The sequence below is a fragment of the Coffea arabica genome, chromosome 3c, assembly GCF_036785885.1.
Source record: "Coffea arabica cultivar ET-39 chromosome 3c, Coffea Arabica ET-39 HiFi, whole genome shotgun sequence".
In the NCBI taxonomy this organism is placed as follows: domain Eukaryota; kingdom Viridiplantae; phylum Streptophyta; class Magnoliopsida; order Gentianales; family Rubiaceae; genus Coffea; species Coffea arabica.
In genome coordinates, this window is record NC_092314.1 from 13,604,900 (window position 1) to 13,664,346 (window position 59,447).

Genomic DNA, 59,447 nt, shown 5'->3' on the forward strand with positions numbered 1-59,447 from the left:
TCCACCGGTCATGTTAAAAATTTGTAAACACAAATTTCATTGCCTAAGATAAGACACAAGAAAATTTGCAGAAAAGATCAAATATATTAAATCAAATAATAAGAGAGTTGCAATTTCTGAAAATTCTAAAATCAAAGAAATCAATCCCCTGATTCTTCCCTTCAAATGACTTCAATTGAAGGGTCGAAAGACTTGTTCTCCAACCAAGTAGGTGTTTCCTATGATTTAGGCGTAGAAAACGGATGATATGATTATGATGTTAAATACTTGAATTTTTAAGTTTTTAACACGAATAGAAGGAGGATTTATTTAACTTGATTATGATTTACATTTGAGGGAAAAAGCTCTTGAGAATTTGACAGAGTTTTTTCAAAATTTAGGGATTTCAATGTGTCCTGATTTGAGAGATGACCTCGATTTATAACCAAAATATATAGGTTATGTCTTCAAGAAAACCCTTCAAATCTTTCTGCATTTTGGATAACTTGCAATTCAAGAAATCCATTTAATTGGGCTTAAATAGTGGGCCGACCCAAATAGTCCATGGTAAATTAATAAATCAATTAATCTATTTTAGTTTAAGAGGGTCACAAATTTAATTTAGTTTAATTTAATAGCCCATATAATATTGGCCTAATTTGTCAGTCCAAAACATAATGAACTTCTATGGTTTAATTTAATTTAATCAAGATCAATTTAATTTATTTAATCTTGATTAAATAAAATTTCTTTGTCTACAATGTTGTTTGCTAAATTAGGAAAACATATACAAGTTGCTCTCAGGGGTTAGCAGTGAACCACGAATACCACTCTTTCAACATCGATTCTGGTAACTAATCACCACTTGCTAAAAGGAGAAGAGGCTGCTAGATTTGGGCCTCCGCAATTGTGTTTATTTCCCATTTTAAGTGGTTACAAATCTTACACTTTTATAATACACTGAAATGAAATTACACTTTTAATTAACTAAACATTCAATGGTATGAAACCGTTAAGAAATTAACCACTAAAGTACAAAACCTTTTTCTCGAATGCAATTTTTCCCCTTTTTATGTGAGAAAATGTTTTTACTCAATTTTAAAAGTAAAAAAGCAATAGCTACCCCGGTTGTGATTTAATTAGTTCATTCCTCATGAAACACGACAACAATAATATTGAGGCCATGGTGGTTCAATTGAATTCACGAGAAGCAAAGTTGCATTGGCTGAATGTTTGAGCCACAAATTCAGACTAGGTTTCCTAGAGCAAGGGCATAGGCGGTTTAGTGGCAATAGAATTTTGCTAGCATAGCAAAAATTCGAAATGTAAGGTTCAAATAATGTTACATAATTCTAACATAACTAGTATATATGATCCATATGAACAATAAATTATTATAACATCTCTATTATGAAAGCGTACAAACAGTTAATAATGAGTTATAACTTGTTGAACCATTTTTATATCGTTCAAAAATGGTTTTACTAATAGTTGTTCTTGCCCCATTCCCGGTCTACTAACATCAACAAACATATTAAGCAGGCCTTAGGTTTGAGGAAAGCTCTAGGCGAGTAGGGTTTGAGATCTCCGTAGAGGCTGCTAGGGGACTCTGTCGGCCATGGCGGCTTCACCGCCAGGCTGCCCGCAGATGGCCGTTGCTCTGGACGGCGCCACCTCCCACGCTCCCAAGAGCTTTGCGGCGGCAGTCGCGGCGTCTGGTTCTGCCACACCAGATGCCGATTCAGAGGTTGGTACTGTCTCCTCCTTTGGAGGGGAACCAGCCTTGCGGATGTCGCAGGAAGGCATGCTACGCTTAGCGGAACCATTCCATAACGCACTAGTGGGCAGATTTGGTTTCATCCGCCCATCAATGGATCTCATCCGCAAGTTCTTCATCTCCCTAGGCTTGAAAGGTGACTGCTCAATAGGTCTTCTTGATCAGAATCATGTGCTTATCCGACCGTCGCTTCAGGAAGACTATACGCGCCTGTTCGTTAGGCGCTTCTGGTACGTCCATGGGTCGGCCATGACAATCTCCAAGTGGTCATTGGACTTCAAGGCAAACAAGGAGATTGCGGTTGCTCCTGTGTGGGTCACGTTCCCTGAATTACCCATCCCTTTCTTCCATAAGGTGCAACTGTCCAAACTGGTCGAGACGTTGGGACATTTGTTGTGCATCGATGTGGCGACGGCTGACCTCCGAAGGCCTTCGGTGGCTCGAATTCTCGTCGAGATGGATGTCTCCAAGCCTCCCATCAAGCGTGTCTGGATTGGGGATGAGGAGTTCGGTTTTTGGCAACTAGTAGTGTTTGAGGGCTGGCCTGCGTTCTGCACCTTTTGCAACAGGTTCGGCCATGCGGACGAGGAGTGCTTCAGAAAGCATCCTTCGCTTCGTCCACCCAAGTTTGCGCCCGTCGCGGCTCCATCCGCGAGCCGCAAGGAGTATGTCCCAAAAATCTTGACTGGGGCTGATGCGCTCCATCAGCAACTCAGGCAATCCGAAGGGCATATGGCTTTTGAGGAGCGCAATGTCCAGGAGCCCATAACGGTTGTGCCTTCCCCCGAGGTGTCGCTGCCTCTGGACATTGTGGCACAAGCCCAAATGGAGGAGCGGGCTCCTCATGCAAACAAGGGTGGCCATAATTCCACAACGCATTTGGGAGTGCATCTTGGCTCACGGACGGATGATCTGGAAGTAGCGGTGGGTGAGGGGCGTTTGCTGGTTGTGCCTCCTACTCACAGTTCAACGACCCATCAGGCTCCTCCCGAGGAGGTGGAGGCAAGGGAGCTCTCCGTAGGTAATCGTTTTGAGGCTCTCCAAGATCTGGCGGAGAGCTTTGAGGAGGTGCTGCCAGGGGCCTGCTTTGTTCGGACCTCCACGTCCTTCTCCTCTCCGCGTCGGGCAAAGAAAGCTTCTTGGGGACGCAGGCTGTCTTAGGGGAACCTAGAGGAATTGAGTGCGACTCTTGAGGAGTTGCGTCAGTTCCATGCGGAGTTGGCTCGAGAGTGTTAGGAGGGGCAATGTGTTCCAGTGGAGGGTGAAGATTTGCCGACCTCTGACCAGCTAGGGATGGGTAAGCATAATGCTGAAATCAAAAGGATGATGGGGAGACCCAAGGGCAGATGCAACCATGTGGCTCCGTCGTCGCAGGCTAAGTACCTTCTGAGATCTCATGCTAAATCCAATTAGTTTCATCGTGTGGAATATTCGGGGTGCCTCTCACCCTGACTCTATAAAGTATCTGCACAAGCTTTACTTGGATCATAGAATTTCTCTGATTATTCTGTTAGAACCCATGTCTGACTTAAGGCAACTAGAGGTGGTACGAAGATGCCTTAAGCTCGATCACGGGGCCTCTTTCTTAAACGGCAAGGCATGATTTCTTTGGAGTAGGGACTTTAAGCTCTCTTTCTTGGAAGGGGAGGGTCAAGTAGTCCATGCGAGGCTTTCCTTTCAGTCGGGCGCCGTTGTTAATGTCTCCGCGGTCTATGCCAAATGCACTAGAGTAGGCCGACGCCCCTTATGGCAGGCCCTCGAGGCATTCGATGCGGGCAGGGGTGAGCCGTGGATCGTAGCCGGGGATTTCAATGTGGTTTCGTCTGCGGACAAGCGCAAAGGGGGATTGCCAGTTAATGCCACTAACATGGATGAATTTAATACTGTTATGTACACTTGCGGTCTCTCCTCTGTTGACTTTGACGATAGCCCGTTTACTTGGACGAATGGTACTCTCTGGCAGCGCCTGGACAGGGCCCTGGTGAACTGCCTATGGGCAGTGGCTTATACATTTACCAATGTGTCCCATCTCCTTCGTGGACGGTCAGACCACTCGCCTTTCTTAATCAATGCCAGGGTGGGGTCTGTGGTTCCTTCTTCCTTCCGGTTTCTCAACATGTGGCGTTGTCACCCTTCCTTCTTGGAGACTGTCTCGGCGGACTGGCGAGCGTCAGGATCAGGGGTAGGGATGGCACTATTTCATTCCAAGCTACATTCACTGCGGGCTAAGCTACGAAGATGGAGTACGGAGGTGTTTGGGAATATTTTTGATCGGGTACAGAGAGCAGCGGACATTTACAAACTAAAGGAGGAGGAGTTCGACTCCCACGGCGATGAACCCGCTCGAATCCGTCTACGTGAGGCACAAGCCGTGTATCTGTGAGAGCTCTCTATGGAATATGAGTTCTGGCGTCAAAAGGCGGCTGTCCGTTGGATCAGGGAGGGGGATGCTAACACCTCCTTTTTCCATTCGGTGGTCAAACAACGTAGAAACTCCAACTTCATCTCTCGCATGAAAGACGATGCTTTGAGCTGGCTCCACGATGCTGCCGATATACAGGACTCCGCGGTGAGGTTTTTTTCGGAGTTGTTTCAGTCGACTGGATTTGTTTCACCTCCCACGCTGCCTTTTGAACTACCGAGGATCACCACGGAGGAGGATGCAAAACTTCGGGAACTGCTCGGGATGGACAAGCTTCGCTCGGTGGTCTTCTCTATGGATGCTAATAGTGCCCCGGGGCCGGATGGGTTCGAGGCAGGTTTCTATCAACACTGTTGGGAGACAATCAAGGATGATCTCTTGGCAGCTGTTCATGACTTCTTTATGGGGGTCGAACAACCTCGGGGGATTTCCAGTGCATTGATAGTATTGATTCCAAAAGTGGAGGGGGCTTTCCAGTGGAAGAATTTTAGACCTATCAGCCCTTACAATATGAGCTCAAAGATCATTTCAAAAATACTGGCCAATCGTTTGGGGCACTTGCTGCCAAGACTAATTTCCCCTTGGCAAACAGGCTTCGTACCTGGGAGGGGGATCATGGATAATATTCTACTGGCGCAAGAACTGCTGCTGGATTTGGATAGACGACTCACATATCCGAATCTGATTATCAAGCTCGACATGGAAAAAGCGTATGACAGAGTTAAGTGGTCTTTCCTTCTTTTCATGCTTCGTAGCTATGGCTTGTCGGAATTCGCAGTAGATCTCCTCTTTAGGACGTTATCTACCTCGTGGTTTTCTGTATTGGTCAACGGCCAATCATCGGGTTTCTTGAAGTCTAGCAGGGGAGTGCGTCAGGGAGATCCGCTGTCGCCTGCCCTTTTCTTGGTTGTCGCTGAATTTCTTGGTCGGGGTCTTCAAATGCTTTGCCATAACCAAGCGGACATGGGCTATGTTTCGGCCAGGGGCAGAGTACCTTACCTTGCTTTTGCTAACGATATGATTATATTCACTCGGTGCTCGGAAACTTGCTTGCTGGCACTACGTGACTTTCTCCTACTTTACCAGCAGCACTCCGGATAAAAGGTAAACATCGGGAAGAGCGCCTTCCTCTCATCCTCTAGCCTCCCTGCAGATCTAGACAGTCTTGTGGGTTCGACATTGGGGTTTCACAAGCAATGCTTCCCATTGAAATATCTAGGGGTGCCCCTTGCCCGTGGGAGAATGGGGGTGGTAATCTTCGACCCCCTCCTAGCAAACCTACGTACACGTCTCTTCCATTGGAGCTCGAAACTTCTGAGTATGGGGGATAAGGTTATCCTCCTCAGGCACATGCTTAGCTCGCTTCCCCTATTTTTATTACAAGCGCTTTGTCCCCCAAAATCCGTCTTGGTGGCTATGGGCAGGATTTGCAACTCCTTTCTATGGGATTCAAATGTAGAGTCGCGGAGGGTGCATTGGGCGGCGTGAGAAAAGTTGTGTTTCCCGGTGCAGGAAGGTGGTTTAGGAGTTCGCTCCTTTCAGGACTCTGCTAGGGCCTTTGCTTGCAAGTTCTGGTGGCAACTACGTAAGAACGACTCACTATGGGCAGATTTTATTCATAAAAAGTATATCAAGGGCATGCACCCTTCGATCACGGCGGTGGATCGGCCCCCGGCTTCGTGGAGGCGCCTGCTAGCTGTTCGGGAGTTTGCGGAGTCACAGATACGATGGTGCTTAGGGAAGGGATTCGTCGATTTCTGGTATGATGCCTGGTGTGGCGACCTCCCTCTGGCACAGGAACTGGGTGTGTCGGATCCTCCCCATTTCCTAGTGGGTGAGTTTTTTACATTTCAAGGGTGGAACGTTCCGAGGTTGAGGGAGTGGGTACCAGAAGCCGTGGTTCAACGGATCACTACCATCCATTTTTCCCTGGAGCAGGATGACGTGATGGTTTGGGTTCTGTCGCCTAACGGGAATTTCTCCGTGTCCTCGGCATTGGAGGCAATTCAGCCTAAGCGTAGTATCTCTCTGGTTGACCACTATGTGTGGGGTCCAGTGGTGCCGCTGAAAGTTTCCTTCTTCGCATGGCGATTGCTGCGGCGGTGGCTCCCTCTTGATTGTATTCTGCAGGGCAAGGGAGTAACGTTAGTCTCTCGGTGTAATTGCTGCCTGCAGTCGCAGGAGACAGTTTCTCACATTTTCCTGCATGGCACGGTGGCAAAAGCAGTACGGGAGCATTTTCTCAAGACCTTCGGATTATTTCCGGCTAACTCGAGTAGTGTAGCTTCGATGTTGTCGCACTGGTTTCTCTCTCACTCCAAGGTTTCGGCAGTACATGTGCGGGTTCTGGTTCCCCTATTGGTTCTCTGGTTCATCTGGAAGAGTAGGAACTTGGCAAGGTTTCAAGCAAGCATTTTTACCCCAACTCAGGTGATCTCTCAGATAGAAAAGTTTTTGGGACAGATGGGTTGGGCTTGTGCTTTCGCGAGGCCCTCTTTTGCAGGTGATCAGGACTGCCCGTGGGCGAGTCTCTGCAACCCCACAAGGCGAGATATGGGGGCGATGCTGGTCTCTTGGGAAAAGCCACCGATGGGCTGGCTCAAGCTCAACTTTGATGCTAGTGTAATCAATGGTGAGGCGACTGGTGGAGGGGTCTTGCGCGACCACTGGGGGAGGGTGGTCTGGGCGTACTATAAGGAGTTTGGGGACTTGGATGTGCTAGCAGCGGAAGCCCGATCCCTTCTGTTCGGTCTCCAATTGTGCATGGAGCGAGGTGTTAGCTCAGTGATTGTGGAATCGAACTCAAGTGTACTAGTGCAGCTCGTGGGTTCGGAAGCCTTGTCGAAGTGGCCACTGTGCACTGTTTTGCGAGAGATTAGACACCACATTGGACACCTGGAGGCTTCCCTCCTTCATGTATTTCGAGAAGCCAATGCGGTGGCGGATGCATTAGCTTCCCTACAATTGGGAGAGCATCGGTTGTTTGAGTCACTCACGGCCCTTCCATTCAAAGCCAGAGGGGAGGCACGATTGGATTGCCATGGAGTTCCCCGTATCCGTGCGGGAAGATGTTGAACAGGAGCAACTGCTTTATCTTTCTTGCCACTGTTTGGTCTTTCTGTCATGTAATCTCTTTTGGTTCTAATAAAAGTTAGTATTTATTTGAAAAAAAAAACATCAACAAAATCCATATAGTACCTAAACAAGTCCACGCTTCAAAACGAACAACAATGAAAAGAAGCTCCATAGTACACTCCAGGATACAACACTAATAATAACGGTCTGGGCGTTTTACTTGAGCTCATGGTCTAGTCTGCTGCAGACAAGAAACGTTTTTGGCAAAAGGAACCAAGGAAAGGAGGCTACTTGCTAATCGAATTCTCTCATGTTCCTTGAGGGACTTTTGTACACTATATATAGAACAAATTATTTCCAAATTTTGGTTTCAAGCATTCGCAGTTTCCACCATCAAAATTTGTTTTGGCCTCAATACACCTCGACAGTATCAATTACTCTATATTGTACCTCAAACTTTTCTTTTAGACACTTTGACCTGAACTCTACAATTACTAATTAACTCCAATTAGTATATATTGTCCACTTGTTATGTGTGGTTTTGTCCCACATTAGTTGTTTTACTAAGGAGTTTTCCTCTTTGTTGGTTATAAATGGAGCGCGTCTTTGGTGAGAAGTTCACCAAATCAAGGGAGTTTTTAGTGGGTTATTTAGGCTTTTGGATCATTAAACATTTTGTAGTAAAATATTTTGGGCTCTATTGAGTTTTAAAGTTTTTGTACCCAGCTCTTTTATATAGTGAAATTCTGCTTCTCCTCCACTCGTAGACGTAGTTCAATTTGATGACCGAGTCACAAACCTTTCATCAATTTCTTGGGACTGGACCTAACGCCTCTCCTACTCGTATGTTGGTAGTGTATTGCGCAAGTTGGGTATGTGTTGGAGCATAAATTTGCTCGTATGTTAGTAGTGTATTGTGCAAGCCGAGTGTGTTTTAGAGATTAAGCGTGTGTTGAAGTTAGAACTGTCAATGAGGTTAGACCAACTCAAGTTTGGCTTGTTTAGTCCGAGAAAAAGTCCATGAGTTGAATTAGGGATGGCAATAGGGCGGGGGTTCCTTTCCCCATTCCCCGCCCCTTGCCCCTCACCCCCCGCCCCGCCCCCGTCCCATTTTCCCCACGGTCCCCCGCGATAAAAGAAATCAACTTATCATAAAATGTTCATTTACAATAATTCACTGAATTTTTTATTAGGTTGCACTTGATTGCCCCTCTATGTATATCTGAATTTTCAGTTACCAGCCCATCTCCTGACCAAAATATATCATTTTGAGTTATTTTAGCATTATACATATATCCATGGCCATATTTTTTTTATATAATACTAAAATATTAAACCATTTAATTGTCGTAAAACGAGTATTAGTACATAAGATGCCAGAGATTCATATCCAAAGCCACAACATAGTTTACAACAACATAGAGCTTTTCCCATTAAGTAATAGCATTCACAGGTCTCCTGAACTAATTAGCTAAAGATAACTCCCACCATAATAAGTTATATCCAGGGCTATCTAAAAGGATTGAACAACTCAAAAATTTATGCACACAAAAGCCTAGTACATGAAGCAAAAAAAATCAGAAGCAAGCCTATACGAAAAGCAAAACTCTCCTCGTATGTCCAAGCAATTTTGAGAACTAACAGGAGAGAGGAAGAATTCTCAAACACTAACAAAAAATACCTTGAACAGTTAGGGTTTTGTTACTTTTGTGTGTGTATATATATATATATATATATATTTTTTTTATGCGAGGGACGGGGTGGGGGACGGGGCGGGGGATGGGGCGGGTGTATGTTGCTCCATCCCCCGCCCCGTTTTGAAGGCGGGGGTAAATATTTTGCCCCCGCCCCCACCCCGTCCCATTCCCCGCCCCATTTGTACCCCTGCGGGTGTCCGCCCCCATGCCATCCCTAAGTCTAATCTTTTATTGACTTGAGCTAATATTGGGCTTAAATATTAGGTTTGAATTAAATATGAGTTGAATTGGGGCCTTATTAAGCTCCAACCCAATATAAGCCCGACCCTTTAATTTGCACATATATATATAATTATATAGAATATATTCATGTTTTGATATATATATATATATAATTATATATCTAAATATATAATGCTAATGCTTTATACTTATGAGTTATGTGTCAAAATATATTAATATATATAAGAAATATTAAATATACAAAATTATGTCAAAATATTCAACAAAACAAAGTTTAGTATGAGCAAATTGAGGACCTTTGAAGATGTATTAATTATTGATTATGTTTTATTACTATTTTCTATGTACTTTGAACCAATTGGATATATTATTGTTGAAAAATTCTTGGTTTATATATTTTTTAATGAATTGTTATTGGTTCACATATAATTTTAATGTTGTGATCCTATGGATGTTAAATTAGCTTTAGAACATAATAGTTATAGTAATTATATTAAGAAACTTAAAGAGTAATAAGTGAATTTAAACTAAATCCGAATTAGGTTCACATCTCGAATATTTTGTGAGCCAAGTATAAACTTCATATTTATCAACCCAAAACTGAAAGTAGTACTAATTATATGACTCAAGGATGAGGTTGTTAAAGTGTGATTCAGATGGCCCGAATGACAAGCCTAGTTGCAGCATAAATTCCGGGATTAGGCGATATCTAACAACAGAATGAAACATGCCTAAGGCCTCTGGCCAACCTATGGCCAGGATGTATAGTGGATGGGTAACTGGTGACACATAACTATTCACAACTAGGCTCCTCTCAATTGTATCGGAGAGAATCTCTCTCCATCATACTCTCATAAAATTAATTGTAAATTTATTTTTGAAAATCAACATCATTCATAATATATTTCATCCCTTGTGTTAGATATATATATAAAATTTTGTGTTAGCAATTTTACAAAATTTCACTAACAAATTGACTAAGTTTTACCCTGTAATTAATCATTTCAATTTTGTTACAATTTTGACTCATGTTTTACAATTTAAAAGTTTTGTATAAATTGAACATCAAAATATTCTTAAAAGAGTATCATTTTTTAGTATGTTGATTTAGACATTAAAAGAAAAATAATGACACAATCAGATGATGTTATGGAGTTATAAAATTTTAGATATAGATAATGGAAGGATCAATAGAGAAAAATTCAATGGAAAGCCTTCAATTAGGAAGTGTCGATCAAAGGTTTTGTAAGGGAGTACTACTTCTCATTTTGGGTTTAATTTTGCTATGTATTTTGGGTTCAACAAGTTTTGCAGAATTTGTGAATTTTTAACTTTTTAAACCGAAACAAGTCAGAGCCTGAGCAGACATTGAGCATATATGTTCTAACCTGGTTTGCTACGATAAGAGTTATTTGGAATAGAAACTTGTAGAGTTTTCAAAACACTTTTTCTTCTAATATTTTTATTTATTTGTTACATTGAATTTTAAAATTTTTCAAATAATCTTCAATCCATTACTTTCTTATTTTATCATTTCATGTGCCTTAAGACACATTCACGTGTACAATTCAAGAAATATAAATATTGACACTAATTGTAACACTTCAATTTTTAACTCGTGTAAGGTTATTGATTGAAGGATTAAATACTCACTTAAAATATTTACGCGAGAGAGGAGAAAATAAATAATGCATACTATTATTGAAATTTCAACTAATGGAAGAAAACCACAACTGACACATTTTTAAAAAAAAATTATCTCAACCAATGCCCTATTTATAACTTACAAAGACTTTTAAAATGAGAAATTACTCATACAAAAAATTGTTAAATAAAAAACAAACTCCTAAATAACACAACTACGTAAAACATAAATAAATAGAAACTTCTAGAGCAGGTTTGTTTTGCCAACAAAGATGACGTTCTTCAGCAACCAATTCTTATTCCTTTTATTGGTTATTTAATTTATTGTACGTTCAATCTTTGTTTTGCTCCTAAAGCAAAATATGACTTATAGATCCAATCCGGATCCATGGAATTTCTGTGCAGTGATCTGATCTAGCCGTTCTGCCGTCTCACTTGTAAGATAATTTTTCCAATCTCCAACCTTACCATTACGAAAAAATACCTGCTTCCTAAGAATCCACCAGGTCCCGCTCTTGTTCACCTCCAAATTTCTCAAGTGATCAAAACTACAGAGCCCTTAAATCTCATCAACCGCTCCTGCTGTCTCTTCCTCCTGAGAAATTGGACAACCCAAGAACTGGGCAAGAAGTTTCAGGTAAAATGCAGGTTCCTGTGTCATTTGTTCATACTTCAGAAAAAGTTCTTTTCGGGACTTGTCCAAGCTTGCTTTCCAGTAATCTAAAACATGATCCCAAACAGTCGACCAGACATGCTCACTCCCTTACAAAACAAGTCAAAAAATTCTTCAAAAGAAGTCTCAGCACTCCCCAGCTTATTAGTGAAGTGCCGATACGGGACAATAACATCCTTAATGTTTCTGTATATATAGACAATCTTGCAACCCGAATTCATCACTGACTCAGGCAGTAGCGCAAGCGGGCAGTGGGTTCCAAGCAGTCTTCTTGAATCTTGGAAATATTGTCAGAAAGAATATTCAGGGTCCTGTTTATTATGAGAGAGAGCATAAAATTCCAGTTGTGGCACAAGAACATAAGGACTTTGGTTGAGCAAAGGGTGGCTTGGGTTGATGGGGAGAATATTTCGGTTCATCAAGGCGAATGCGAGGGCCTTCAGCCATGTGGTGCCCTACTAGGGAGTGGTGATTAGCAGGACATCACTGTCTCGAGCCTGGAAGTGCTTTTGGACTTCAACGAGCCCTGGCAACTGGTTAGTAGTAAACCAAAAGCCATTGTACTTGTACAGATAAGAAGAACCTTGCCATCTCTCTCTGGGGAGAGTAGAATACAGGTTCTTGCACTGGTCTTGCATTAGTTCCTCTACTTCTGAATCTTCTGAGAAAGGAACTTTGAAGGAGGATGGAGTTGTAGACATATTGTTGCCTTTAGGATTGTTATTGAATATACTTGATTGTTGCTCAGCTCTCAAGTCCCTCGCTCGGTTCTTCTATAGACATAGTGTAGGGGCAGTAGGAGCTATTGACCCCACTGAACTTTATAATGCATATGCATAATTTTATAAGTTTATCCCCGTATTTAAAGTTTATTATCTCATTACCAACAGTTAATAGTCTTTGAATGGTTAGACCTTGATCTCTAAAGATGTATTCATAAACTGGATTATAAACTTGTGGGCATGTCTCACACAATATATGTATATATATATATATATATATATATATATAGATGAGTGTGTGCATTATGGTCTTTTAATTTCTTATCCAGCTATTATACAAATTAATCCTTCTTAATTAACTTAACTTACAAGTAAAAAATTCACCAATGACATACCAATGCACTTGAACCAATATTTTTTTAATGTTATTTTTTTGCCAATTTTTCCTTACTAAATCAACACACTTGTCAATAAAAAGATAATTAGTTTTACCTTTTACACTTGGATTAAAACCAATCAAGACACAACTTTATTATTTATTATTTTACCATTAAAGATAGAGAAAACTTATTAGGGACTCGCGAGATTAGAAGTGACAAAATACTTTATAGCTATTTGAGGAAATAAACCTTTGTTGAGATTTTAGAGAAGAAATGGAGAAACCCAAAAAAGGATTGATTAGTAAGAATATTATTATTGTTTCCCAATTAGCACTCCAAATCTCCAAGCAAGAATTCTTTCTACTATTTAGAAATTTACTTGGTTATATCTTCAATAAAATTTTGTAAATTGCTGATTTTTATTCACAAACATATGGTTAGGTTATAGTTTTATAGGGTAGTTTTTGGGAAGAAATTTTTAAATCATTTATAATTTGTAGTTCGCGCTTGCATTTGATGGTTTATGTGATGAAATTATATATATTTTTTCATAGTTCGTTTGTGAATTAATATCTAGTTCGATGTTTAATTTTAACCAATTACGAAGAGATATTACAAAAGGAAGATTATGATTGAAGAACGATTTAATGTTGAAGTTGATGATAATGATCATGGAAAAGATCATTCAAAAAAAATTAGGTGAAGGTTAATTTTGATGATTTACTATTAATTTAGGATTGAGGAAAAGTTGTGTTAATTATCACCCTAAATTTGCCCCACTGAATTAAGTTTCTAACTCTACCCCTACCTAACTCCAAAATCTACATCACAAACTCGCCAACTTTGTTAGTGCACGACAACGTATACTGAGCTAATTCTAAAATCTACATCGCAGACTCGCCAACTTTCCTAGTGCACAACAACGTATTTTGAGCTCGTGGTGCTTCAAATCAATGGAATGATTGAACCACAAAATAGAGCAGATCGTCTACAGACATCAAGGAAATCCGTGTTTTTTAACCTTTTACCCTCCTACTCTTCCTCGGAAGAGGTGAATTCTTGGTGAACGAGTCAAGGTCACACCAAAAAACGATATCACCTGTAAAATTTTAAGTGACCGGGGCTCTGTCCCCTAGTCTCATTCCGATGCTGAAGTCAGAGGTAGTTCGGAAGTTGAATGTACGGATTAGATTCCATATCTCATTTGGAAGTGGTAGATGGGTATTTATAATAGATGAATCTATGGATAGAATGATGAGATCTACCCACTGTTAGCCATCATGAGGTCACTTAAGGCGGCGGTGCCAGTTATAGATCTGAGCAGTATGGTGACTAGCAGTCACATCACTCCATCAATCACAAGTCACCCAGACAACTGAGATGTCGGTTGTCTTGGGCAGAGGAGGTGACGAGGTGAAACTTCTCTTCAAAGTGATTTCGCTAATCAATTCGACTGAGAATGTCCAAGACGAGGTATCTCTTGTAGAAAGGGCATGGATGGGATTGACCAAGCCCAGACAGGCTAAGATGTCCACACCTCCCATTCTTCCCACCCTCAATTGGTGGTACAGGTTTCGAACCGTAAACCTGATGGTGAGCAAAAACACTAATAGCTAGTTTGGGAGTTCAGATTTCAAAGGAATAGAAAAAAAAGGAAGGGAAAGGTGAACTTTTCACGTTTGGGAGATTTTAGTGAGACGGAAAAAAAAAGAAACGAACGGATCTTGAAGAGAAGCCAAGTGCTGCTACAGTGCAAAAATTTGCTGACCAAAACGGGCGGAAAGCGAAGGAAAACTGATGGAAGCTTACAAATTTTTTTTTTATCCTTTCTTTTCTCACATAACTTATCATTTCTCTTCTTTTCTTTTCTATCCTCAACTCACAAACTAGCTATAAGAGTTCATTTTGACTATTGATCAGTCCCAATGATTATTTATTAATTAATTATTAAACAACACCGCACTTAAAAGACTCAAAGAGTCCTTTCTCGATTACTGACGGGCCCAATGATTATGAATTAATTAATTATTAAACAACTCCACACTCAAAATAAATACGAAACAACTGAAAATGGAACAAAAAAGGAAAAAAAAAATGCTCCGTGTGTTGATACTCCAATAGTCTAATGTACAGCTACTGGCCCTGCTGACTCGTGACATTAAAAAGATCTTTTGTAGAAGGAGTCGCAGACACGCGGTTGTTGTAAAATTTGTGAATTATTTCTCTCACGTCCCGCTGTGTAGTGGCGGAGCTAGGAATTGCAATTAGGGGAGCGAGTCTCTGTTATTTGGATAAAGTCCAAATAACTTTCAAACATTATTATTTGGGTCCTTAGGAGGGGGCAAAGTGAAATTTTTTATCAATATTTTGGGGGGGCAAAACAATATAAGAAAAATTTTTTTTACTTAGAAATTTTTTTATAACAATTGGAGGGGGGCAAAGTGAAAATTTTTATCAATATTTGGGGGGGCAAAATAATATAATAAAAATTGTTTTACTTAGAAATTTTTTTTTTAACAATTGGAGGGGGGGCCTGGCCCCCCCTTCCCTCCGCCCCTGGCTGTGTGGTAGCATTTCTGAAACGGAATACGACTTCACATGGGGTAATCAACTACAACAGTTGATCATCAAGAGATTTTTAAAATTCTATTTGAATGTAGATCAAGGGATCGAATCTCTTGACCTGATGGTAGTTCAGTTCCTCCAAATTTCCTTCTTGGCTCTGTTGGGTCACCCTCCCTCCCCGGCCCCGCAGTATAGTGTAGGAATAGATATATCGTTTTTGGCCAAAAAAAAAAAATTAACTTCACATGGGGTACCAAAGGGAGATGTGATAGGATGATGGTGAAAGGCGAGAGCATGATTGGGGTATTTTTGGATCTTTAATGTGCTTTTGAGATGTTTTCCGAGAGGTTAATGTAGATTTTTGGTGAGAAGAAACATGTTTATTTATTTTATTTTTATACATATAAGGTACAAGTAGCACCCAGAGCTTCTCATAAGCATATAAAAGCAAATTGTTAATGTTTGACTGCGTGATGCTTTCAAATAAATAAGTTTTAATTTTTTAATCACGCTGTTTTAACTCATTTTTTGCTAAAAATAATTTAAGTTCCATTGGTTGTTCAAGCAATTTGACATTTTTTAAATGTATAATATAATGAAAATGAGGAATTTTTCTAAAATATTTGATAACTTTTGACTTTATGTTTTTTTGTATTTCTATTAGCATTTAACGTTATAGAAATGAACTGACATTGCCACTTAAGATATTATATATTTTTGTGATCAATTTTATTTTAATTGATTTATACGTTAATATTTGCTTTTTATTACCATAAATTCTTTTCCTATGTTAATCAAAGGAATGCGTTAACGTCTAAATAACAAATATATATATATCTTTATTATATTTCATTAAAATGCACTTCTCTCTCTTTTTTTTGTTTTAATGGTAGCCGTTAGATTTGCATATATTTTTGTCACTATTTTTTTTGCCATCAGATTATTAGATTATTCAATAAATCTTATTTATTATAAATTCTATCTAATTTGGAGCGAAAAACATTTTTCTAAGCCATTGCATTATTAGATTATTCAACAAGGCAGCTTACAGATTATTTGACTCTCCTGTTTTTCCTCTCGTTTGCTTGTAATAAGTCAAACAATGCAAACATTCTTCACACTCCACTTTTTGACAATTACCTAATCAAATGAGGCAATTACTTTGTTCCTTAGAGTTAGGTTGTCCTTCACAAAAATGCCAACCTTTTGATAAATTATCAATTGCACTTCATCTTTTCATAACCATTAGATTGAAATACAAAGTACTACACTAGTTCAGCTTTCATAGATTATCTTTTTAGATGAAATTATTATCAACAAACAAATCTTGAATAGTACAGTGCACACTACTACATACATTACCAACTGTTATTCTGTTTTATTTGCTTTTCGTTCTCGCATAGCAAAAAGAAAACGTTCTTGCTTTCTCATCATTTGGTAATACAATTTTTCTTAGCTTTTTTTTCACCATATCTATGCATTTACGTCTTATTGTAGTAAGATATAGTTTCTTTTACATGTTTTGTGTTTTGATTTTGCAGCGTTGCCTTCAACATTCAAGACTTTTGCTTTGTCCATCACTTTACTTCAAGTTAGTCACATTACTCATAACTAGCCTGCCTAATGTTTGATAAAATGTTGATTAAGATTACTTGATATTTACAAGTTTCACAAGTAAACTACTAGTAGCTACTTACTATTGAATTATATATACTGTGTGACTTATGATTGTAAACTTTAGCAATGAACTTTGAAACTATTTAGTCTATTTAGATTTGTTTTTCTGCTTTTGTGACATTTTTAGATTGTTTATGTTAAAGATGCTTGCTTATTTCTTTAATGGATAGCTAAGCTAATTGAATGTCTATTTCATTATCAACTAAATTTTGACAATCAAAACAAAGAAAAAAATCAATTAGACAAGTTAGTATAATTCCTCACTCAACTGATAAAGGATGTAATAATAGATTTTTATGTCAATCAATATCAGCAAACTGTAACATGCAAGTCCAAGACCAAAATTTCAAAAGTTCAGTGTATAGATCATGCACTGTTGTTCTTGTCTCATTGCCTTCATAAATGAATTAAAATAAAATTGATAGGAAAAGTGCATATTATGTTTGGTAGTAATTTCAGTTGGTTTATACAAGTTTAAATGGTACTGAATATTTTAAAATGCTGCTAAATATAATTTATTAATGAATTAAAATAAAATTGACAAGAAAAATCGTATAATATATTAAGTGGCAAAGTAAGTTCATCTGTACAAGTTTAAATGCTAATAATCCAATTTCTTTCCATTTTAGTAATGTACATATTTTACGTATATATTTACACATGACACTCAATTCAAAAACATTCCTTCAAATTTTGCTACCCTTAAAACACTTCAAGATAGGCATTGGCTGTGTTGCACAGCCAAACCTTACTAGTATTACAACATATGGAGAGAGGTCCTAGCTTAGTTAGCCCACAATTTTTCATCATCAAAATATCTAAAACCACAACAATTAGTAAATCAAAATATAGAAAAAATCAAATAAAGAAAGAAAGAAAAGAAAAACTCTCGTGGATGATGCCTTGCTTTCAAAAGCAACAGTCACAATCAAAGGGGCACAAAGGAGTAACCTTCAGTAGCCGCCTTCCCTACCGCCAAATCCTTTTCGCTATATGTAACTGGACCATCTCCAGTCCTCTTTCCCGGCCTCCGCCCAGCTCCTCCTGCTGATGGTGGTGCGTCACTCCTTCCATTTTCCTGTCCAGGACCATTCTTGTTTGCATTCCTTTTACTAGTATTATTCTTTTTTGTCATCATTTTATCATGATCCGAATCTCTAGCTGTCTTCTTGGGAGTGGGCTTTAGATTATCTAATTTTTTGCTCTGCTTCTTCTTTGAAGTGAGAATCTAATCAATCTCAACAAAGAACGTTTAGGACAAAACATACTCCTATGCAGACTAGAATGCCCTTTCTTTTTCTTCCTGCGTCACGGGCGTGTTTGGATTGGAGATAAAAAGGCATTGAAAAATGTGCTGATAATGCAAGTAATTTAATGTATATAAATAAAGTGTAAATAATGTGCAATTCAAACACACTCATCACTCATAACATTTGAAATTGACAAAAGAGCTAGTAATTTACACTTCTAATAAAATACTTCAGCTAATACTCTATTTAAAAACTTACAAAGACTTATAAAATAAGAGATCACTTGCATACGAAATTACTAAATAAAACACGAACTTCAAAACAATACAACCACTAAAAAATTGACGCTAATAAAATTAGTAAATAAATAAATAAAAACTTCTAGACTAAAGCAAATATGACTTATAGATCCAATCCGGATCCAAGGAATTTTTGTGCAGTGATCTGGTCAAGCCGTTCTGCCATCTCACTTGGAAGATCATTTTTCCAATCTCCAACCTTACCATTACGAAAAAATACCTGATTGCTATGATTCCACATGGTCCCGCTCTTGTTCACCTCCAAATTCCTCATGTGATCAAAGCTACAAAGCCCTAAAATCTCATCAACCACTCCTGCTGTCTCTTCCTCTTGAGAAATTGGACAACCCAAGAACTCGGCAAGATGTTTCAGGTTAAAAGCTGGTTCTTGTGTCATTTCTTCATACTTAAGAAAAAGTACCTTTTGGGGCTTGTCCAAGCTTGCTTTCCAGTAACCTAAAACATGATCCCAAATAGGTCCAGATAAGCTCACTCCCTTACAAAACAGGTCAAAAAATTCCTCGAAAGAGGTTTCAGTACTCCCCAACTTATTAGTGAAGTGCCAATACGAGACAAAAATATCCTTAATGTTTCTGCTTAGATAGACAATCTTGCAACCCGAGTTCATCACTGACTCGGGCAGTAGCGCAAGCGGGCAGTGGGTTCCAAGCAGTCTTCTTGATCCTTGGAAAGAATAATCAGGGTGCTGTTTATCATAAGGGTTAGGATATTCCAAGTGTAGCACAAGAGTATGAGGATTTTGGTTGAGCAAAGGGTGGTTCTGGTTGATGGGACAAATATTTCGGTTCATCAAGGCAAATGCGAGGGCCTTCAGCCATGTGGTGCCCGACTTGGGAGTGGTGATAATTAGGACATCACTGTCTCGAGCCTGGAAGTGCTTTCGGAATTCAACGAGCCCTGGCATCTGCATAGTGCTGAACCAAAAGCCATTGTACTTGTACAGGTAAGAACCTTGCCATCTCTGTCTGGGGAGAGTAGAAAGCAGGTTCTTGCGCTGCTGTTCCATTAGTTCCTGTAGTTCTGAATCTTCTGATAAAGGAGCTGAGGAGGAGGATGGAGATGTCGACATATTGGTGGCTTTAGGATTTGCATTGAGTATACTTGATTGTTGCTCGGTTCTTCTGTAGACATTTATATAGCCTAGCTCTAGATCCGAAGATAGTTGGAGGCAGTGGGAGCTATTGACCCCACTGAAATTTATAATGTATATCCATAATTTTATCAGTTTGTCCCCATACTTAAAGTTTATTGTCCCACTCCCAACACTTGATATTCTTTGAACCATTAGATCTTGATCTCTAAAGATATATTTTAAAAAATGGATTAAAAAACTTGCGGGCATTTCTCACATCTATATATATCCTCACTATACTAAAAGTGCGAGTTGGAGTTGCTACAGTGGTCATGGACCGGTTATCCAGTAATTTGAGCAACTTCAGTGGCATTTTCATAGGCAAATAGACTGGTAATGCTATAAATTTCGACAATTCCAGTGGCATTTCATAGGCATTTGTTTGGGCTTGCCCTCTTGCTCCAGTGTTCAGACGCTAGAATTCTTTCCCCTCTCCCTCCAGTGGCATTTTTTAGATATATCCTCACTATACTAAAAGTGCGAGTTGGAGTTGCTACAGTGGTCATGGACCGGTTATCCGGTAATTTTGAGCAACTTCGGTGGCATTTTCATAGGCAGATAGACTGGTAATGCTGTAAATTTCGACAATTTCAGTGGCATTTCATAGGCATTTGTTTGGGCTTGCCCTCTTGCTCCAGTGTTCAGACGCTAGAATTCTTTCCCCTCTCCCTCCAGTGGCATTTTTTAAGAAGCATATATGTGCCATATATAAAGCTTGATGCCCTTTACGGTGTTGCATTGTTAGTTCTTTCTTCTTCTTTTTATTTTTTATTTTTTGCCTTTATTATAAAGGATAAAATGGATTTATTCTGTAACAAAGTAATAAAACAATACCAGGAGTTGAAAAGAAAGTGTGGCAAGTTGTATTAAATATGGATATTTATCTAACAATATAAAAGTGAGAGTTGCCCCATGAACAATGTTTTTTTGTAAAGCGGTTATCCTGCAATTGTTATTGGATGCCCGGACTATTAGTAAATAACATACTAATTATTCTTTTTTATAGAACGAAAAATAAGAATAAAAACAAGGGCATTAAAAATTTGTAATAATAATATAGAGTAATATGGATATATAGACTAATATATCTTCATAATTGCATGTTTTAAAAAGTAGTAGGATTAGAAACCATTTTTAGTCCGTGACACCTTAACCGATTTTGGTTAATTGTGATAACAATGTTGGACTTCTTTTCTTTTTTTTTTTTTACTGCTGTTCAATTTTTGGGAATCATGTAGTCAAAAGCTACTGCTAAACATGCTAAACAATCACTGCATTCAACAATTTTACATAGCACTATTTTATTTCATTTTTTTGCAATATATGCATTCATTTTTTTCCAAACAATTTTATTTCATGTCGCAGTAATAAAATCCATTTTTTAAAGTCACTAAAGGCAATAATAATTTATTAATTATTTCCTCAATAATTGTGTATTTACAGAACACTAAACATTATTTAGATTGTTTCTTACATTAAAAAAATTAAAGTACTTTAAATTTCAAATAAATTTAATAATACATGGCTCTTAATATAGATTAATGATCTAATATTAGTGAACGGCATTTTACAAAAATATGAAAGAAAAATAATTGTTGTGATTATATTGATTAAATGTTTTAATTTGTGCAAAAAAAAAGGAAATAGGCTCATATTTATGGAACTTAGTGAGTAATAGAGATATACATAAATATAAACGTGTATCTTTATAATTACCTCACCCAAACCACATAATTTGTACAAATCATACCACACAAAATGTCGACACTGCATTGTCTCAATTATAGTACTTTATTAACCATTATATTACAAAGTATCCTCCATACTTCGCAAACTATTAACACTATATTCACCCAACCAATTTACCGCACTATTATTTTATAATTTAAGCCAAACTTATAATAATTATATAACTCTCTACATTATAAGTAATATATAACGGCTAAAAATTAAGCAACTTAACACGGAAAATATTAGCACTCCTGCGCAATGCGCAGGCCGTCTCACTAGTAATATATAAGTGTGTGTAAATGTGTGTGTATATATATATAAATCTATTTCTTTTTCCCCCTTTATCCCACTTGGGATTCTCGGTGACATATTTTCTATGTCAATCCAATGCCACCTCTAATATTGCGCCAAGTGTCCTATTATTATTTGCACTTTAATTTTCTAATAATTCAAATTGATTTGGTTTAACACAAGTTTTCTCTACCCTCTAAACCTTTGAACCAAAATTAACCGACTGGTCTAATTCATATACCAATACTTTTGAGTTAACCACGGAAAACCCTAAACAAAATTGCCTCCAAACCCTAAACGAGATTCTACACCATATTGTTGTCAAGAACGGTTGCCGGAGCAAACATCAACAATTCTACGTAATTTATGTGCACTATTTTGTGTTCATCACACCATTAATTTATGGGTTATTCGTAATCATATCAAAAAACACTACTATGTTTTGTCCTCGTAGTTTTCATATGTGAGTTTCCATTCATCTCGCCACCATCTGTGGATTAAAGTTTTTTTTTTGTGGAAATAAGTTTGGAACGCTGTTTTACCATAATTTGTATTACTCGTAGCTACTCCTGGGAGGTGTACAATATACGGTTTCACACAGGAAGGGTATAAAAAATTGTAGTTCAAATTTCACACTGCTGATTCTTTGATAGACATTAGAATTGTCATCATAGGGAACAAAGAAAACAAGGGTTTAAAGATCTACATGTGTAGTCCTTCAAACACGACATGTGTAGTACAGATTTTGTTGGATCCCAAATATGTTTGAACAACTTTTTCATTGTCGGATCCCAAGTTCATAGAAATTGAGATCATCTAATGCAAGCATGAAAAATATGAGTCAACAATTTTACAACATAAATTAAATACAACTTGTGAACGAGGCTTTGGCTCTTCTTAGTCAGAGCATTAAATGCTCCTTTTGTATGCAGTTGCCTGAAAGGCCTGTCACGGTATAACCTTTAGCTTTTATGAATTATTAGTGCACAATATGCTCGGTTTATTTGCAGTTTTTGTATGATTAATTGATCTTAACAGATTGAAAAATGTTTTCTTGGGTCATTTTTTTGTTGTTCATAATCGAAGGACTAAATTTGTGGTTTTGTTTGTAGGGCAGATAAGGATTTGTGGTGATCCTATTTATCTGCATTTTTGTTTGGTAATGGATTGTTGTTACAAGAAAGAAAATGTAGAACTGTTTGGTTTCCTTGATTTTAACTTCATTCTTTGTCCAGTGTAAGGGCTTTACTTGGGATTGTCTTAAACTTTTTCTGGTTGATCGGATTGAATACTATTTTCATGTTTCTATGCCTAAAACTTAAAACTAGCACTATAAGTTTATGATGAAGCAAATATTTGTTCAGGCATTTTTCTCGTTTTTATGTGCACTATTTTTTTACTTTTGTTTTTATTGTTATTGATTTAGCATGAATTATTGTTTATTGTTTACAAATAATTTACTATGAACGAATACTTTTGATATTGAAAAAATATTTACTTAAATAATCATTCAATGAAACTTATTGTATTGCAATTAACTTTGTGTGAAAGTTTGCAGGATATGGATGCTACGACTTCTATGGAAACTGAGGTATCATCCTATCGCAGATTGGATTTTGACAAGGTAGATCAAATTACCAATGATGAGGTTTCCACTCCACCAGTTTTAAATGTGATAAAAGATGTAAACAAAATTCATGCATCGATTCCTCCTGAACTACTTCCGAAGATGGGCATGGAATTTGAGAATGAAGAAGATGCTTGTAATTTTTACTTAGCGTATGTAAAGGAAGTTGGTTTTGGAATCAAAAGAAGTAGCTTCCACAAAGATAGCAATGGTAGGCTCATGGATAGGGTATTTTGTTGTAGTGCTGAAGGAAACGAGGAAAGGATAAAAAAGATCTCAATGTAAGAGCCCCTCGTCCTGAAACACGATTTAATTGTTCGGCAAAGATGAAGGTTAATAGTAGACAAACTAGTAAGTTTCATATATGTCAGTTGATCATTGAGCATAATCACTATCTTTTAAGTTCCAACAAAAGTCATTTACACAGATCACATAGAAAGATAAATTCTATTCATGCAGCTGAAATTGATATGGCACACCATGTGGGTATAACACCAAAAGTTTCTCATGAACTTATGGCACTACAAGTAGGAGAACGGGAGAACTTAGGTTTCATTCCTGAGGATTACAGGAATTATTTACGTTCTAAACGGACAATACAAATGGATGTTGGAGATACAGGAAGCGTACTTGAATATTTGCAAAAAATGCAATTAGAGGATCCTAATTTCTTCTATGCAATTCAAGTGGATCAGGATGCTTTGATTACAAATATTTTTTGGACTGACGGATTAATGAGGGTAGATTATGCAAGTTTTGGAGATGTTGTTTGTTTTGACACGACGTACAGAAAGAATAATGAAGGCCGTCCATTTGTTTTATTTGTTGGAGTGAATAATCATAAATAGACTGCAATATTTGGGGCTGCTTTATTAAATGATGAAACTACTTCAACTTTTGAATGATTGTTTGACACTTTTACGAGAGCCATGTCAGGAAAAAAACCAAACACTATACTTACGGATCAGAACGCAGCAATGGCTAAAAGACTAATTTCTACATGGTCTGAAACACGTCACCGTCTTTGCATGTGGTATATATTTCAAAATGCAGCTATTCATCTCAGTCATGTGTTCGAAAAGTTTAAACAATTTGCGAATGATTTCAGTAGATGTGTATATGATTTTGATGAAGAAGAAGACTTTATATATGAATGGAATGCTATGTTGAAGAAGTATGGTCTTGAAGACAATGATTGGTTAAAACGTATGTTTGAAATTAGAGAAAAATGGGCATTGGTGTATGGAAGGGAAACATTTTGTGCAGATATGACAACAACTCAAAGGAGCGAAAAGCATGAATAGTGTGATAAAAAGGTATGTAACCTACAAGAATAAATTTCATGAGTTTTTCAATCATTTTGAGAGGTTAGTTGATGATCATAGATATAATGAACTTCAAGCTGACTTTAGAGCATATATGAGTACTCCAGTACTACCATTTGATGTTGATGTTTTGAAACAAGCTGCAAGTGTTTATACTCCTGAAATATTCAAATGGTTTGAAATTAAGTGGGGTAAATCTTATGATTGTGGTATAATCACTTACAGTGAGGTTGGAACAGTGACAGAGTATAAGATCACTCCTAAAGGCAGAAAAAACTATCATATGGTTAGATTTGATGCAATAATATTTTCACTTGCCAAAGATACCCCCATGTGTTTATCAAAAGCATTCTCCCTACCAAGTCTCTTCTTCTCCAAACCCTGGTGATTTTAGGTCCGCTCATCTTCAAACCAAAACCGCAGCCATATGAAGAAAAATTGGTGAGTTTGGGTCTGCTCATAGCATGTAATCGATTTGGGAGGAGAGGTAAGAGTCTTGAACTTGTTAATTTTGAGATGTCTTCCTCAAGTTATAGAAGTGGGAATGGAAGTAGGGATTTGAGATATCAATATGGGCTATGTGATTGTGGAAGAAAGTCTAAAATAAAAATTGTTGAATCAGAAAGCCAACCAAAGGCATGTTGTATTTCGTTTGTGAAAGAGATGAATGTGGCTTTTGGTGTTGGTGTAATCCGACTACCCGAGAGCAGCCAAGATGGGAAGCTGGTATTGGAAAACTAGTGGAGGAAGAACGACCACGTATGGAAGCTAGCATGATGTCAAGATGGCAAAAAGTGGATGAGGAACTGAAGAGCCTGAAGTTGCTCATTTGTTATTGTCTAATGGTGTCTGTGTTTTCACTATTAGTGTTGATGTCCAAGATGTGAAATTGATGTGTTAATCTTTTGTTTAGTTCTAGTAGTGACGTTGAATGGGGAAGGAAAATGTAGTGAAAATCCATATGTACAATGATGATTCCATGTTTTGCTTTGTAGAAATGAAAAAGAAAAATTGCCTCATTGTCTTTTGGATAGTTATTATTAAATGTAAAAGTTGTACTGTGATTGAAATGGGGTATGCCCCTTTTTTGTTATGCAACTTCCTGTAAATGAAACTAAAACCTACAGAAGAGAAATAAAATGGTTGCTTTGATATTCCATCTATTCACTCATACAAAAACAACCATTTAATAAGAAGGGAATTGAAATGCCTGCAAAATGATATCCATCAACCATTCAATAGCATGATAATAAATTGGATGCAAAATGCGATCCATCTTGCTTTGATATTCCATCTATTCATTCACACAAAAAAAACAGCCATTCAGTAAAAAGGAAATTGAAATGCCTGAAAAATGATATCCATCAACCATTCAGCAACTTGATAATAAATTAGACGCAAAGTGCTATCCATCTTTCCATTCATATAAAAATAGCCATTCAGATCATACATACAAAAGTAGAACACATCATTATCTGTTTACACCAAACTCAACGCCCAAAAATCAGTGCAAAAAACAAAATAGTTTGGGCATATTTGCAGTCATCCAAGTCTAATTCAGTCACCATAAAATGCCAGTTTACATCACATCACCTAACTACGAATCACACACATATATAATTTAGGAAAATGGATTTGTTCTTGTTCTCTTGACCCTTATTTTATGCAGCACATCAGCAACTGTTGGAGGTCTAACTCTTCCACCAGGACCATTCTTAACAGGTTCTTCAATCACAGTAGACTGTTAAATGGAAGTATGTTAGTAACAGAACATATGTTTCAAGTACTATGTACTAAGATTCATGAATAATGTCTGAGAAGAAGCAATTTTTCTAGTGATAACCCTATTGACATTCCTAACAGGTCCTCCAGTCACAACAGACTATTAAATGGAAGTATATTAGTAACAAGACATATGTTTCAAGCACTATGTACTAAGATTCATGAATAATACCTGAAAAGAAGCAATTTTTCTAGTGATAACCCTGTTGACAGTAGACATTATTGGTTGAGTATATGCTTTTCTCTTTGGAATTTTTTATTTAGATGGATTGGGATTATCAACCAGCTTTCCTTGAGAGGCTGGTTCTGAAGTGCCACCAGCAGAGTGGTTAGCTCCTTGTGGCTCTGAAGTTTCACCAGCAGGCTCTTGATTTGCCTATGACATAAAAACAAAAAAGTTATGAACTGTTAGTAATAAAGAAGAGCCTATGCCATGCATAAGAAGATTGTACCTTGCAAAATTTGAAATTTGGATGAATTGAATTCTTACAACTTCTTGAATTGTGCCTAGGTTTGAAGCATTTTTTACAATGCACAGTAAGTCCTTTTCTAGTTGATATTTGTCCATTCTTTAGTTTATCAGGTGCTCTCCTCCACACCTTCTTTGGCCTTCCAGCACCTTTCTTATTAATGGAGGATTAATTGACCCTTCTTTGGCCTTCTCCCAATACTTTGCACTTGGTATAGGCATAATTACATGCCTATATGTCTTTCCATAAGTCTCTTTGTTGTAGCATTTGTAGACAAAATCAACAATTGGCTTTTTACGTGTTTGTACATGCATGGACACATGGATAACCTGTTAATTGAAATAACCCACATGTATAGGTCCAATCCTGTAGGTTTACCACTACAGTTTTGTTAATACCAGCATCAACTTCATATTTCCAGCCATCAGCCCATATAGCAACACATGTCCTACTCAATCTTACATTTTTCTCAATTTTCTCATGGATGTTTGGACATATTTTACCTTGAAATTTTTCCATCTCAGTCCTCTTTACCTGGAATCGTTACATTAGTCTTCTTCTAATCCATTCAAACATCCCAACCACAGCCAACTCTCTTGCGGGAAGAATGTAATTGTTTAATGATTCATTTAAATTGTTAATCAATATGTCACACTTACTTCTTCCACTGAAGTGTGATCTGGTCCACAGAGTTGGTGGAAATTTTGAAAGCCATGCTAATGCTTGTGAGTCAACTTTTTTCATGTCTTTCATTGCCACATGCCAGTCTGCCTCATTTCCAGCACTTGCACATGCCCAAAACAAGTCCTTCAGCTCTTTTCGTTTGAATTTTTGGCTGAAGTTTTGATACATGTCTTATGTAGAACCTATGCTCAGAGTCAGGAAAAAGCTCTTTAAGAGCTTGAACAAGTCCTTGTTGTCGATCTGAAATGAAGGTCCAAGATATGTTGTCCATCCCCAATCCTAAATCATTCAATAAAAGCTGTAGGAACCACCTCCATGAGTCATACCTTTCAACTTCAACAACAGCCAGTACTATTGGAACCATATTATCATTACCATCACTCCCTAAGGCAGATAATAATTGGCCTCCAAATGCATTCTTTAAAAAGCACCCATCTAGACCAATAATTGGTCTACATCCATCAAGAAATCCCTGCTTGCAAGCATGAAGACAGAAGTATATTCTTTCAAATGTACCTCTAGACGCTGCATCAGGTTTGTCAACTTGAATCTTTACTGTGCTAACAGGATTATACTTCACGATCATGGCTGCATAATGCCATAGATTATGATACTGCTCCATGTTTAATCCCTGTATATCTTCTCTTGCCTTTCTCTTCACTCTATATAGCTTAGATGAAGTGACACTGACCATCAAATCCCTTTTAATCTCATTCTGAAAACCAATTAAGTTACACTTAGAGTCATCCCTAATTGATATCTTTGGCTAAGGTACCTTGATGTAACATGTTTGTTGTTGTACTCTCTACCACAAAAATGCTCATCCTTCAAAGTTTTGATCTGGAAGGTACTAGTCCCTTGAACTTTTGATGCATGGATCCTCCATGAACAACCCCTCTCACATTCAGCTGTAATTTGGTAGAAGTCATTTCTGATCCACTTTGTTTCATATCCCTCTCTTATATTCCATTCCAACAAAGCCACCCTGAATAATCTAAAATTTTTGAACTTCTGGCCCACTTTTAGTTCAAAATGAGGCTTGTTAAACTCAACTTTTGGATCGAAATCTAGATATTCTTCAAGTTTCTCACCATCAGAACTAGTCCTCTCCAGCAGCTCCTCATCGGGAATTACAGGTTCATTCCAATTGGTTTCTAATCTAACTTCACTGTTCAGTCCATCAAAGTCTTCTTTAGGCTGTTGTTGTACATGATTTCCGCTGTCCTACAAGTGTGAACATGTAGAATAGTATTTTGCTAGTGTTTCCCTCTCCTCAATAGTAGGCTGGTCTCTTGCAGCCAATTTCTTTGGACTTTTCAGATCACCCTTCACAGCAAACACATGCAACTTTGACTTAGCAGCCTCTTTCTTAGATGGGTTCATAGCAAAAATGTCTTCATCCTCTATGCTCTCAAGGCCCTCTTCTAACCAATTAGGCTCAACATTTTTTGATTTACCTGCTTTGTCCACAGCACTTTCTACTTTATCCGTAGTTTCTTCACATGTATGGTTAGCATTTGCACCCTCTTTTTGCAACATGCTGATCCCATCACAATGTTTAGAAGGCTCTTCAAATGCTTGGTCCCTACTTACACTATATATCACCCTTACAGGAAGATGTAAATATGCATCATTCATCAACTTAATGTCATCATTCCCTGTAATTGGTAGCAACCCAGTTTCTCATGTCCAAATCCAGTACACACCACCCAAAAGTGACCCTGGTTACATTCTTCTCAATTAGCTTGAACATTCTGCACAGTCCAACTATGGACAACTCACTTGGATCTCTATCCTTCCATATGGCTAGCTTGTAGTCTCCTACATAGGCTGTGTTGGGCTCACTTCTAAAAATTCTACCAAAGTACAAGTGTATCTCAACCATTTCTTTTTCTTTTTCTTGTGTGTTGTCTTCTGTTAACCAGACAAGTGCAAAATTTTTTTTATTATTATACATATATATAAAGTAAGTTGTCTGTACTTTATGTAAAAAAAAGCAGACATGACAACGACGTAGGTTCACAACTACTACTCACAAGAATCTTGCCCCATCTAGACCGTTGAATGCCAATAATAACAACAATCTAACCACAGTAATGAAAGTGATATAAACCATTATAAAATTGAAATTTTTGTAAAGCTCAAATCTTTCCAACAGCTAGAATTTATCAACCTTTTTCTAACATATTGGTTTTATCATAAAAGTCATATACATCTAGATCTAGAAATACGGATTTAGGTGTTTATTCACACTTTTATTCAAATTATTCGAACAAACTAAGATATATAAGAAATTGGAAACATCAATCGTAACAATCACAGTACATCTAAGTCGACAAATAATCACTTCAATACATAGTAGCATACAAATCAAGGTGTTTATTCACATTATTATCCAGATTATTTCCCTAAACTAAGAGATCGTAAAATAGGAAGGATTCGGAGCTTAGAAGCTTACCTATCCTGCTACGGGTCTTCTCCTGAGTTTTCGATATGATGCAGTTGACGTCAAATGCTTGCAATTGACGTCCTATTCTGCTAGAAATCTTCACTAATTGTTAAGAACTTTTCCAATCTAACAGATTGTGTCTTCCTAGGGTTTCTAAAGCTTCACTCCTCTCTCTCTCTCTCTCTCTCTCTGTGCCTCTTTTCTTTGAATTCTCAAAAGCACGAAATATTCTTGTGGATATCACTAGGAGTTAAGTGTTGTGGAGCTACTAAGGAGAGACCCTTATTCACCACAAAATAATTTAATAAAAGCCATAGAAAGTGAAATATAGACAGCACATAAAACTAATAATAAAGAGATTCAGAATATTTTTACTCTCACTTACTAATTGTTCATTTTCTTTTTTCTGCTACAAAGATGTGACCCAATCCTCTTAAATCTGCTTCATTATTATGTATCCGCAAAAGAAAAGAACATACTTTCAAGGGAGATACAAATAAGGTGTGAGATAAGAGAGAGGAAAAAAAATACTTGAAGATGATTAGTAGAGATTGGAGGAGAGAAGGGCAATAGAGACGATGAATGAGAAGAGAGAGAAAAGAAGAATCATAACAGTGTCAGCTAAATTAGGAATAAAAGGGCACGCTTGTCTTCAATGAGTTAGATAGGCATCAAATTTGGATTTTGTCCAAAACCCTCCAACTACTTGGGTTTTGGGAAATCCTAGGTTTTAAGAAATGATTCCAAAATTTTCATTTCAATAGTATTAATCCAAACAATGAACATAGGATTCATTCTAGATCTTGATTCCAAAACCCTCTTACCAAATGTGTTTGGTAAGAGGGTTTCAGAATGGAGAATTAGAATAAACTCCATAATTGTTGTTTGGATTACTACTATCGGAATTGGAATTTTAGAATCATATCTAAAAATTTGGAGTTCCCCAATTCCCTAGTAACTTGGAGGATTTTGGACAAAATCCAAATCTGATTTCAGTTTAGAAACGAGGCCTGTCTCGCCACCCGTTAAAATAATTAAAATATAATTATATACATATATAATATATACATTATAATTATAATACTTTATTATAATTACATATTGTATTATAATATTAGTATAATTATATAATAATATTTATATTTATAATTATTATATACACATATGATATATTATATATATTATAATTATTTAACTAAATATAATTATATTTATATAATATATATTATAAATTTATTAATATTGTATAATAATATATTTATATTATTTAAAAATATATTTATATATGCACATTATATGTGCATATAATTATAATATATGCGTGTATATAATAATAATATAATTATATTTATATTATAATATTTATATAATTATAGTTAATTATATATATAATATTTAATTTAATTAGTTACAAACTTATAATAATGATATTATTAGTTATATATATTATATAATGTATATTAGTATATGTAATATAATTGATATTATCAATTATACTAATAATTATATATGTTTAGTAATAGAAATTATTAATTAATTATCTTAAATTTATTAATACATTTAATTAGTGAAAATTTCTTATATCTCATATCGAAAGAGTCAACGAACCAAACATCAACTATATTAATGATATACATTTCTGATATTGAATCAAACAGATGTATTGGAATGATTGATTCCATTCCAAATCTAGAATGAATGATCCCAAATTTAAATCCGATTTTAAGGTGTGAACCAAACGCCACGTTAGTTCAGCAGGGGAAAATGTAAGATACAGCGATGTAGAGGGGCACAATTACAATTAATCCTGAAAAATAATAAATCCCAGGTACACCAATATAAATTCTCCAAGAAAACAAGAGGGAAAAACAACTGAGATTGCAGAAGCAAAAGCTCAACTGATTAGGGTTCTTCTTCTTCTTCTTCTCCTCTCGGCCCATCTTCAACTCCGTCCAGCCTAAGCGCTCTCTCTCGATCAAACCATGGCTAACTGTTCGTACATCTTTCTCTCTATCGAGAAATTTATGTACATGAAAGTTAGGGTTTTTATTTTTGTAGTTTTGGATTGTTGAAGTTGTAATTTTGACTCATATTTTTGTTTTTTTTTTATTGCTGAATGATTGTAGCGGGGGCGCGGTCGTTTTTACAGGTGGCGGCTACAGAGGAGGTTGCGCCGCCGCTGAGAGTCGTCCAAATCGAGGGACTGGTAATTGAGATTGTATATTTAGCTGCAATTCGGTGATACTTTTGGAGAAATATTTGTTTATGGCTTTGTCCCCTGATTGTTTTGCTTGCTACTGAATGATTCCACAACCTTTATGGTAAATTTGTTTAGAGATTTCTTTTGGTAAAAGCGTGTACCTTTTTTCTCTTTTTAGAAAAAAAAAAAGAAGATTTGAAATCTAACCATTATGGTTATAGGAACATGAACAAGCTTAATATGGGTTTGTTTTCATAAATCAAATAATTTTTGTGAATTGTATGTTTGTAAAATTTTCAGTCCGTCAAGTATTATTTCTGGTAAAATATATGTTTAATTTCCTTTTTTTCTCCAGATCTTTGCTTGTATTATGTTAATCCTGCCCCAAAAGTATTGTTTTAATTCAGCCATTAGATTATTATTTTTTTAAAATATGCTAATATAAGAGGAATGGGGAAGGACATGCTGCAATAAGCAGTGATGAGTGTTGAGGTAGACCCTTGACATATAGTGCTTAAACTGTTGCTCTGAAGTACTTGGCTTTCTGTGGGATTCGCATTATGAATTTAACTATGAAGCCTTTTAATGAACTTGTTAAAGTATTGAATTTTCGTACTGTTCATATTTTCTTTATACAGGTTGTTTTGAAAATTATAAAGCATTGCAAGGAGTTTTCGCCAGCTTTGGTCACAGGGCAGCTACTTGGGTTGGATGTTGGTAGTGTCCTTGAAGTCACCAATTGTTTCCCATTTCCAGTACGTTAAGTAGAGGATTTTCTGAGTTTCATACTCTGAAAGCTAATCATACTTTACTTTGTCTTTTCTATGTTTTATTCTGATACTACATTGTATTTTTGTGATATGTAAATGATAGATACGGGAGGAAGATGAAGAGATTGAAGCAGAGGGTGCTAATTATCAGCTTGAAATGATGAGATGCTTGAGAGAGGTTAATGTTGACAACAACACTGTTGGATGGTGAGTTTGTCCTTGTATTCGTTCTTTACTTCAAGTTGATGCAAAGAAAGAACAATGAAAAAGATGGTAGTTAGACCCATTTATGGTGTCATTTGATAAACATGTCTCCAGGTACCAATCAACCCTATTCGGTTCCTACCAGACAGTGGAATTGATTGAGACATTCATGAATTATCAGGTATTCTTCTCTCTCTGCTTTTTTTAATGTGAATTAAATTGATTGATAACAACACTGTCTACTCTTATCTACTACCTAGAATTATCTGTTTCAATCATGCTTGGAAGTAATGGTGTCAGCTTTTTGTTCTGCTACATGAAAATTAAGTCTTGCTTTTAACTATTTGAGGGATTTTTTTGGTGAGGTTATGCTATGATTTACTTAAGCTTTGAGAGCTTTTATTGCCCCGTGTGAGATTTTTCCTTAAAACATTTTTGGAAATTGTGATTTGTAAAACATCATGTATGTAGATTGTTGGTTCATTTACTTCTACTCTTTGCCCTGTACGTATCTACTGCAATCGTTTTCTCTATGTGGTTAATCTAAACAAATTTGTTTCTGCAGGAAAATATAAGACGGTGCGTTTGCATTATTTATGATCCTTCCAGGTCAAACCAAGGAGTTTTAGCTTTGAAGGCCTTGAAGCTCTCTGATTCTTTTATGGAACTCTACCGCAGCAATAACTTTACTGGAGAGAAGTATGGTTTTTTTTTATACAGTGTACTCTTTTAGAAAGTTTTAGTGTAAAATAAGAGAAATTTTATGACTTTATCTATCTATGTTTTCTGCTTAGGTTGAGGGAGAAGAATCTTTCATGGGTTGATATCTTCGAAGAGATCCCTGTATGCCTTTGATCCTTGTGTTATGCTCATAATTCACCTCATTCTTGGATTTGGCTAGTTTATATATGCAAAATTTTGACATACTATGTCTTTCATGTTGAAGCTACATTTCTTTGACCCTAGCACTTGCACTTGTGTATTTTTCTAATTCTGGTTGATTGGTTTGAAACTCTATGATTTTAAGATCCACAAGTGTAAGGGCTGTGGTGTATTTGTATTCTAATTCATTTATGTATATTGGCATTCTTTTATCTTGATTTGCTCCTTGAAATACATTGTTTAGAATTATATATCATATATTTATTTCTTTCTTCTTCATTTTCCTGCCTCCATTTTCTGTTGTCCAGGTGGTAGGATTGGTTTCAGAATGCATCTTGTTAGTTAATTGATAAGCTTTATTGCACAAGTTGTTAAACCGACTTATGTGTTAAATTATGTGCTCTGTACTGTTTGAGATTCTTATGTCACCTTTTCTGGACAGATAAAGGTTTCAAATTCTGCTCTCATCAGTGCCTTTATGACTGAACTTCAACCAGACACTCCTGTTAACCAGGTAATAGTGTCCTCTAGTTTGTTGATTCATAGCTGGTTTAATGTTTAAATCATTTCTAAGTTCGATTTGCTTTTTGTATGGTAGTGTGATTATGAAAGGCTACAATTGTCAACCCATCCATACTTGGAGAGGAATATGGAATTTTTGATTGAATGTATGGATGATTTGTCAATGGAACAGCAAAAGGTCAGTTTGTTTTCTCTTTTTTTTATGGTGGTCCGTCATTGTAATGAATTGTTCAAGTGATCTGATTTTTGTTTTTATTACAGTTCCAATTCTATTACCGAAATTTATCTCGTCAACAAGCTCAGCAACAGGCGTGGCTTCAGAAGAGAAGGTAGAATGTTTGTGATATATTCTAGAGTATTCAAGTAGTTTGTATACAGATATTTGGTTGTTGTTTTGCGTTAGGGATGGGTTTCATGTAACTGATGGAAGAATGACTTATTTTCAAGTTTAATCTTGGGCCGATGGTGTGGACTATTTTTCAAGTGCATTGAAGTTATAGAATGATTAGAGTTAAATTTGTGATCTGAAAGTGCCGAAGTTGGTATTAAATTTTGTTGGTGGTTTGTTGGAATCAAGTTATGTTGTACGTTGTATGAGCAAAAATTTCAATATTCTTTCTGGGAAATCAAAAGGGGAAGAAGAAAAGGCATCTTCTAAGTGCCCAGTCCAAGTAAAATTCTCTCTATTTTCTTAATTTGGTGAACTTCTTAGTGGTGGGGAAAATGTCTGTTCGCTGAACATTTTCGATCAACATTTCCCTTGAAGAGAGATGAAAAGTGGAAAGTTTTCTATGAAGGTTTGTCATTTTTCTATGGTTTGAAGAGGTTTGTCTTGTCAGGAATATGTAAGCTTTTGAATGTTTAGTTCTACTCTTTAAGTGATTTGGTTTCAGACTCCCTGACAGTCAGTCACTTGCTTGATGCTTGCTTTAGCATCTACTTTTATTTATTGAAATCTTTGGTATTTTTATTTTTTGATAGGGCTGAAAACATGACACGTAAAGCTGCAGGGGAAGAGCCATTGCCTGAAGAAGATCCTTCAAACCCCGTTTTTAAGCCAATTCCAGAACCATCACGGTTGGATAGCTTTCTCATCACAAATCAAATTGCCAACTATTGCAACCAAATTAATGGGTATGTGCCAAAGTTGTCAATAAACTGCCTTTTATACTTTCACTTGAATTGGACGATGAGTCTATTATATGAAAGTTAGCGCCACCTGAAAATTTGGCCGTTGGGATTTAATGTTATGACAACTATAAGCAATGTATCACATTATCTGAACCTGGTATGCTGGTTGCTTGCTTGTTCACAAAGTACCCCATAGGGCCATAGATGTTTGTCTTAAAAATAACCTTTCCAATTTGCCATCAAAATGTGTATATGGTTTAGGAGAGCTTATGTGTTCTTGACTTCCTGCTTTGATTTACTGAAGATAAGTTTACTACTGCCCAAAAAACAAGGCTTATGGACAAAGTGGGTTTTCTACTGCTCCTTGCTGCTGCCTTCAGTTTCTGTTTCTATTATACAATGTCTTCTTGCTTTTTATAGTATATCTTCTATTGTTTAAACCATGAATGTTTTTTGGTACTTCATTTGCTACATTGTAAGATCCCCTCGTCCTGTTCATTCTTGTGTGGGATAAGTTTGGTGCTCCAACTGATTTCTTTAAGTAGGATTTATGATTTCAGCTTTTGGAGAAGTTACAAGGTCTGGCTTAAAAATGCCAGGCATATTCCTTTATGTCTTTCTTTTCAGTATTAATTCCTTCTTCAATCAATGAATAGACAAGATTCTATGTTTGTTTGCTGTGAATTACAGAGTTGCTGGACAAAGCTTCAGCAGGCTATACTTGATGAAAGCTCTGCATGAAAACTGAATGTTGTGCTTACCAGAACCTTATTGGAAAGTTTCAAAGGGAAGGAGCTGGGAAAGTATGGTCCATCATAGAATGTGCATTTTGTCAATTTTCAGATTGTAACTTAAGCAAGGATCTTTGCTTAAAACTCTTACAGCGGGGGGAAGGGCATGTTGCTCTAAATTTGTATTGATCTTTCCTTCTGGCTTCTGTTTTTATTTTGCCTGATATATCAGTTGATTTATATTGCGTAAACAGCAAAATTTTGGATGTAAGATTTAGTGATAGTTGATTAAGTATTCTCAATTTTGTCAGATCTGACCAATCAATCTGCCTATATTTTTGTATTTTGGTCTCTCTCCCTCCCTCCCTCCCTCCCCCTGCTACTAGCAATACACGCAGCAGAACCGAGTTATATGGTGCCATCTGTTATGATGTGTCTTGTAAATATGCACAAAAGAGACCTCATTGTGTAGTCGCATAATTCTTTTCTTTCCTGTACAGTGTCTGTGTCAGTTTTTCCCTGGGCTTCTAATAGACTTAATAGTTCTCTATATTGATATTACTTGAACAGTTTGGCTGTGCCTCGATTTCTTCGGCTTTAGTGGTGCCAATGTCAAGTTTTCTGAGAATTTTTTTCCGCTGAAAGTGTACAAGTTCATTGCTAGTTTGACTTTTTGGTTGAAAAAACAATCGACATGTAAACGGATTTTTCAATTAGGGATATTGTGAAAGAGATGCCCGTCAGGTGAAAGTTTTAACAGTGGCCGGAGGAGTTCTAATTGTATGTCAAGCAATTCTTCAATCTAGGAATATGGAAAAAGAGATTCCCACTGGGTGAAAAGTACTATTTGTGACCTGAGAAATACACTAATTTTTTCCTTGTTTCCTTGTAAGATTTATGGTCCTTTGGACCCCAAAAAAAAAAAAAAAAAAAAAAAGGAAAGAGTGATACTGTTATTACGAAAAAAAAAGGGAGCAAAGTAGAAGTGAGGCAATTAGGACCAATAGACTTGGGTCGTGGTTGATATTAACTGAGACGGTTTTAAAAAAAAAAGAAGAATTGACAAAACATACTTCCTTCTTATGTTTGATATAACACTTTTTTTTTTTTTTACCTAACATTAGTTAATTGTTGTTTAAGTTAATCTTGCTGATTAACTCTTGTAAAATCGGGCGTCCAAATTATGTATTGGTGCTGTGAGTATCATGAAAATCACCTCTTTCTATTCATTAACATACAAGGGTGATCTCCCAAATTTATTTTTATAGAAACTATGGAATAATAATAACGTTTCAACTTTTCAGATTTTAGATATATGAAGCCATTGTTTTCTTACCCCATAGGGCCGTATTCTAGAATTGAAAACAGTGAGTGCTTTGATAGTATATTATTTGAAATATTATTTAGAATAATTATCGTAATGTGATATATGTAAAATAAAAAGATAGTTGAAAAATATTTAAAAAAATTAATTAATTAAAAAAATATATTTATGATGCAAGTAAAATAATTTGTATATCCAAACATACCTTGCCGATATTCGATAGACCAGTTACACTGGAGTCTATCTAAGGATTTGGGGACTCCTAGTGGTTAGAATGGGTGATGGTATTCAGGTAGATGATTCACCATGTGTGGTTTTGGCACAGGAAGTTTTTACATGAAACTCAATCCTTATATACAGATAAGCATCAGCAAAAGGGGAGTTTGGGCTTGGCTGGTGGAGGCGGTGGTATCTATCAGGGTCTCTGAGATCAAGAACCAGCTGGAAAGAGATCAAGAAGTTGAAGAAGATGAATTAAGGGAGGAATAGAAGAAGAAGAAAATTAGGCAGAGGAAGAGCAAGAGCAGTTGAGAGAAACAGAGAGAAAAATTATGTTATTGAGTAAGGATTGCTTCACTACAGTTACAAGTATTTATATTTCCCTGAGCAACTAACTGAGCCTCACACAAACTATGCCATTGAAAACATACATAAATTATCAAAGTACTTGTGAAATATTCAACATATTTGGGGTCATGACAATATTCCCGCCTTAAAAGAATCCTTGCCCTCAAAGGATTGAGATCAGGAATGATACTAAATTTTGGCTTGGCCTAAAAAGAATATGACCAAAGAAGCAGCCTGTATCAATTTGCTTTCGAAGCCTTGAGGTAAATTTTGGAAGTTGCAGCCTAGTAGAAAATCCCATCCTCCTGGACCCATGAAAAGACTCTCTTCCAAAAGTTTGTAGCCTTGAACTGAACTTCCTCTTGCAGGCCAAGTTCTTGCAACTATCAAAATCTTTGACACACCATAAACTTCAATGAAAATACCTTGTCCTTGTTCAATTATAGCTTGGACATAGTCTGCCCCCACTTGACTAGTTAATTTGAAATGAGAACTCTCAATTGTATCTTTACAGTCAAGTGCAACTCGATAATTTGAATATCATTGAACCTTGTAACCAGGTGTATACTGGTGCAAACCATAAGGTTCCCATTCAAATGAGGATATTCCCATTTCCATTACTTCCCTACGATTGATCCCCCTGGAGTCAGCATCAACAAAATCCAATGACTTGATCTTCCTCATCTCAAATTGGTTTCTATTGGGATGAACAGATACAAGAATGAAACTTTCTGCAAGTGTATGATCAGAACTATTCTTTTCTCCAATTTTACCACTTAACTCAAGAACAAGCCCAGTCCCTTTCGTCCAACTTTTACCAAAAACAATTCCAGCATCCAAAACACCCAAGTGGCAAATTTCGCACTGATTCCTTGGAACATGGCTCATTATAGCTTCCACAAGTTCGTAATCCAATACCTCCTTAAGATTCAACCTCAACTGAAAGATTGTAATGTGACATCTCGCTTCTAATACATGCTTGCTATTGGTCTCATGGTTCAAAGACTCGGCCGAATCATCACCGGAACGGAGCTCTCCGATATGATATCGGGACAAGATAACTACGAGATAATGGATCACCAGGAACTCGGATGAAACAGATAGAAACGACCGAATAGCTCTGAATCAACTCAAATTTTTATTATTTTTGCTAATTTTTTTTATTATTTTTGTTTATCATACGTTTTTATATCATACATAATTTTTAAAATATTAAATGTTTCAAAAATTTGTGTCTCGCCGAAACTGCGATCAATATGCCGAAACCGATGTAAAACGATCCGAACCGCAACCTCTGACTTTGAACCATGATTGGTCTCTTGATCCCACTTATACAGGTAGACAAGCACCTTCAACAACGTAATTTCAATGCCCCTTCATGGGGAAAATTTACCATCCTACTCTTTGGACAACTGCTTGGAGATTTGCGTAAGATCAGCAAAGTTGTCAGAAAACATAGTTGAGAAAATTGCATCACAGTTCTTCCTTCACTTCCAAAATTGAACAGCAAGTTTCCCACACTTCCAAAATCAATTAACACCCCACGGAAGTTCTCAACACAAAAAAGGCTCAACTCGTTTCTAGATCTTCCCAAGGGTTTAGGAAGAATCATCTTATTCATATCCCAAATTGCAGCTCGAAGAATCTTGCTTGATAAAAATTTGGTGTGAGAATTTGCTGTCTTCTCCAATACTAGTGCCACCTTTGAACCCAGTGCCTATTTCAGACCACGATTTTCATTACAATTTTGGATTCCTTACTGATAATTCCAGCCAAAATACTCTTGAAGGAGAAAACCTATGAGAACCTCCATGAAGTCTCCTGGCTTGAAGAATTGTAGCACAAATTTGGTCTCTTTCTTCAAGGCAATAGTACACAAGATTCAGCCAATCCAAGGCCTCCTAATAACATCAATGATCTGAGTTCTTCAACCCCTTTCTGATTCTTTTCAGCAATAGATCACTGCTGTAATATGCTAGGCTCATCTACTTTATCTTGCAATCTTTCCCTATCTAATTCATGACACACGTCAAAATATTTAGACATATTATATTTTCCTTCCATCAATTGCAGGTCCTGGGACTCAATATCAACATTCTTTTGTACACAAATTCCATGAGTTTCATTCTTCGTATTATCCAGCAATTGACAATTTATATGACTTCATCACATTTTCTCATCCCTTGGAATTTTCTATAGAAATCATAATCAAGTCACTAGTTGAAGACTCCAAAAAAGAACCCTTACCAATTTCTTTCTCAATTAGTTGCTCATTAATATCAGCCGTCCCTGACACAACATCATCTTGAATTTGCCTTCCACATCAATCTTATGTTTTTCAACCTCCTCCTTGACTTGAGTGGATAAGGTAGGCAACCCTAAATCACCAATAATTCTTTGATGTTCCTCCAAGGTAAACCCTTTTTCATTGCCGAGTAACCTAAGTATGATATTGAATTAGCAATCAATACTATAAATGGTTACATCCAATTTACTGTAGATTCCATTACTTGGTTCAGTATGCAGGAGATGATCAAACTTATTTTAATCTGATTTGGAAGATCCATGCTATTAAGTAGGGATTGATTTGTAAACTCATTTTTGGCACAAAGGGAAGTCCTGTGCTGATGCTTTAGCCAAAAATAACTTGAATTTGGAGACAGGTGTTACTTTGTTACCAGATCCAACCTTCATTAGGCAATTGTTAGCTTCACATCTTGTGGGTGCGACCCACTGCAGATTTGTTTATGCATAACTAGCTACTTCTGCAAAGGTCATGTGAAGTTGAAGATACCAATTGAACACGGTAAAAATAGCAAGAATTATTTTGTCGGTCCAAATGGAGTAGAAGATGAAATCCTATGTAGCATTTAAGCAAAACCTAATAGAGTATCAATAAAGACACAAAGCCTTATAAAGCTCAAATTTTCAACTGAAATAGTATTTGTACATTTACAGGATTGGACGATCAAAACTGACCTTTTTAACTATTGTCACAAGTTCCTTAATCTTGAACCCATATCCTCAGACTCCTATCATTATCAAGCCCAGCAGAAACAATCATGTTCTCAATGGGATGGCAAGTGACGGAGATGACAACATCAGTGTGCCCTTCAAGCTTCTGAAGCATATTCTTTCCTTGCAGATCCCATATGCAGACGCATTTGTCCTCTGAACCACTGACAATGTACTTCCCATTTGTGACTGAGAAAGTAGGCGTTATGCAATACAATCTATTCACATGGCCCGTGTACACTTTCAAAGACTTCCCAGCTGCATAGTTCCACAACCTCTGCACCCCCAGCCACCAGAAAGAAAAGACCCAAGTCAAATTAATAATGATTAATTATCTCAAGTGAACAGGGAGAATCTAAACAACTTCATAACTATAAACTTAATGAATGATCTCCATTCTACTTAAAATAGAGTAAAAATTCAAGCTCCAAATAGAGTAAAAATTCTATTGATTCTTAGACGATTCCAAGTAAAACAGGAAAACATTTACACTTACAAGAGTATCATCCAAAGTGGCGACCAGGATAAACTTGCCATTAGGAGAAAACTTTGCGAAGGACACCGCCGGAACCTTTTCATCAATAAGCGTCATAAGGCACGAGCCACTTGCGGCATCCCAAATCTTGCAAGACCCATCATGACTACCCGAAACTATCAACGATCCGTCCCTATTAAAATGCACAGATGTAACGGGCATCGAGTGGGCCCGAATTACATGAACCGACTTGCCCGTTTTCACGTCCCATACCCGAACCGTTTCGTCGAAGGAGCCCGAAACGATGAGGTTCGACTGGGGGTTAAAATTGACGCAGAAGACGAAGTCAGTGTGGCCGCGGAGAGTTTTGACGCATTCGGCGGAGCGTGCTCGCCAAATGCGGAGGGTGCGGTCGTCAGAAGCGGAGCAGACGTAGGTGGAGTCGGGGGACCAGGCCAGGTCGGAGACGCCGTCGGAGTGACCGATGAGGCGGGAAATTTGGGTTAGGGTTTCAGCGGACCAGACAATTAGGGTTTTGTCTAAGGAAGAGGAAGCGAAGAGCTCGCCGTTGTTGGCGAACTTCACGCACGATATAGCCCGCGTGTGGGAATTGAGAATTTTCTTTAGCCGATATGGGCGGTATCCCGGCACCTGAGACTGAGACTGATTGCTGCTGTTGTTGCTTGCCATGTAAGGATCCGACTGTGATAGGGCGTCCGCCGGCCGGCGAGTGGAAGATTTGCCGAGAGTGACAGCCCCGGAGCTTTTCTTTTTGTCTTTCGTTTTCCTCCCGTCAAAAGGCCTGAGCTTTGAGTTTGAGCATGTGTATTTGGAAACCTTTTTGTGAAGTTTAGTGACGGGTTCAACTAATATATACATTTTACCTCATACATACTAGTCAAAGTTAGAAAAAAAAAAAGAGTGCTATGATATTATTACCTTTTTATTCATGAAATTATCTATATCTTAGTGTTATTTCTTTTCATTATTAAAAAATATAATCTTCTCTATTGTATCAACTATAAAACAATATCAAAAAAAAAAAGTTTACATTTAGTTTATAACCTTAGAATTTTTCCTATTGGAGTAATATTCACTTTTATGTATGCTTTGTTCAATTTATTATACTTTAAGTCAAACAAAATGGATAAATAATACAATAGTAAATTAATCACAATTTCTAATTTTTTTAAAAAAAGAGGTAATACTAAAATTATTTTTAAAAAAGTTGTATTTATTATTTTAGTTTTGATGTGAACTTTTAGGCTAATATTGTTGTCATGTTTTGTTGATGTATTATAGTTTACTATTGTTGCATTTTCTTCTAAAAAAATTAAATTTGATTTAATCTCTATTTCCTTCTCTAGGTTTAAAAATGAGACGTATCAACCATTTTTAGCAATTTTGATTAAGAATTTAATATTGGATTAATTTGAAAAATAAAAAAGACAATAATATTTGTTTAAAACTTTAAATAAATTAAAATATTGAAAAAAAGAAAAAATAATTTTTGTATTATCTCTTTTTTAAAAAAATGTAATTGTGCTTAATTTAGTGTTGTGTTAGCTATCCTTTTTGTTTGACTTAAAGTCTAATAAAATGAACAAAACATATATAAATACAAACCTTAATCCAAGAAGAAAAATTTGAAGGATATAAACTAAATATAAACTTGCTTTAGTTATTTAGTTTGATATTTTTGTCTCGTTGATAAGATAGAGGAGATGTAAGTATTTTAGCACTAAAAGGAAATGATATTAAGTTATAGATAATTTCTTGAATAAAAGGGCAATAATGTTATTACACTTACTCTCTTTTTTTTTTTTTTTTTGTATTTATAACTTTGACTAGTTTTCATGGGGTAAAGTGTGTATATTTAAGGTTGAGTGGGGTAAAGTGTGACTATGCCTAAGTTGTTATATAATTCACATTTTCCTAGTAGACTTTGAAGATTGATGTCCCTGCATCCACAAATTTCTTCTTTCGCTCAATCATAAGTTTTGCCCACTTTTCTTCAATCTGGATTTGTCCCCTATCAAGATTTCTCATGTATGGCTGCTTTCTACGACAGAAAGTGTTTTCTTTGTAGATGGACCAGGCGAGATTTTTTTTTTTTTTTTTTTTTTTGTGTTCTTAGTACTTAATATCTCGATTCTACTTTGTGTCAAAAAGTAATTTCTGCTTATAGTTGTGTCAAAAATTTGGATAGTTGTGTATTTGTTCCTTTATTAGAAACTTGCAAATTGTCCTCTTGTTGTGTGTTAAGTACTTCTTGATCTTCAACGGCCTATATATTTTTGCAATTGGAATGCTGAAAATGAAATGAATGCAGAAAATTGGGCAGTTTTATGCGATGAACTTGAATCTGGCGGATAGGAGAGTCCTCCCTGCTACCTAATTCAAGGTTCAAATCTTAAACCTGACAGTTGCCGGTAGCGAGAAAAAAAAAATTGTTTCAGCAAAAGTGTGTGTGCATTCTGCCAGGTCCTCATGTGGTTTTCGGTATTAAATTTTGCTGGTTTAATCGCTGTTAAATTGGCAGCAGTCATGAATTCGGAAATATGGTTTAGTTTTGGTTCCAAAAATTTACTATCTACGCACTTCAGGTTATCAGAATGAGAAATAATCCCTTACCTAAAAATAACAAAGTTTATAGGTCTGATGTTTTTAGTAGTCATCTTCCTGCTTATGTTTTAAGTTTAAGGTTTTGCTCGAGTCAGAGCTGCTATGTTTGGCCTGTTCTATTAAGGTAATCTTCTTTGTTTCTTGGTGAAGTTGAGATGTGGCTTAGGACTGCCAGGCCTGAATACAAGTCAAAAGTTGTGCCTCCATTCTTTTGATTCAGAACAATAATACATGGATGGATGCCCATTTTCTTCAAATATGATGACTTTGTAGACATATTACACGGTTATTACCATCTTGAAAAATAATTTATTGCATCAAATTTAGGGTTCCAACTTATAAGGTCATTTGTAGATCTTGATAGACAGAAAATATGGTGAATTATGGTCTTCGGTTATTGGGTAAGGCTTGCACTGGCAGTACAAGTTGCTACCACCTTATTCCTATACAGTGTTTAATGTCCATCTCTTGGTATTAATCAGTCCTTGGTTTGTATCAAAAGAATGTCCAGTTTTGTGTATGCAGTATTGTTGTTGGGATAATTGCAGAAACCTCCCCTGAGGTTTCTTTGAGTAGCACTCACTTCCCCTGTGATTTACAAAATAGCATTGACCGCCACTAGAAACTAATTGGGGCCTATTGTTGTCAAAAGAGTGTGTGAATTTAGCTAGCAACCCCCAATTATCTGTGGTTATCTGATGAACAAATTTTACAAAAGAATGAATGTGGCTTGTGAACAAATTGAGGGAGTAAATAAGCTAATTAATTACTAATTAAATAAATTGAGTAACTAATTGTTTAGTATTATCCTTTCAAAAATATTTAGTAACTTAAACAAATTGTGTAGTATTACCCTTTCAAAAATGCAGACGAATCCAGGCTTGGAAGAAGTGTAACGGGGGGACCTAACCAGGAGACAAAGTGTTCAATCTGTCAGCCGGTTACTGACCATACGAAAATCCACCGAGTAACCAACATTTGGGTCCCAAACTGTTGGACAAATATGGTGGACCAATCCGAGCTAACCATGGAACGGATTGTAACCGATTGATGAAACCGGTGGAGAAAATGCAAAATCCATCCAACGGATTCGTGTCAAACTTCATTGTTTTAATTTTAAACGATTTTTGTATTTTGACTTATTTTCCACTTTCTAGTGTCTGTTTGGGTCTTGTAAGCCTACTAAGCCATATTTAACCTATGTAGCATGTTAATTGAGTCTCATTAGAGTTTAGAAAATTGTGTCAAAGTAAAGTTGTCAAGTCCAATTAGGAAGTTTGCATTGTTTCCATCTTGGATTGGGTTTTTGTGTCTTATAAGGCTATAAATAAGCCTAACTTTTAACGTTTTCAGAAGTTAGACGAATGTGAGAATTAAAGTTTGAGAGTTTCATCTCTTTCATGTTCCTTTGTGAATGCCCTTGATACAAAGTGAGTCGTATATCTTTTGTTTAAGTTTTGGCTTATCAATTCAAGAATGCATTGAATTGTGGCACCTTTCTATCCTTCTAAATAATCTCAAGCTGCCCTTAATTGTGTTAGAATCCATCTTTTATATCCATAACCTGATCAAAACAGATCATTCCACTACCTGATTGACTTGGTTCTTTAAGACAGGTTTTTGTCGGGTCGAGTTCGCATCAAACACTTCACCTCCAACTATCAAACTAAAGTCAAGGAAACCAACCGTGTTACCCCCAAAACCAGTTGTAATAGCGGATTGCTAAACCAGACCTCATTTATAAGTTGGTGCAAGTTTAGACCTCATTTAGCCGTTTAACTAGCCGTTGCTTTCACTTGATACTGAAGCTGCTGCAGGTGCATTGGAAATGGTTTGCACTTATACACCCTGAAGTTTATTGATCCTTAATAGCTTTTGTCCTTCTTTTGCTAATACTACTAGGCAAGCAAGACGAAGGGCAATTTGGCACAAATTTCTCATCTCACTCCTTAAAACAATTTTTGAATGGGACCCTTTCTAGCTTGGACCGAATCTGCAACAAGTTCCTTAAGTTCAGTGATGGTCAGTGCAATTTCTTAAACCAAAAGAGGTGAGTGCTACTTTCAGAAACCTCGGGGGAGGTTTCTACAATTTTCCCTTGTTGTTTTACAGTACCTCTGCATTTTTCTCTCTAGCCATCATGAATTCTGACCTTTGCATTGTCTCCCTCCCTTTCTCCCTGGAGGTAATTATTTCATTTTCTTTGCACCGCCAACTTCGTATGTGTGGAAGTGATTAGTAGGGAAGCATGGAGCCCCTAGCAACATTGTTGCTGAATTTTGGTTTCAAACAAGCATGGAAAATCAGATTTTGCATAATTGTACTCGAATCGGATACACATGTTAATGAAGGACTTGGAATGCAAAGCAGTCCATAATTGGTGAGAGGGAAACTTTTGTGCCGACCAGCTAGCTACAATGAGGTTGAAGTTTTTTACGGGAGTGACAACTTTCTTGTGAGCCTCTAAACAGCTAAAAAGAAACTATGGGAAAATGGTCAATTTCGTCTCTAAATTTTTTTTTTTGGTGCTGATTTAGTTTCGAACTTTTATTTCTGGCTCATTTGATGCTTGAACTTATTTTGCAGTTCTTATTAAAGACCTTTGCTATAATACGATTATCTAAATCCGATTTGGCTCCTAATGGACCAACTAAATAGAGATATTATGAGAATGTCACTCATAGGACTATAATAAAATAAATAAATTATATAAAAAATCACCGGATAAAACTTTTGAATTGTGTAACAAATCACCAAATAAAACTTTTAAAAACTTAATCTTGTGATTTTTTATATGATTCACTTGATTTATTACAGTCCCGTGTGTGATGTTCCCTAAATACCCCTTTTAACTTAGCCAATTGGGAACCAGATTGGTTTTAGGTGGTGACCCCGCTGTGGAGGTCCTTAATTTGGAACTGCAAAGTAAGTTCACGTATTACATTGATTAGGAATAAAAGTTAGGGACTGAATTGACACTAATGAAAAAGTTTAGGAATGGAACTAGCCATTTTCCCAAAAAACTTTTCATTGTGAAACAGGAAATATTAGTGCAAGGGTTTGTTTAATGCAAGATATGCGAGTGTCAGGGATTCAGCCTGATACATATACTTACACCACGTTGAAGGATACATATTGCAAGTCTGGTGAATGGATCAAGGCTCATGAACTTTTGTGCAAGACTTCAACCGACTACTATTACATATAGTGTATAAATGGATTTTGTATATTTGGCATTTTAAAAGATGGTGAAAAGGTGAATTATTCATGGTCTACTAGCAAGAGAATGAAATTGTTTCCTTGCTGGATTAATTGCTAATATCCTTTTTGATAGGAGCCTATTTTGAGCTTGCAGTTTCTATAGTTTATAGGGTTTATGTGTCACCCAAACTTGAACTCAAGAGAAATGATTATTATTTGAAGGCAATATGTAGTAATTGATAAAAATAAATAGTGGGGGAATGCGAGTAGCACGGCCGAGACTGGTAAGTCCGTCTTTACAGTAAGGTCTCGTGTTCGACCCCTGCTATGGTAAAATTGTTGGCATCCTTGGGCAGGACTCTGCTGGTCTTAGGGGGATTTGTCTGGTCAAATAAAAAAAAAGGCTGAGACACCCCCTAAGCGAAAAAAAAAAAAAATAGTGGGGGAATGCCTAACCTGTGATTAAAATAAATTCCTAATGATGGCAACTCCAAAATTGGTCAACAGACGTACATTTGAGTACTAGCCAACTATTTTTGCTTAACTATCTTAATGCTAGCTGTTACATCCAATTCCTTTTTCTTTTTCTTAACTTAGTAATAAAACCAAGACAAAAAAAAAAGATGGAGTTTAAATTGCCTACATAGAATTAACTGTTTACACATCATAAGATAAATTTTGAATAATTTTCATTCTTATTAATTTAAGATGAATTTTCTTGTTTAGTTTTGTTTTGCATTGTCATTTCCTTTGAATTTCCAATTCGAATTCACTTTCCATTCCCTCACTGGTTTCATCCTTCCAACCAAAAAAAAAAAAAAAAAAAAAACAAACGTACTGCTAATTACTTTGTAATACAATTGCAAACAAGTGACAGTAAATAACATCATCAAAAGAAAGGGAAATTAACAGCACAAAATAGTGGTAGAACCTTAGGAGGATAAGATTTTACTACATTTTCCTGCCCAAGACAGATTAGAAAAAAGGGTAAAATGCTTCATCTGTTGATCATAGATTAATCTTCTTAAAATGCTTCCATCCTCTGTGGAAGCGGGGTCTTGATAACTTGCAAAATTTGCACCACTTCTGCCATGGAAGGCCTACTCGAAGGTATCTGAGAAGTGCAGACAAGGGCTAATTTTAGAACCGGCGAAACCTCATCTTCTGGATAATTCCCCATGCTAGGATCAACACAATCCAACGCATTCCCTTGTTCAAGCAAGACTCTTACATGATCACTCAGAATCATAACATTGTCTTCTCCATACTCTACAGGTCTTCTACCAGTTACTATCTCAAGTATCAGCACTCCAAAACCGAAGACATCGCATTTTTCATTGACTCGTAAGCTCTGGCATGCTAATTCAGGTGCAACATAGCCTAATGCACTCTGAAATCTGCTGCTTATCACATGTTTATCGAGCTTCGTTAGCAGTCTTGCCAGGCCGAAATCTGATATCTTGGGATTCATATGTTCATCAAGAAGAATGTTGCTAGGCTTTACGTTGTAGTGAATTATTGGTGGACGGATTGAATGATGCAAATGAGCAAGTCCCTTTGCTGTTCCTAGCACAATCTTGAATCTGGTGGCCCAAGTCAGGGGTGCAGCTGATGGTGGCCTCTCGTGAAGTTTCGCCTGTAAGCTTCCTTCAGGAGCATAATCAGAAACCAGAAGCTGCAACTGAGGAGTCCAGTAGTATCCTCTGAGAGGAATGAGGTTTTGATGCCTCGCTCTGCCTAAAGTTCGGACTTCTCGATCAAAGTCTTCAGGATACTCCACTATATTTGATGTCACCAGTTTCTTGATAGCTACAACCTTTCCTTCCCCACCCAATGAAGCCTTGTAAACGGTTCCGAAGACTCCTCCTCCGATTTCGGCTGCCTTGTTCAGTATTGATTCAAGACTAGAGCTAATCCAATCTGGAGAAGATTTTGAGTCGAACAAAATGAGCTTCCCTGCAGCTACACTGCCAGACTTTGTTGAGCTTGAGCACATGCTTTCTAGAGCGTTATCAACGAAGGCAATTTTTCTTCTAGCTGAAGCATTAATTAAAGTTATAACCATCACACCAACAGCTATCACAGCAGCTGCTGAAATTGCAACAATGGCTGAAACACTGAGGAATCTGTGATGCCTAAAACTTCTTGTACTTCTTGAAGGCTCATCGTCTTGGTTCTGATCACCTCCATGATTGCCATAAGCATATGGATCAAGAACTAAAGGCTTTGGAACATTCATTTTGCAAGGTCCCCTCAATAGGGGAGAACAAATACCCAAATTTCCTTCCAATGCACTCTGATCTAAGTTCTGAAATATGCTCCCAGGCCCAGCAGGAAGTCTACCAATGAGCCTATTGTAGGATATGTTAACTGCAAGAAGATTTTCCAATTTTCCAAGATCTTGAGGTATCTCTCCACTAAGTTGGTTGAATTCCAGCTTCAGAATCTTGAGCTTCTTCAACAGAGAAACAGATGGGGGTATGGGACCTGTTAAGCTATTGTGGGACAAGCTCCTGCAATAGAGAGTTGTAAAGAATATTCTTATCATTGAAGAAAATATCAGGAAATAAAAAAAAAAAAAAACTGAATCTTGGATAGATCAAAGACTTACAACAAGAATAGGGATGAACAATTGCCTATCTCGTTTGGAATCGGCCCTGTCAATGAATTTTCATCTAGTTGAAGAATTCGTATGCTTCCAGAATCACATATATCTTCTGGGATTGATCCAGTTAGAGCACTATTTCGAAGATCTAACACAGTGAGATTCTGGTAGTATCCAATTTCTGGGGGCAGTCTTGACTGAAAACTATTCCATGACAAATTCAAGTATCTTAACTTGGAATACAACCCCATTTCTGCTGGTAAACCTCCTGTTAGATTGTTCCCCGACAAATCTAACACATGGAGAGACTCAAACAGTTCACTCGAGCCAGATGGAATTGAACCAGTGAGCTCATTTCTTGACAAATCTAACTCATCCAACTCCATGTCAAACAGGCCTTCTGGAATGCTACCATTGAGGGCATTTCCACTCAACTGGATCACTGAAAGGCCGCCACACAAAGCCATGGACGTGGGAATGTTTCCTGTTAGTCTATTATTCGACAAATCAAGAAACTCCAATGCATTCATTTCACCAATAGACATTGGCAGTGAACCCTGTAATTTATTGCCTGAGAAGTCCAAATATTCCAGGCTGCTCAGCTTGTTAATCCACTGAGGGAAATCTCCATCCAGAACATTATTTGACAAACTAAAAAAGTTAAGAGCATTGAGCCTCTGAAGTGACTCTGGAAGTGCTCCAGTGAAAAGATTATTACTGAAGTCTATTGTACTTAAATGTGGACAGAATCCAATATCAGTTGGTATTGATCCAGAGAAGTGATTTCCTTGTAACAGAAGCTCTTTCAAGTTATGCATAGCTGAAATGCCAAGCGGTAATTGTCCTGATAGCTCATTATTCGAAAGATCCAATGTCCGGAGCCTAGTCAAGGATTGAAACATTTCTTTAAAATTTGGGTCACCAGAGAAATGGTTATTGGACATGTTCTGATGGTTCAAGTTTGTGCATCTAGACAGGGTTGTAGGAAATGCCCCTTCAAGGAGATTTCCAGCTAAAGAAATGAACCTTAGCGATTGACAGTTTTCGAATATATCATCAGAAATAGGCCCTGATAATAAATTCTCTGATAGGTCTAGGAACTGGATTGAGCTCATGTTTGCAACAGAAGATGGAATGTTACCTCTGAGGTTATTCTGACTAAGGTTAAGTCTTTCTAGGCCAGTTATAAGAGCAAACTCTGGACTAATACTACCAGTTAAATTGTTGTTTGACAAAGAAAGTACCTTCAAATCCTGCAATTTTTCCAGGCCTCTTCCCATCTTGCCTGATAAGCCTAATCCATCAAGGGATACTTCAGAAACTCTGCCATTTCTTGGATTGCATTTTACGAACTCCCACGCACATGGAGAGCTGTCATCTTCACTCCAGGATTCTAGATGGGAAAATGGATCATAAATGGCTGACTTGAAGACAATGAGGCCTAGAACATCATCATTGAGTGGTAGAGAATCTTCAGCTTTACAAATTCCTAGTATTGCTATTGAAAGAAAACAAAACAAGAATAAAGGTGATTGAAACTTCATCATCCTTCTTTCCACTTCTCTGCTTCCGACCAGCATCTAAGTTCAGTTTTGCATTGCCAAAACACTGTAGTACCAAATTAAGTCTGCAAAACTTTTTGACTTGGCACAGTAAGATACTGTACCAAATCTGAATCAAAGCTGCATCAGCTTTTGTCACGAGAAGAGAGAAAGAGGGAGAAAGGAATACTGATGGGTGGTGATACAAGATAGACGATTAGTTACTGGTTTGTGGTCTTTTGCAGCGATAAAAGGAGAAACAATTTCCAACAGAATAAAGACGTATATATGAAGACCAGTAGATCATGACAAAACAGCCTCTTAGACATAGAATACTTGGAATTTTGCATGCAACCTTTGAGGCCCAACTGTCTCAAACTAGAGAAATCTCAAGAGACATGAGGTGTGATGTGTGGCTTCAAGATATAAAATGCACCATCTTATTTGCTTTCAATGTTCCATTGATAATTGAACACTACGTCATATGGTAAATGAATATCCTATACATTCTACTTAGTTTCGAAATTCCATTGACAATAAAATATTATGTTGTATATTTCATAAGTATCTCACACATTCGTTACAATATCATGCCATTTCTAAAGTTCCAAATATTATTTGAAATAATTACTGTAACACTTTTTGCGATGTAATGTATGTGAAATAAAAAGTTGATTAAAAAAGTAAAAAGATGTATTGAAAAATGTGTTTGTGATGCTAGTAAATAATTTTTTGGCAAATAATTCATATCCAAACACACATATATCATCAAGAAATTTTGTGTTGAGAGTGCTCAGTTCTTAAGGTTTTGAGACAATGAAGGTGTAATAAATTTTCCCTTAGAAAAAAATTAAGTATTTATGTGAGATGTCACAACAGCTGATAATGTTACACTTGATTTTGCAATTTGTGTTATTGTGTTATATATCTAACAAAAAAAAAATCCCTTTGTTACGTTTCAAATATTGATAACGCAGTTACAATTTGAAATTCTAACCAGGCGCATAAGGTCCAGAATTCAGCAAACCTGTACTACATATTAGTGGTAAAGTTGCAGAGAGGATTCAGTGTGGTTGGAATTTGGCACGATTATGTCTGGCTGTTGTAATTTTTCTATTATTTGGTATACAATTACGTGACATTATTGTATTTGAAGTAAAAGTGATATACGCGAATAAAATATTTAACATATATTTAGTATAATATAATGATGTATTTGTACACCGAAACTTTAAACATGTACGATAACCGGACGAAACCGCACAAAACATAAAGTTGAATGCCACATCTAAAATGTATACAGTATACACCAACCTAGTATTACTCTTTAGCTTTCAATGCTTATGGTCTTGTGCATCTTAATATGAGAATTAATCTTTTCTATATTGTCAATACATACGTTGATAGATTCAGATGCATAATAAATCATTTTAATTTGATTTTAAACATCTTTTTTATATATATGGTATATATTTAGACTCGCTGATATATACACTGTTAGTGTATTAAAGATTTAACCCATATTTATTAGTTCAGAGTCTTCATTTCTTGTGTTCAATGACACTTGATTTGTATCTACCATGAATTGGGTTAAAGTTGACATGTTGTTGGCCAAATCATAGCAACATAATTGGTACGTGTTTAATATTTACCTTTTACTTTACAACAATGCAACACCAAGGAATGAGATTTGAGATTTGAAGTTTGAATTGGAGGAATAACAAAGGATGAAAATTCCAAGGAGAATGTCATGGTTGTCTGCACAAGCAGCAATTGGTCCAAGATAGATTTCTGCCACATTCCCACCACCAAGTCCCAAGGTTAACTCATTTTCTATTGCCCATTTCTTGCAAATCATTTGTCTCTTTTTTTGTCATGAGCTGCTTGTCCTTTCACTTTCTCTTCTTACCATACAAAAAAAAATTGCAAATTTTTTTGCATATCTTTTTTTGTAGTGGTTCTGACCACAAGAATTTCTTGTAGTTCGCTATTAGCCTTTTGGTTAGGGTGACAAATAGATTCAGAAATGAAAGAGAAAATGAGAAAAAATTCACATGATCCAAATTGGAGTCACGGGCCATGCCTTGATCAAATTGCAGTGCAATAGAGACCAAAACCTTAAGAAAAGTAGCGGTCCCATATCTAGTCTTTGCGTTATCATCTTGTCGTTGAAATTATTCATCCTGATAATAATTCTGTACACAAAATTTGGCTCTATAGCTCCCATTTTGCATGCTTCAATTCAATCCAAGCCATGCCCAGCTCTCTATCATTTCAGAATTTCTATTCTTTGCAATCAGGGAATAGGATAAAATACCAAAAAGAGGGGCATTAATTATTAAAATTCTCAAATCATTATCTATTTTTTAAATTGCACATGATTTCTCAAAAAAAAAAAAAAGTTTTGCAATTTTTGCCTAAAATATTGACATAGAACCCACTTTTATTCTCTCTTTTGAAATTTCTTGATTTAACACTTCAAAACTTACATTATTCTAAAAGAGCCCACCTACAAAAAATGATTGTAAATTACGATATTTTTAAATGATAGACATGAATATGAGAATCCCTAAAATTAAGGAGGTTGGTCGAACCAGCTTTTACCAGGCCAAACTCGATTCGAGTATCGAGTTATTTGGTTCATTTTGTCGATTCTAGTTTTGCCTTCACCAAGTATAAATAATTACTAAAGTACTCGGAAAAAAGTTCCTCATTTTTTGCAACTTATATAATTGCTGAAAAACCACTAATCTTAGCTCAGTGGCCACCAAGGTGGGTTTTAAGACCCTGTTTGGATTGTAGGTGGGAATTCAAATCCCACCTGCAGTAAAAAAAAAAAATTCAAAAATTGTGTTATAACACTTCCTTAGTCTAGTAAAGTCTGTGTACCTACTAGCCCCTAATATTTCTCCGAAAAAAATATAACTGCTGAGAATTTCATTCAGATAGTTTTAGGTTTTACATCTACCACGTATACATGAAAACTCAATGGTAAGCTCCTCTAAATTAGTCAGATTTTGTGTGACTTTATATGAGCACTGAGAAATTCGATCAAACAGAATGGAACTCTTATTATGAAATCTTGGAGCAGCAGAGGCAAAATACCATTAGCGATCCTTCATGTCATGCTTGACAGCATTATAATATCCCACCTAGATAATGTCAAGCTTTGCATTCCCCAAATATACATAAATAGTAAGGACGGTGTATACACTTTCAACTTTAGATGAATAACGTGTCATAAATTCAATAGTAATAGTGTATACAGTATTAGTTTATATAAGATTTCCTCAAATAGTAAAGTAATTTGAATAAATCAAAGAGAAAAATGCAGTTTTGGTACCCAAATTTTGACATATGAACCGTTTTAAAGGGACAAAAACAAATTTGATACCCAAACTTTCAACTTTTGAGTAAATTTAGTACCCTTAACGATTTTTTCCAAACTTGCAACTAGAAAGGTTCACGTGATAGTCACATGTCCGTCAATTATAATATAAAAAATGCCAAAAATGTAAAATATCCTTGATAAAATTATTAGTCCTTAGCACTTAACATCAAAAAGATATTTTACTTGATAAAATCATTAGTCTTTAAACTTTGCACTTAGTGTCAAAAGGATATTTTACATGACATCAGAAGGATATTTTACATTTTTTGGCATGTTTTTGTACAATAGTTGTTGGACATGTGACTATCACATGATTTTTTCCTATAGCAATTTGAAAAAATTCGTCAAGAGTATTAAATGTGCCAAATAGTTGAAAGATTAGGTACCGGATTTATGTTTGTCCAAAATTTGGGGACTAAAATCGCTCATGTGCCAACGTTTAGATACAAAAATTGCACTTTTCTCTAAATCACATTTTGCGAGACGTATGTGAGTGTTGAAATTAGAGGAAATTAAAGTATTACATTAAAATCTTGGAGAGGTAATATTCAACTACCAATAGCAATTTGTCATGTCCTACCTAGATAATTCCATATTTTGCCTTCACGACATACACAGCAATAGCAAAGTAGTTTGAATAAGTCAGATTTTGTGCGAGTCATATGAGTGCTGGGAATTTCAACTAGACCAAATACCAGCTTGTGTCAAAATCCTGGAATACTAATGATAAAATACCACTAGTGATTCGTCATTTCATGCCTGACAGCATTATCACATCCTACCTAGATATTGCCCGAGTTTTTCCAATGACTCAGTTGGACGAGGGGCCTGGACGGTTGCCAGAAACAACCGTTCCAGGCAGTTCACGGCTTGGATGAAGCCTCAAAAATTTATACGGCTCAGATCACGTCTTGTAACTCGATTTTTACGCCGTGTGGGACCCACAAAAATGTTGTTTTATTTTACTCGCTGTTGTTCAATTGTTACACCTTGTACAGATGATGTTACACCATGTACAAATGGTGTTAAACCTTCCGGAGCGGTTGTTCTGACAACCGCTCCAGCCCCGCGTCCGACTCAGTTGGATTTGTCAGGAGTAGGAGTAGACGTAGATATAGGTGCAAATTGGTGATATTTGATAAAAAAAAAAAAAAAAAAAAAAGAAGGTATACAATTACTAGATAATGGCAATCCATGTAAAAGTTTTAGTTAAAAAAAGTGTAAAAGTTTTAGTTTTTAACATTAAAATATATGCAGTTTAGATGGGAGTGACTTAAGTGACTTTGGATAGTAGATTATATGGATACTTTAAATAAAATATTGTAACATTTTTTTTAATGTAATATATATAAAATAAAAATGTGATTGAAAATGTATTGATAATATAAATAAATAAATTTTACAAATAATCCACTATCCAAACCAATAGATTTTAGGGTGGATTTGCCCCCTCCCTCCCTTCCTCTTTTTGAGCTTGAACTACATATACTAAAGAAGTTATGAATGTATATCACATATGCGTGATTTGAATTTTAAATTTAAATTAATGTTATGTAGTATAATTTAAATCTGTTAGTATAAAAAATACATTGACAATGCATTAAAAAAAATTTTCCTCTAATATATTTGTAGTTCAGGTGGGAGTGACTGAAACATTTGGATTTCATGCCCCCCCCCCCCTCCCAAAAAAAAACTTTTTTGTTCTTGAACTACATATACTACAGCGTTAAACATTTAAATTTTTGAAGGCCCACCTTTTATTATAGAAGACTCCATCTAACAAAAATATTTGTTTTTTTTTTCTCATCTTGTTGTAATATTTGATTTTCACACTATTGTAGATTAATTGTGATCTCATCCTAAAACAATCTGTTTCATGCTATAAAATTAGTTTATTATTCTAAATTCATCATAATTTCCCTACGGCTATTTTTCTCATTTAGTAATGTGCTCCATTGATTGAACATTTATCAGTTCAAGAATCAAAATCTCTTATATTAAACTAACCTATTTTATCCTGGATAGTATATAACCAGAAATATACGAAAACCTTTTCATCAGTCAAAATATTTGCATTTCACCTCCATTGCACCAAAGGGATCAAGGTACACCCTTTCCTTGATTTAATAAGGTGCATCAAGAAAGTGACTGAGAATTGATTTTGAGCACAGTTAGGGAAGATTAGGGTATCATAATCAATGTATTGAATCGTTATTAAACACAGCCAACAATATAATGCCCCAATGGCAGTCTAAATTTTCCCTTGGCTCTCAAGATTAGTCATTTGGATTGCAATTTTTCAAAGAAAGATTTTACCGTTTCCATAATCACATTTCTTAGTTATCTTTTTATTTCATATATATCAAATCACTACTATAAATATATATCTTTTTATAAAAAAAAAACTCCAAAAAAAATAGCAATCCAAACGAGTTCTTATATTTTTGTGATTTAAACATCTTTCCTAGCTACATGCTAATGCTAATAACAAGTTCAACATTTTAACATCAAAATAAACCTACTGATCATCAAGAGGAGAACTTGACATAGTTAGAATACCAGGGAATATCAATCAAAAAGTTGGAAAAGATATAAGACAAGTTAGTACAATTTCAGAAGCTTTTATATTTAAGAATGTAAGTCTTACCATTATTTTTAAAGTAAATCGTCAGTAACAGTGTATATATTATCGCCGTTGAATGCATGATGCACGTGGAAAAAAATAAATTTTAAATTCAAATTTTACATAATTATTATTCACACACGATCAGCATATAGAGGATTAATTATTATTTTTATCAAATTCTTAGTGTAATTTTTTTTCATTTTTTTAACATAAGAAAAACATTTGATGATCATGTGAAGCCTATCGTATCAGATACACAAGTGGAGTGGGTGGGGGTGTGTCCGTTTCCTAGTCAACTTTCTGTCTTTATTGTCTTTGCCTTCCAATCTCACCCCAAAGCACATGCAAAGAAAGAAGTTGACAAAATTTTTGAACATGGACTTTTTCGCTAATTTCCAAATAGTGTCATTTCACGAGAAAATGGACTATTCAAAGGTATACTTTTATGCATTTCTGCGTGAATTACATCCACGCCCCTGCAGTTTTTTCCAAAGAGTTAATTACCCTTTACCCCCTAAACTTGGGCCTTTATAGCACTTTGCCCCTTGAAATCCTCCCTACCCATATGTACATTTAAACATTTTTGGAAATTATCTATTCATACTTTATAGAATGTATCCGAATCAGAGGTGTCAACCACAATCCAATTATATTGATTCATCTAAACTAACCTGCTAATAAATGGACTTGGGTATATAATGAATTTTGAATGGGTCTAAATAAATTATTCAATTGAACCCATTTAATGGGTTGGGTTGTGGTTTGATTCGCTCACCCATTTATACCCATTTAAAAGTAATTATATATTTAAATTCAATTTTTAGTGGATGTGAAGCAGATAAATTTGAATTTCTTATCAATCTAATAATAATAAAATGTCATCAAACAACATGCAATAAAATAAAATAAAATTTCAAGTGAGTTATAAATGGGTAATTAGATATATCCATACCCACTTATTAAATGGTTATAAATGAGTGATTCATTACCCATACCTATTTATTAAATGGATATAAATGAGTGATTCATTTTGATCAATTATTAAATGGGTATAAATGAATTGAACTAATTACACCTATCAGGCTATCACCCAATTATGACTCGCCCAAACCCACCCGAGCCACTTAATTTGACACGTCTAATCCTAATATAGAAAGCGTGTGTGCAAGTTTGTGTTTCTCTAGAAGAGGGAAGAAATAGCGTGCATAAATATAGAGGGCATGTGAAATTGAGTCAATATTACTATACTCGTTAAAATTCAGCAGATTAGGTGATAAATTTTGACTTAAAAATTATTAGACAAATTATTTGGTGTCTAATGTATTCATTGATTGGGAGTTTAGGATGGAAAATAAAAGAAGGGATAACTTAAGTTATGAAAGAAGAGAAGAGATTGTTATGTTGTTTGACAGTTTTGAAAATTAGTGGAATGATTTTGGATATAAAAGTCATTAAATATTTCTTCAAGGCCTTTTTACGGACAAAATAGACATTTTAAAAAAAAAATTGACAAGCTTCCTCAAACTTTCTTCCCATTTCTTTCTAATTTGGAAGAAAAAATTTTGACTACTATTCATCCTCTTAAATCCTTCCATTTCCTTTCTTTTCTTTCCTACTAAAAACTAACAAATGACAAAAAAACTTTCTCTTCTTTCCCTTTCATTTCTGTCCAAATCCTCCACTCCCAAACGAGCCCCAGTCTGTGTGGTTGCAACACAGCAG

At 36.2% G+C, this 59,447-nt stretch overlaps 6 protein-coding genes and 1 long non-coding RNA gene across 8 annotated transcripts; 2 read left to right on the forward strand and 5 right to left on the reverse strand.

The window, feature by feature from the left end:
• Positions 1-3,049: 3,049 nt before the first annotated feature.
• Positions 3,050-4,139, forward strand: LOC140037831 (uncharacterized). Its single transcript, XM_072082971.1, has 2 exons — positions 3,050-3,053; positions 3,400-4,139. Exons 1-2 carry the CDS (start codon positions 3,050-3,052, stop codon positions 4,137-4,139), a joined length of 744 nt encoding a protein of 247 aa, XP_071939072.1.
• A 7,257-nt stretch (positions 4,140-11,396) lies between these two features.
• LOC113735629 (cytosolic sulfotransferase 5-like) lies at positions 11,397-12,211 on the reverse strand. The gene is made up of 2 exons (XM_072082972.1): positions 11,998-12,211; positions 11,397-11,599 (listed from the first exon to the last, which is right to left on the reverse strand). The coding sequence occupies exons 1-2, from the start codon at positions 12,209-12,211 to the stop codon at positions 11,397-11,399; spliced, it is 417 nt and encodes a 138-aa protein (XP_071939073.1).
• Positions 12,212-17,782: 5,571 nt separating this feature from the next.
• LOC113735630 (cytosolic sulfotransferase 5-like) lies at positions 17,783-19,493 on the reverse strand. The gene is made up of 2 exons (XM_072082973.1): positions 18,543-19,493; positions 17,783-18,082 (listed from the first exon to the last, which is right to left on the reverse strand). Exons 1-2 carry the CDS (start codon positions 19,491-19,493, stop codon positions 17,783-17,785), a joined length of 1,251 nt encoding a protein of 416 aa, XP_071939074.1.
• Positions 19,494-25,952: 6,459 nt separating this feature from the next.
• LOC140038058 (uncharacterized) lies at positions 25,953-30,531 on the reverse strand. The gene is made up of 3 exons (XR_011841868.1): positions 29,925-30,531; positions 26,485-26,688; positions 25,953-26,271 (listed from the first exon to the last, which is right to left on the reverse strand). It is a non-coding gene; the product is annotated as an uncharacterized lncRNA (long non-coding RNA).
• A 1,233-nt stretch (positions 30,532-31,764) lies between these two features.
• On the forward strand, positions 31,765-36,665 carry LOC113734702 (eukaryotic translation initiation factor 3 subunit H). The gene is made up of 12 exons (XM_027261353.2): positions 31,765-31,907; positions 32,042-32,121; positions 32,754-32,870; positions 32,989-33,092; positions 33,204-33,270; positions 33,655-33,788; positions 33,884-33,932; positions 34,414-34,485; positions 34,570-34,671; positions 34,755-34,822; positions 35,475-35,627; positions 36,315-36,665. The coding sequence occupies exons 1-12, from the start codon at positions 31,898-31,900 to the stop codon at positions 36,370-36,372; spliced, it is 1,014 nt and encodes a 337-aa protein (XP_027117154.1). The 5' UTR covers positions 31,765-31,897; the 3' UTR covers positions 36,373-36,665.
• Positions 36,666-38,440: 1,775 nt separating this feature from the next.
• Positions 38,441-42,584, reverse strand: LOC113734703 (COMPASS-like H3K4 histone methylase component WDR5B). 2 transcript variants are annotated; one of them, XM_072082304.1, is made up of 3 exons: positions 41,758-42,584; positions 41,226-41,538; positions 38,441-40,686 (listed from the first exon to the last, which is right to left on the reverse strand). In XM_072082304.1, the coding sequence occupies exons 1-2, from the start codon at positions 42,424-42,426 to the stop codon at positions 41,251-41,253; spliced, it is 957 nt and encodes a 318-aa protein (XP_071938405.1). In that variant the 5' UTR covers positions 42,427-42,584; the 3' UTR covers positions 38,441-40,686; positions 41,226-41,250. The 2 variants fall into 2 exon arrangements, with proteins under 2 accessions (XP_071938405.1, XP_027117155.1); XM_027261354.2 differs by lacking the exon at positions 38,441-40,686 and having other exon boundaries at positions 41,092-41,538.
• A 5,813-nt stretch (positions 42,585-48,397) lies between these two features.
• On the reverse strand, positions 48,398-51,897 carry LOC113734704 (probably inactive leucine-rich repeat receptor-like protein kinase At3g28040). The gene is made up of 2 exons (XM_027261355.2): positions 50,174-51,897; positions 48,398-50,075 (listed from the first exon to the last, which is right to left on the reverse strand). Exons 1-2 carry the CDS (start codon positions 51,745-51,747, stop codon positions 48,587-48,589), a joined length of 3,063 nt encoding a protein of 1,020 aa, XP_027117156.1. The 5' UTR covers positions 51,748-51,897; the 3' UTR covers positions 48,398-48,586.
• Between the last annotated feature and the right edge of the window lie 7,550 nt (positions 51,898-59,447).

Coding starts and splice junctions, on each gene's coding strand:
- LOC113735630 (XM_072082973.1), bottom strand. CDS start 19,493: ATGTCGACATCTCCATCCTCCTCCTCAGCTCCTTTATCAGAAGATTCA. Junction 18,083..18,542: donor AACGGCTTGACCAGATCACT/GCACAAAAATTC, acceptor GAGATTGATTAG/ATTCTCACTTCAAAGAAGAA.
- LOC113734702 (XM_027261353.2), top strand. Junction 32,122..32,753: donor TCGTCCAAATCGAGGGACTG/GTAATTGAGATT, acceptor TTCTTTATACAG/GTTGTTTTGAAAATTATAAA. Junction 35,628..36,314: donor TATTGCAACCAAATTAATGG/GTATGTGCCAAA, acceptor TGTGAATTACAG/AGTTGCTGGACAAAGCTTCA.
- LOC113734703 (XM_072082304.1), bottom strand. CDS start 42,426: ATGGCAAGCAACAACAGCAGCAATCAGTCTCAGTCTCAGGTGCCGGGA. Junction 41,539..41,757: donor CCACTTTGGATGATACTCTT/GTAAGTGTAAAT, acceptor CTGGGGGTGCAG/AGGTTGTGGAACTATGCAGC.
- LOC113735629 (XM_072082972.1), bottom strand. CDS start 12,211: ATGTCTACAACTCCATCCTCCTTCAAAGTTCCTTTCTCAGAAGATTCA. Junction 11,600..11,997: donor GCACTTCCAGGCTCGAGACA/GTGATGTCCTGC, acceptor TTGTTTTGTAAG/GGAGTGAGCATGTCTGGTCG.
- LOC113734704 (XM_027261355.2), bottom strand. CDS start 51,747: ATGCTGGTCGGAAGCAGAGAAGTGGAAAGAAGGATGATGAAGTTTCAA. Junction 50,076..50,173: donor TGTTCATCCCTATTCTTGTT/GTAAGTCTTTGA, acceptor TCTCTATTGCAG/GAGCTTGTCCCACAATAGCT.